Here is a 72089-nt window from a genome sequence, read left to right on the forward strand (position 1 = left end):
TTCATGTTGTTCTCCCAATATTTTTGATCAGATCCCATAGTGTATGCAAGTCGAGCTTATATAGCAATAGTTCATCGTCCATTACCTCTTTTGATCTCATTCATGCACCTTCACTGTACAACACACTTAGGACCTTTTTATTAAACCTTAGTACGTTGTTATTTTGCACCAAGACATGCTTTGTTCTTATGTTCTCTTGGTTCTTCCTTTTTGGCATGAATGTTTATTGAATGCTATTCATTTACGATAGATTGCTCGGAGTGTGGCGAGTAGAATTATCAGGATTTTGAGAGCGACTATCTTCATCAAGTAATACCAGGCAAGTCATTTGATCATGTATCACCTATGTTTTATGCATCGTAGTTCTACCATCCTATGCCCAATTTCATGTTGAGTAGGTACTTGGAAATTTTAGTATAGATTGTAGTATCATGTGGTAGGCACACAACAACCCCGATACTTGGCCCCGGGACGACAAATTTCATATTGCTATGCTTGAGTAGACGGGATTTCGGTTGAGTGCATAACACGAGTGATGCAAGGTTGATTAAATAATCAAGACCGGTTAAGACAAGATTTTCAAGACCTCGGACGCAATGCAACTCTGGGTGAAGGACGGTTGATCGGCTCCCTGGAGAACCGAGTGGATGACCCGGGATGCTGGAGAGGCCATGACATCTTGCGGAAAGCTTCACCCAGGCTCAAAGAGACGGACGGATATTTTCAAGACCCAAGGCTTACCTGCACAGCCACAAGTCATTATGGGCTCTGGCTTGGTTGGACAACGCGGCGACTCTCGACAGGCGGTGCTAGCAGATGTAGAAGAACGGTATGAATGGATGGGCACCGACATGGATTCAGAGGGACCCGTTGAAAGACCATGTTTTGATCATCCGGTCTTCAAACACCCTGAAGTGCGAGGACATACTCGGAGGCGATCAAATCTTATGGGGAACGTGTGCAAAACTCTGCAGAGTACTCAAACCTAATCGATTAGCCGTGTCCACGATCATGGACAACTTGAGCCAAAGGAACTGAAGTTATCTGAAATTCTCAACACAAATAATAATATTTATGTGGGTATTATTGACAACATGGGTACGAGAATTGGTTGGTGGAACCATCTCGTTAATAACCAACAATGTAGTAACATTTTGCTTTTAGCCCTCTCTTGATGTAGGAGAAAACTTGCTTTTTGCTAAAAACTTATAGCCCCACCCGCCATATATGCATATAGTATAGAAGATTACTTTTCACCCCTCTCTTATGTGACTTGCCGGCATATTCAATATGCTGACCTACACGGCTGCAACGTCTTATGTTGCAGATATTTTTCTTCGACGAGTAAGAGTACGATTTAGGGTTACGGTCTACACTCAACTTGCCGTTGGTGTTTATTGGGACTCCACTCCCTTGATTGCTTCCGCTGAGATATTTAAGGTATATATCAGTTTTACGCTATTTACATGTGATTGCACTTTGATATATACATTGATGTACTGTGTGTGCTAGCATACTGATCCAGGGATGGCACAGATACACAGAGGCTTGACTCGTTTTGAGTCGGGTCGCTACAGAAATGGTATCAGAGCACATGTTGACTGTAGGACGTGACCCTAGAAACTAGAAATTTCTTAAGAAAGGATCTCTCAAAATTTCTATTTTTCAAGAACATCTTTTACTTCTCATCTCTTGTGATTTCATCAAACGTTCTCTCTCTCCTCAAATAGTTAGACAACGCCCTTTCCCCTTTGACCACATGAAGGATCAACTGACTCCCACTTCAAAGTAAAGAGGATTTCACCACGCATTTGAAGAATTGATGCTACACCAGCAGTAGACTCTCAAGACCCGAAGAACTCGAAGACCTTGAAGTGTTCGAATAATTATATGACCATTAGAAGTCCAAACCCCTTTTATGTACCCACGTTAGATACGATGATTTGTGAGCCATCATTGGTGTGTGTTTTCCGACAGCCACAACTAAAACCTATTCTCAAAAATATTGTTTGTATTGTGTGTATCTCCCTCCCTCTCTTACCCGTCTCATCCCCAAAACCTCAACCCTACCAGATGGAGTATGAAGCTGGACTTGTAGTCTCTGGACCAATGGCCCAGCTGGAGGCTGAGATATGGATTCAGAACATGGAGAACCACTTCGGGAGTAACTTGATCTCAAGGAAGTATGAAGTGGAACACGCTCTTTAGTACTTTACCCAAAGTGCTGCTATCTGGTGGAAAATGCATCATGCCATACAAGGATTTAGTGGAGCAGAAACTTGGGACGAATTCAAGAAGACTTTGTTAAGATCCCGACTTATTCAGAAGTGCTATGATAAGCCCGATGAAGAAGCCTTGTGCATGCAAGATCTATGGAGAAATAGGACACACCCAGGAAGAACAGAAGGATGGATGCACTCATTGTGAAGAAAATCACCCAGCTGAGGAATGCCCAACTAGTCAGGTGACTTGTTTCTTGTGTGAAGGAACCACCCACTACCCAGCGGCGTGTCACATTTACCCCAAGTATGCCTGAAAACCCACAGACCCCGGGACTAACAAGGATCAAGTACTATCTTTTTGGAGAAGGAAACTTGTTTCAGCAAACGTTTTCTTAGGAGCATATGGAAGCCAGAGAATTGTGAAGATACGATAGATGCTTTGTTCAGTTTGTAGAACCAATGGATTATCCGAACTTCGTTCGTGGACAAGAGAAATTCTGCAACGCTTGTGAGGATGCCCAAGTGTTAGAATGCGAGATTCGCTAAACCTCATACAAGGTAATGATTTCAGTGCGACATGGCTTGGCCACCATGACGACTTACTATTGTCATTCTCTTGCTATTTGGAATGGTAAATCTAAGAGACTTACCCATAGTGAGAGACGACGTCTTTTGAAGCTTTTGTTTGAGCCTTAGAATGGTATAATGAAAGCCCATGTACATGGCACTTGTTGTCACGCGTAGGAAATTTTACGGTGAGGGTGAAGCCAAGACCCTTCTCTCTGCAGGATAACCACAAATGGTAGACCACCATGAGAATCATCGATAGGTTATTTAGAATGGTCACGAGACTTGTCAGTTAAGAAGACCGAGTGACGGAAGAATCTTATATCAACAGAAGAACCCTCGATTTTGATGGAAACATTATGAATATAATGGAAGAACTTCACCAAAGAAGTTACCATGAAGAATGTGACGAGCGAGATGCCAAGACCCCAGAGGATTGTTAAAAATTTGAACGACCAGTAACTCTCATTTTAAGTGTGGTAGCACCTCACTTTGCAGGAGACTATATTTGTTAGAAGACCCCCAAACCATAACCTTTTCTTTCTAGCCTCTTCGAATCTCGAGGACGTGATTCATTTTAAGTGTGGTATTTTGTAACATCCCAAAATTATAAATTTTGGAATGTTAATATAATTATTAGATTGATTGTTTGTTTGTTTGAGTGATTCAAACTTGAGTGGAATTTGAAACTTCTCAAAAAAATGAGAGGGAATAAAATGACTTTCCCAAAATTTTCTATTTTGTATCCCTTTTCAGTTTGAATATTTTCAAAACCCTTTGATTATAAAAAAATCAAACGAGAGGAGGAAAATGACCCTCCAAAATCAGAGACTATGTCTTGATTCAAATTTTAAGTATTTGCAATTTATTTGAAATTCAAATTCCTTTTCATTTTAAAGTTATTGCAAAAAAATATATTTTTTAAAAAGTATTTTTTTTGGTTTTGAAAACATGTTCATGTTTTAGAAAATTTTATTCTGAAAATTTTGATATATAATATGTCTATATAAAATGTTCTCTCTTTTTCATTTATACGTTTTTTCTTTGTTTAAAATTTTTTTGTTCGTTCGCAAAAAAAAAAGGTCGTGCTTGGCCGTACTAGTCATGTGGCCGGCCGATTCCTTTGGCCCATGAGACACTTTTGTCCCTCTTTTTTCTATTTTCCCTACGTTACATATATGTTTAGTCCCACATTGCCTATCTATGGACCATTAGACCTCCCTTCCATCAATAAATATAGACCCATAGGATCATCCAAAAATCATCTATTTCGGGTTAAATCAATCTTTTGGTTTAACTAGATTTATTAAATAAAAATATTCTTTTCTCTTCGGCGGGATTTCTCGAAGTCGTCTCCTCATTGAATTAATTCTTACTCTGCATTCTAAAGGTATTTCTCTTCGTATTTTTTTATACTCTCGTAGTTTATTATTTCTAGACTACTATTCCTACACTATTATACGGTAGAGTAATTAGATATATTATTTAGTCTTCGTATTTACACATTAGTACTAGAATTCTTTTAGACATAGCACTTTTCTTCCGTAAAACAGCTTGCCCTGATTTTTCGAATAGCCATAACTTTTTACTCGTATATCCGAATTAGATGAAACCAACGCCTAGAGTTTCGTCTTGATCCCACCTATCCTGTGGACCTATCGTATCAAAATTTTGAAATTTTCAAATTTCGAAATTTGTTCATATTCATATTCAAACTTCTTTTGATCATATCTTTTTATCCGTAGCTCCGTTTTAGATGAATCCAATTGCGTCGAATTCGTATCAAAGTAGTCTTCCTGTTTGTATCATTAGGTTTAACTTTTCAACTTATAATTTTGATCAAATCAGATTTATCTATTAGTGCCCAAAAGTGTTCACATCGTTCTAAGCCGATTCAATGTTATATTCAAATATTTCTATCTTTTGATCCGCTATTTCAAATCTAGTAATTCTTTTTTATACACGCTCATATTGATCTCCTATATCCATTACATCATTAGTTTCGACCTTTGAACCTTACAAATTTGAGCGATTCAAATTTGTATTCGAACATTCATTTGATCTTATCTTGCAAATCGTACCACCTTTTCAACTGATTCCTTTTACCCCTAAACACTCATGTCATATATTTTTGTACGTAACCATCGTACTTCAGTTCAACTTCTCTTGACCTTTTGAATGCAAATTCAATTCATACTTCAATTCGCTATAACTTGCGTTGTAGTGCTCCATTTCAAGAAATTCTTTCTACAAATAAATTCTTATGTCCTATACTATTTGTCAAACAACATTCATGTTGTTCTCCCAATATTTTTGATCATCTCCCATAGTGTATGCAAGTCGAGCTTATATAGGAATAGTTCATCGTCCATTACCTCTTTTGATCTCATTCATGCACCTTCACTTTACAACACACTTAGGACCTTTTTATTAAACCTTAGTACGTTGTTATTTTGCACCAAGACATGCTTTGTTCTTATGTTTTCTTGGTTCTTCCTTTTTGGCATGAATGTTTATTGAATGCTATTCATTTACGATAGATTGCTCGGAGTGTGGCGAGTAGAATTATCAGGATTTTGAGAGCGACTATCTTCATCAAGTAATAACAGGCAAGTCTTTTGATCATGTATCACCTATGTTTTATGCATCATAGTTCTACCATCCTACGCCCAATTGCATGCTGAGTAGGTACTTGGAAATTTTAGTATAAATTGTAGTATCATGTGGTAGGCACACAACAACCCCTATACTTGGCCCCGGGACGACAAATTTCATATTGCTATGCTTGAGTAGACGGGATTTCGGTTGAGTGCATAACACGAGTGATGCAAGGTTGATTAAATAATCAAGACCGGTTAAGACAAGATTTTCAAGACCTCGGACGCAATGCAACTCTGGGTGAAGGACGGTTGATCGGCTCCCTGGAGAACCCAGTGGATGACCCAGGATGTTGGAGAGGCCATGACATCTTGCGGAAAGCTTCACCCAGGCTCAAAGAGACGGACGGATATTTTCAAGACCCAAGGCTTACCTGCACAGCCACAAGTCATTATGGGCTCTGGCTTGGTTGGACAACGCGGCGACTCTCGACAGGCGGTGCTAGCAGATGTAGAAGAACGGTATGAATGGATGGGCACCGACATGGATTCAGAGGGACCCGTTGAAAGACCATGTTTTGATCATCCGGTCTTCAAACACCCTGAAGTGCGAGGACATACTCGGAGGCGATCAAATCTTGTGGGGAACGTGTGCAAAACTCTGCAGAGTACTCAAACCTAATCGATTAGCCGTGTCCACGATCATGGACAACTTGAGCCAAAGGAACTGAAGTTATCTGAAATTCTCAACACAAATAATAATATTGATGTGGGTATTATTGACAACATGGGTACGAGAATTGGTTGGTGGAACCATCTCGTTAACAACCAACAATGTAGTAACATTTTTCTTTTATCCCTCTCTTGATGTAGGAGAAAACTTGCTTTTTGCTAAAAACTTATAGCCCCACCCGCCATATATGCATATAGTATAGAAGATTACTTTTCACCCCTCTCTTATGTGACTTGCCGGCATATTCAATATGCTGACCTACACGGCTGCAACGTCTTATGTTGCAGATATTTTTCTTCGACGAGTAAGAGTACGATTCAGGGTTACGGTCTAGACTCAACTTGCCGTTGGTGTTTATTGGGACTCCACTCCCTTGACTGCTTCCGCTGAGATATTTAAGGTATATATTAGTTTTACGCTATTTTCATGTGATTGCACTTTGATATATACATTGATGTACTGTGTGTGCCAGCATACTGATCCAGGGATGGCACAGATACACAGAGGCTTGACTCATTTTGAGTCGGGTCGCTACAGTAAAACGTGCAACAACAATTAGAGGACGTCTAACTTGTTTTTGCAGGGTTTGACATGTGGTGTGATATGGCCAAAGTTGTGATGTTGCATGTATGATGTATGAGATGATCATGTTATTGTAATAGGTTTCACGACTTGCATGTCGATGAGTATGACAACCGGCAGGAGCCATAGGAGTTGTCTTAATTTATTGTATGAGATGCAACGCCATGTGCTTACTAGTTTTACTTCATTGCTAACGGTTAGCTATAGTAGTAGTGATAGTAGTAGTTGGCGTGACGACTTCACGGAGACACGTTGATGGAGATCATGATGATGGAGATCATGGTGTCACGCCGGTGACGATGATGATCATGCGATGCCTGAAGATGGAGATCAAAAGAGCAAAGATGATAATGGCCATATCATGTCACTATATGATTGCATTGTGATGTTTATCATGTTTTTCATCTTATTGCTTAGAACGACGGTAGCATAATAAGATGATCCCTCTTAAAAATTTCAAGAACGTATTCCCCTAAGTGTGCACCATTGCGAAGGATCGTTGTCTCGAAGCACCACGTGATGATCGGGTGTGATAGATTCCAACGTTCGCATACAACGGGTGTAAGCTAGATTTACACACGTGAAACACCTAGGTTGACTCGACGTGCTTAGCATGTACAGACATGACCTCGAATACAAGAGACTGAAAGGTCGAACATGAGTCGTATGGTGACTAGTCCGTCTCACGTGATGATCGGACACGGGTTAGCCGACATGGATCATGTATCACTTAGATGACTAGAGGGATGTCGATTTAAGTGGGAGTTCATACTTAATTTGATTAAATAAACTTAATTGTCATGAACTTATTCTAAAAGGTGTCTTTATAAATATTGTAGATGGCCAACGTCAACCTCAATTTCAACGCATTCCTAGAGAAAAACAAGCTGAAAGATGATGGTAGCAACTATGCGGACTGGGTTCGCAACTTGAAGCTCGTCATTGAAGCAGCTCAAAAGGCTTATGTCCTTGATGCGCCGCTAGGTGACCCTCCCGCTCCCGCCGCAGCCCAGGACATTCTGAATGTCTGGCAAACACGGAGTGATGACTACTCTCTAGTTAGGTGTGGCATGTTATACAGTTTAGAAATGGGGCTCCAAAGGCGTTTTGAGCAACACGGTGCATATGAGATGTTCCAAGAGCTGAAGCTAGTTTTTCAAGCTCATGCCCGTGTCGAGAGATATGAAGTCTCAGACAAGTTCTTTAGTTGTAAGATGGAGGAGAACAGTTCTGTCAGTGAGCACATACTCAAAATGTCTGGGTTACACGGTCGTCTGACTTCACTTGGAGTCGAACTTCCGGATGATGCTATAATTGACAGAATCCTCCAGTCTCTCCCACCAAGCTACAAAGGTTTTGTGCTGAACTACAACATGCAAGGATGGACAAGACCATTCCCGAGTTGTACTCGATGCTCAAGTCTGCAGAAGTAGAAATCAAGAAAGAGCATCAAGTGTTGATGGTCAACAAGACCACTAGTTTCAAGAAGGGCAAGGGTAAGAAGAACTTCAAGAAAGACGGCAAAGTCGTTGCCGCGCCCGGTAAGCCAGATGCCGGGAAGAAGAAAAAGAATGGACCCAAGCCTGAGACTGAGTGCTTCTATTGCAAGGGAAAGGGCCACTGGAAGCGGAACTGCCCCAAATACTTAGCGGACAAAAAGGCCGGCAACGTTAAAGCTATATGTGATATACATGTTATTGATGTGTACCTTACCAGCGCTCGTAGTAGCTCCTGCATATTTGATACCGGTGCTGTTGCTCACATTTGCAACTCAAAGCAGGAACTGCGGAATAAGCGGAGACTGGCCAAGGACGAGGTGACAATGCGCGTCGGGAATGACTCCAAGGTCGATGTGATCGCCGTCGGCACGCTACCTCTACATCTACCGTCGGGATTAGTTTTAAACCTTAATAATTGTTATTTAGTACCAGCTTTGAGCATGAATATTGTATCAGGGTCTTGCTTAATGCGAGATGGCTACTCATTTAAGTCAGAGAATAATGGCTGTTCTATTTATATGAGTGATATGTTTTATGGTCATGCTCCGCCGGTGAATGGTTAATTCTTGATGAATCTCGATCGTGATGTTACTCATATTCATAGTGGGAGTACCAAAAGATGTAAAGTTGATTATGATAGTCCCACATACTTGTGGCACTGCCGCCTTGGTCATATCGGTGTTAAGTGCATGAAGAAGCTCCATACTGATGGACTATTAGAGTCTCTTGACTTTGAATCATTTGACACATGCGAACCATGCCTCATGGGCAAGATGACTAAGACTCCATTCTCGGGAATAATGGAGAGAGCAACCGACTTATTGGAAATAATACATACTGATGTGTGTGGTCCAATGAACGTTGAAGCTCGCGATGGCTATCGTTATGTTCTCACTCTCATCGATGATTTGAGTAGGTATGGGTATATCTACTTGATGAAGCACAAATCTGAGACATTTGAAAGGTTCAAGGAATTTTAGAGTGAGGTCGAGAATCAACGTGATAGAAAAATTAAGTGTCTACGATCTGATCGTGGAGGAGAATATTTGAGTCACGAGTTTGGCACACACCTAAGGAAGTGTGGAATCGTTTCACAACTGAAGCCGCCTGGCACACCGCAACGCAACGGAGTGTCTGAACGTCGTAATCGCACTTTATTAGATATGGTACGATCTATGATGTCTCTTACCGACTTATCGCTATCATTTTGGGGATACGCATTAGAAACTACAACATTCACTTTAAATAGGGCACCGTCTAAATCCGTTGAGACGACACCGTATGAACTATGGTTTGGCAAGAAACCTAAGTTGTCGTTTCTTAAAGTTCGGGGCTGCGATGCTTATGTGAAGAAACTTCAACCAGAAAAGCTCGAACCCAAAGCGGAGTTCATAGGATACCCTAAGGAAACTATTGGGTATACCTTCTATCTTAGATCCGAAGGTAAAACCTTTGTTGCCAAGAATGGATCCTTTCTAGAGAAAGAGTTTCTCTCGAAAGAAGTAATTGGGAGGAAGGTAGAACTTGATGAGGTAATTACACCCCCTCTCGAACAGGATAGTAGCACAGCGCGGGAAGTTGTTCCTGTGGCGCCTACACCAACTGAAGAGGAAGTTAAGGATAATGATTATGAAGCTTCGGATCAAGTTACTACTGAACCTCGAAGGTCCACAAGGGTACGCTCCGCACCAGAGTGGTACAACAACCATGTAATGGAAATCATGTTGTTAGACAACGGTGAACCTTCGAACTATGAAGAAGCGATGGCGGGCCCAGATTCCAACAAATGGCTTGAAGCTATGAAATCCGAGATAGGATCCATGTATGAGAACAAAGTATGGACTTTGGTGGACTTGTCCGATCACCGGCGAGCCATAGAAAATAAATGGAACTTCAAGAAGAAGACTGATGCAAACGGTAATGTAACCGTTTATAAAGCTCGACTTGTCGCAAAGGGTTTTCGACAAATTCAAGGAATAGACTACGAAGAGACTTTCTCTCCCGTAGCGAAGCTGAAATCAGTCCGAATCATGTTAGCAATTGCCGCCTTTTATGACTATGTAATTTGGCAAATGGACGTCAAAACAGCGTTCCTTAACGGGAACCTTAAGGAAGAGTTGTATATGATGCAACCAGAAGGTTTTGTCAACCCTAAGGGTGCTAACAAAGTGTGCAAGCTCCAGCGCTCCATCTATGGGCTGGTGCAAGCATCTCGGAGTTGGAACATTCGCTTTAATGAGGTGATTAAAGCGTTTGGGTTCATACAGGTTTACGGAGAAGCCTGTCTGTACAAGAAAGTGAGTGGGAGCTCTGTAGCTTTCCTCGTACTGTATGTGGATGACATATTATTGATGGGGAATAACATAAAGATGTTGGAGAGCATAAAGGCCTATTTGAACAAGAGTTTTTCAATGAAGGACCTTGGAGAAGCTGCATACATATTAGGCATCAAGATCCATAGAGATAGATCAAGACGCCTCATAGGTCTTTCGCTACATACCTTGACAAGATATTGAAGAAGTTCAATATGGAAAACTCAAAGAAAGGGTTCTTGCCAGTTTTGCAAGGTATGAGATTGAGTAAGACTCAGTCGCCGACCACAGCAGCAGATAGAGAGAAGATGAGTTCTGTTCCCTATGCTTCAGCCGTAGGCTCTCTTATGTATGCCATGCTGTGTACCAGACCTGATATAAACCTTGCCATAAGTTTGGTAGGGAGGTACCAAAGTGATCCCGGTATGGAACACTAGACAACGGTCAAGAATATCCTTAAGTACGTGAAAATTACTAAGGAAATGTTTCTCGTTTATGGAGTTGACGAAGAGCTCGTCGTAAAGGGTTACGTCGACGCTAGCTTCGACACAGATCCGGATGACTCTAAGTCACAGACCGGATACGTATATGTTTTGAATGGTGGGGCAATGAGCTGGTGCATCAGCAAGCAAGAAGTCGTGGCAGCATCTACATGTGAAGCGGAGTACATAGCTGCTTCAGAAGCGGCTCATGAAGGAATTTGGATGAAGGAGCTCATCACCGACCTTGGAGTGGTTCCAAGCGCGTCGGGTCCAATGACACTCTTCTGTGATAACACTGGGGCCATTGCCATAGCCCAGGTTTCATCGGAAGACGAAGCACATCAAACGCCGCTACAACTCCATCCACGACCATATCCAGAGTGGAGTAATAGAGATTTGTAAAGTACACACGGATCTGAATGTTGCAGACCCGTTGACTAAACCTCTTCCACGAGCAAAACATGATCAACACCATAATGCTAGGGTGTTCGATACATCACAATGTAACTAGATTACTGACTCTAGTGCAAGTGGGAGACTGTTGGAAATATGCCCTAGAGGCAATAATAAAATGGTTATTATCATATTTCCTTGTTCATGATAATCGTCTATTGTTCATGCTATAATTGTATTAACAGGAAACAGTAATACATGTGTGAATAAATAGATCACAATGTGTCCCTAGCAAGCCTCTAGTTGGCTAGCTCATTAGTCAATAGATGATCATGGTTTCCTGGTCACGGGCATTAGATGTCATTGATAACGGGATCACATCATTGGGAGAAGGATGTGATGGACAAGACCCAATCCTAAGCGTAGCACTAGATCGTATTGTACGTATGCTAAAGCTTTTCTAATGTCAAGTGCCTTTTCCTTCGACCGTGAGATTGTGCAACTCCCGGATGTAGTAGGAGTGCTTTGGGTGTATCAAACGTCACAACGTAACTGGGTGACTATAAAGGTGCACTTCGGGTACCTCTGAAAGTGTCTGTTGGGATGGTACGTATCAAGATCGGGATTTGTCACTTCGCGTGACGGAGAGGTGTCTCTGGGCCCACTCGGTAGAACATCATCATGAGCTCAATGTGACTAAGGAGTCAGTCACACGATGACGTGCTACGGAACGAGTAAAGAGACTTACCAGTGAGATTGAACAAGGTATATGTATACCGACAATCGAATCTCGGGCAAGTTCTATACCTACAGACAAAAGGAATTGTATACGGGATTGATTGAATCCTTGACATCGTGGTTCATCCGATGAGATCATCGTGGAGCAAGTGGGAGCCACCATGGGTATCCAGACCTCGCTGATGGTTATTGGCTAGAGAGGTGTCTCGGTCATGTCTACATGTCTCCCGAACCCGTAGGGTCTACACACTTAAGGTTCGATGACGCTAGGGTTATAGGGAATTGTTATACGAGGTTATTGAAAGTTGTTCGGAGTCCCGGATGAGATCTGGACGTCACGAGTAGCTCCGGAATGGTCCGAAGGTAAAGATTGATATATAGGACGGATTTTCGGACACCAAAAGTGTTTCGGGCGTCACCGGTAACGTACTAGGACCACCGGGACCACCGGAGGTGGCCTAGGGGGTCCACCGGAAGGGGGCATCGACCCCGGGAGGCTAGATGGAGTAAGTGCGGGAGGGAACCAGCCCCTAGGTGGGCTGGAGCACCCCCCACACTCAGCCCAAGGCGCAGGAGGTGGAGAGGGGGGAACCCTAGGCGCTAGTGGGCCTAAGGCCCACCTAGGGGGTGCGCCACCCCCTCCCCCTGCCCTGGCCGCCGCACCTCCCATCTGGGGGGGCTGCCGCACCACCTAGGGTGGGAACCCTAGGGGTGGCACCCCTTCCCCTCCTCCTATATATAGTGGGCACTTTTGGGCTTTTGGAGACACAACTTTCTCTCTCTCTCGGTGCAGCCCTGCTCTTCTTTCTCCTCCTCTCTGCCAGTGCTTGGCGAAGCCCTGCCGGGAAACCTCGTCTCTCCATCTACAGCATGCCGTCGTGCTGCTGGAGATCTTCCCCAACCTCTCCCTCCTCCTTCCTGGATCAAGGTGTGGGAGACGTCACCGGGCTTCACGTGTGTTGAACGCGGAGGTGCCGTAGTTCGGCACTAGATCGGAATCACACCGCGATCTCAATCGCCGCGAGTACGACTCCATCAACCGCGTTCTAGTAACGCTTCCGCTTAGAGATCTTCAAAGGTATGAAGATGCACTCACCCTTCTCTCGTTGCTGGTCTTTCCATAGGAAGATCAGAATATGCGTAGGATTTTTTTGTATTTATGCTACGTTACCCAACATTTTCAAGGGTAGAGTATTCGACCCAATTTTTGTTGGAATTATTCCCTAGAGGTAATAATAAATATAGTTATTATTATAATTCCTGTATCAAGATAATCGTTTATTATCCATGCTATAATTGTATTGAATGAAGACTCATTTACATGTGTGGATACATAGACAAAACACTGTCCCTAGCAAGCCTCTAGTTGGCTAGCCAGTTGATCAAAGATAGTCAGTGTCTTCTGATTATGAACAAAGTGTTGTTGCTTGATAACTGGATCACGTCATTAGGAGAATCACGTGATGGACTAGACCCAAACTAATAGACGTAGCATGTTGATCGTGTCATTTTGTTGCTACTGTTTTCTGCGTGTCAAGTATTTATTCCAATGACCATGAGATCATATAACTCACTGACACCGGAGGAATGCTTTGTGTGTATCAAACGTCGCAACGTAACTGGGTGACTATAAAGATGCTCTACAGGTATCTTCGAAGGTGTTAGTTGAGTTAGTATGGATCAAGACTGGGATTTGTCACTCCGTGTGACGGAGAGGTATCTCGGGGCCCACTCGGTAATACAACATCACACACAAGCCTTGCAAGCAATGTAACTTATTGTAAGTTGCGGGATCTTGTATTACGGAACGAGTAAAGAGACTTGCCGGTAAACGAGATTGAAATAGGTATGCGGATACTGACGATCGAATCTCGGGCAAGTAACATACCGAAGGACAAAGGGAATGACATACGGGATTATATGAATCCTTGGCACTGAGGTTCAAACGATAAGATCTTCGTAGAATATGTAGGATCCAATATGGGCATCCAGGTTCCGCTATTGGATATTGACCAAGGAGTCTCTCGGGTCATGTCTACATAGTTCTCGAACCCGCAGGGTCTGCACACTTAAGGTTCGACGTTGTTTTATGCGTATTTGAGTTATATGGTTGGTTACCGAATGTTGTTCGGAGTCCCGGATGAGATCACAGATGTCACGAGGGTTTCCGGAATGGTCCGGAAATGAAGATTGATATATAGGATGACCTCATTTGATTACCGGAAGGTTTTCAGAGTTACCGGGAATGTACCGGGAATGACGAATGGGTTCCGGGAGTTCACCGGGGGGGCAACCCACCCCGGGGAAGCCCATGGGCCTTGAGGGTGGCGCACCAGCCCTTAGTTGGCTGGTGGGGCAGCCCAAAAGGGCCCTATGCGCCTAGGAAAGAAAAACAAAGAGAAAAAAAAAACAAGAGGTGGGAAGGGAAGGAAGGACTCCCACCCACCAAACCAAGTGCAACTCGGTTTGGGGGGGGGGGAGCCTTCCCCCTTGGACTCGGCCGACCCCCTTGGGGCTCCTTGAGCCCCAAGGCAAGGTCCCCTACCTCCCACCTATATATACGGAGGTTTTAGGGCTGATTTGAGACGATTTTTCCACGGCAGCCCGACCACATACCTCCACGGTTTTTCCTCTAGATCGCGTTTCCGCGGAGCTCGGGCGGAGCCCTGCTGAGACAAGGTCATCACCAACCTCCGGAGTGCCGTCACGCTGCCGGAGAACTCTTCTACCTCTCCGTCTCTCTTGCTGGATCAAGAAGGCCGAGATCATCGTCGAGCTGTACGTGTGCTGAACGCGGAGGTGCCGTCCGTTCGGTACTAGATCGTGGGACTGATCGCGGGATTGTTCGCGGGGCGGATCGAGGGACGTGAGGACGTTCTACTACATCAACCGCATTCACTAACGCTTCTGCTGTACGGTCTACAAGGGTACGTAGATCACTCATCCCCTGTCTTAGATGGACATCACCATGATAGGTCTTCGTGCGCGTAGGAAAATTTTTGTTTCCCATGCGACGTTCCCCAACAGTGGCATCATGAGCTAGGTTCATGCGTAGATTTCTTCTCGAGTAGAACACAAAAGTTTTTGTGGGCGGTGATGTGCGTTTTGCTGCCCACCTTAGTCTTTTCTTGATTCCGCGGTATTGTTGGATTGAAGCGGCTTGGACCGACATTACTCGTACGCTTACGAGAGACTGGTTTCATCGCTACGAGTAACCCCGTTGCTCAAAGATGACTGGCAAGTGTCGGTTTCTCCAACTTTAGTTGAATCGGATTTGACCGAGGAGGTCCTTGGATGAGGTTAAATAGCAACTCATATATCTCCGTTGTGGTGTTTGCGTAAGTAAGATGCGATCCTACTAGATACCCATGGTCACCACGTAAAACATGCAACAACAAAATTAGAGGACGTCTAACTTGTTTTTGCAGGGTATGCTTGTGATGTGATATGGCCAACGATGTGATGTGATATATTGGATGTATGAGATGATCATGTTGTAATAGAAAATATCGACTTGCACGTCGATGGTACGGCAACCGGCAGGAGCCATAGGGTTGTCTTTATACTAACGTTTGTGCTTGGAGATGCGTTTACTATTTTGCTAGGATGTAGCTTTAGTAGTAATAGCATGAGTAGCACGACAACCCCGATGGCAACAAGTTGATGGAGATCATGGTTTGGCGCCGGTGACAAGAAGATCGTGCCGGTGCTTTGGTGATGGAGATCAAGAAGCACGTGATGATGGCCATATCATGTCACTTATGAATTGCATGTGATGTTAATCCTTTTATGCACCTTATTTTGCTTAGAACGACGGTAGCATTATGAGGTGATCTCTCACTAAAATTTCAAGACGAAATTGTGTTCTCCTCGACTGTGCACCGTTGCTACAGTTCGTCGTTTCGAGACACCACGTGATGATCGGGTGTGATAGACTCAATGTTCACATACAACGGGTGCAAAACAGATGCGCACGCGGAACACTCGGGTTAAGCTTGACGAGCCTAGCATGTGCAGACATGGCCTGGGAACACATGAGACCGAAAGGTCGATCATGAATCATATAGATGATATGGTTAGCATAGGGATGCTTACCACTGAAACTATACTCAACTCACATGATGATCGGACTTGAGCTAGTGTAAGTGGATCATGAACCACTCAAATGACTAGAGAGATGTACTTTTTGAGTGGGAGTTTAGCAAATAATTTGATTAAGTTAAACTCTAATTATCTTGAACATAGTCTAAGTCCACTTTGAATATATTTGTGTTGTAGATCATGGCTCACGCGACAGTCACCCTGAATTTTAATACGTTCCTAGAGAAAGCTAAGTTGAAAGATGATGGAAGCAACTTTGTAGACTGGGCTCGTAATCTTAAGCTAATCTTACAAGCTGGGAAAGAAGGATTATGTCCTTAATGCTGCGCTAGGAGATGAACCACCCGCTACGGCTGATCAGGATGTTAAGAACGCTTGGTTAGCACGTAAGGAGGACTACTCAATAGTTCAATGTGGAGTCTTGTATGGCTTAGAACCGGGACTTCAACGTCGCTCTGAGCGTCATGGAGCATTTGAGATGTTCCAGGAGTTGAAGTTTATCTTTCAGAAGAACGCCCGGATCGAGAGGTATGAGACCTCCGATAAATTCTATGCTTGCAAGATGGAGGAGAACTCGTCTGTCAGTGAACATGTGCTCAAAATGTCTGGGTACTCAAACCGTCTAGCTGAGCTGGGGATTGAACTCCCGCAAGAGGCTATCACTGACAGAATCCTTCAATCACTGCCGCCAAGCTATAAAGGCTTTGTGTTGAACTACAACATGCAAGGGATGAACAAGTCACCCGGCGAGTTGTTTGCGATGCTGAAAGTCGCAGAGTCTGAACTCCATAAAGAACATCAAGTGTTGATGGTGAATAAGACCACTAGTTTCAAGGGAAACGGCAAAGGCAAGAAGGGTAATTCAAAGAAGAGCGGCAAGCCTGTTGCCAATCCGACGAAGAAACCCAAAGCTGGACCTAAGCCTGAAACAGAGTGCTACTATTGCAAGGGTATGGGTCATTGGAAGCGCAACTGCCCCAAGTATCTGGCTGATAAGAAGGCGACCAAAGAAAAATCAGGTATATTTGATATACATGTTATTGATGTGTACTTAACTGGCTCTCGTAGTAGTGCGTCGGTATTCGATACCGGTTCTGTTGCTCATATTTGCAACTTGAAACAGGAACTGCGGAATAGACGAAGGCTGGCGAAAGATGAAGTGACGATGCGCGTAGGAAATGGTTCCAAGGTTGATGCAATCGCCGTCGGCATAGTTTCACTTCAGTTACCATCAGGATTAGTGATGAACTTAAATCATTGTTATTTAGTGCCTGCGTTGAGCATGAACATTATATCTGGATCTTGTTTATTGCGAGACGGTTACTCTTTTAAGTCAGAGAATAATGGTTGTTCTATTTCTATGAGTAACATCTTTTATGGTCATGCACCTAATGTGAGAGGATTATTCATATTGAATCTTGATACACATATACATAACATTGAGACCAAAAGAGTTAGAGTTAACAATGATAGCACCATATTTTTGTGGCACTGCCGCTTAGGTCATATTGGTGTAAAGCGCATGAAGAAACTCCATGCTGATGGACTTTTGGAGTCACTTGACTTTGATTCACTTGACACGTGCGAACCATGCCTCATGGGCAAGATGACTAAGACTCCATTCTCCGGAACTATGGAGCATGCAAGTGACTTGTTGGAAATCATACATACCGATGTGTGTGGTCCGATGAGCGTAGAGGCGCGTGGCGGATATCGTTATTTTCTCACCTTCACTGACGATTTGAGTAGATATGGTTATGTCTACTTGATGAAGCACAAGTCTGAAACATTTGAAAAGTTCAAGCAATTTCAGAGTGAAGTGGAAAATCATCCTAACAAGAAGATCAAGTTCCTACGGTCTGATCGTGGGCGTGAATATCTGAGTTTCGAGTTTGGTGCTCACTTAAGACAATGTGGAATTGTTCCACAGTTGACACCGCCTGGAACACCACAGCGTAGTGGTGTGTCCGAACGTCGTAATCGTACTTTATTAGAGATGGTGCGATCTATGATGTCTCTTACCGATTTGCCGTTATCATTTTGGGGTTATGCATTAGAAACAGCTGCATTCACTTTAAATAGGGCACCATCAAAATCCGTTGAGACGACACCATACGAACTGTGGTATGGCAAAAGCCCAAAGTTGTCGTTTCTTAAAGTTTGGGGATGTGATGCTTATGTCAAAAAGCTTCAGCCTGAAAAGCTGGAACCCAAAGCAGAAAGCTGCGTCTTCATAGGTTACCCAAAAGAGACAGTTGGGTACACCTTCTATCTCAAATCCGAGGGCAAAGTGTTTGTTGCTAAAAACGGAGCTTTTCTCGAGAAGGAGTTTCTCTCGAGAGAATTGAGTGGGAGGAAGATAGAACTTGACGAGGTTGTCGAACCTCTCATCCCTCTGGATGGTGGCGCAGGGCAAGGGGAAACCTTTGTCATTACGACGCCGGTTGAGGAGGAAGTTAATGATGATGATCATGAAACTCCGGTTCAAGTTTCTATCGAACCACGCAGGTCGACGAGACCACGTGCTGCTCCAGAGTGGTACGGTAATCCCGTCTTATCAATCATGTTGTTAGACAACAATGAACCTGCAAATTATGAAGAAGCAATGATGGGCCCAGATTCCAACAAATGGCTAGAAGCCATGAAGTCCGAGATAGGATCCATGTATGAGAACAAAGTGTGGACTTTGGAGGTACTACCTGAGGGCCGCAAGGCTGTTCAGAACAAATGGATCTTTAAGAGGAAGACGGACGCTGACGGCAATGTGACCGTTTATAAAGCTCGACTTGTGGCAAAGGGTTTTTCACAAGTTCAAGGAGTTGACTATGATGAGACATTCTCACCCGTAGCGATGCTTAAGTCCGTCAGAATCATGTTAGCAATAGCTGCGTTTTTCGATTATGAAATCTGGCAGATGGATGTCAAAACGGCGTTCCTTAACGGTTTCCTTAAGGAAGAGTTGTATATGATACAACCCGAAGGTTTTGTCAATCCTAAGAATGCTAACAAGGTGTGCAAGCTCCAGGGATCCATTTATGGACTGGTGCAAGCATCTCGGAGTTGGAACAAACGCTTTGATGAGGTGATCAAAGCATTTGGGTTTATACAAGTGGTTGGAGAATCTTGTATTTACAAGAAAGTGAGTGGGAGATCTGTGGCGTTTCTAATATTATATGTGGCTGACATATTGCTGATTGGAAACAACGTGGAGTTTTTGGAGAGCATAAAGGATTACTTGAATAAAAGTTTCTCTATGAAGGACCTAGGAGAAGCTGCTTACATTCTAGGCATTAAGATCTATAGGGATAGATCAAAACACCTAATAGGACTTTCACAAAGCACATACCTTGATAAAGTTTTGAAGAGGTTCAAAATGGAACAGTCCATGAAAGGGTTCTTGCCAGTTTTACAAGGTACGAGATTGAGTAAGACTCAGTGCCTAGCAATTGATGAAGATAGAGAGCATATGCGCTCCGTCCCCTATGCTTCAGCCATAGGTTCTATCATGTATGCAATGCTGTGCACTAGACCGGATGTTAGCCTGGCCATAAGTATGGCGGGTAGGTTCCAGAGTAATCCAGGAGTGGATCACTGGACAGCGGTCAAGAATATCCTGAAGTACCTGAAAAGGACTAAGGAGATGTTTCTCGTGTATGGAGGTGACGAAGAGCTCGCCGTAAAAGGTTACGTCGATGCAAGCTTTGACACAGATCTGGACAACTCTAAGTCGCAAACCGGATACGTATTTATTCTTAATGGGGGTGCGGTAAGCTGGTGCAGTTCCAAGCAAAGCGTCGTAGCAGATTCTACATGTGAAGCGGAGTACATGGCTGCCTCGGAGGCGGCTAAGGAGGGTGTCTCGATGAAGCAGTTCATGACGGATCTTGGAGTGGTGCCAAGCGCACTGAATCCAATAACCTTGTTCTGTGACAACACGGGTGCCATTGCCTTAGCAAAGGAACCACGGTTTCACAAGAAGACCAGACACATCAAACGATGCTTCAACCTCATCTGCGACTACGTCGAGGGAGAGGACGTAAATATATGCAAAGTGCACACGAATCTGAATGTAGCAGACCCGCTGACTAAACCTCTTCCACGGCCAAAGCATGATCAACACCAGAACTGTATGGGTGTTAGATTTATTACAATGTAATTCGCATGATGATGTGAGGGCTAGATTATTGACTCTAGTGCAAGTGGGAGACTGTTCGAATTATGCCCTAGACGCAATAATAAATATAGTTATTATTATAATTCCTGTATCAAGATAATCGTTTATTATCCATGCTATAATTGTATTGAATGAAGACTCATTTACGTGTGTGGATACATAGACAAAACACCGTCCCTAGCAAGCCTCTAGTTGGCTAGCCAGTTGATCAAAGATAGTCAGTGTCTTCTGATTATGAACAAAGTGTTGTTGCTTGATAATTGGATCACGTCATTAGGAGAATCACGTGATGGACTAGACCCAAACTAATAGACGTAGCATGTTGATCGTGTCATTTTGTTGCTACTGTTTTCTGCGTGTCAAGTATTTATTCCTATGACCATGAGATCATATAACTCACTGACACCAGAGGAATGATTTGTGTGTATCAAACGTCGCAACGTAACTGGGTGACTATAAAGATGCTCTACAGGTATCTTTGAAGGTGTTAGTTGAGTTAGTATGGATCAAGACTGGGATTTGTCACCCCGTGTGACGGAGAGGTATCTCGGGGCCCACTCGGTAATACAACATCACACACAAGCCTTGCAAGCAATGTAACTTATTGTAAGTTGCGGGATCTTGTATTACGGAACGAGTAAAGAGACTTGCCAGTAAACGAGATTGAAATAGGTATGCGGATACTGACGATCGAATCTCGGGCAAGTAACATACCGAAGGACAAAGGGAATGACATACGGGATTATATGAATCCTTGGCACTGAGGTTCAAACGATAAGATCTTCGTAGAATATGTAGGATCCAATATGGGCATCCAGGTCCCGCTATTGGATATTGACCGAGGAGTCTCTCGGGTCATGTCTACATAGTTCTCGAACCCGCAGGGTCTGCACACTTAAGGTTCGACGTTGTTTTATGCGTATTTGAGTTATATGGTTGGTTACCGAATGTTGTTCGGAGTCCCGGATGAGATCACAGACATCACGAGGGTTTCCGGAATGGTCCGAAAACGAAGATTGATATATAGGATGACCTCATTTGATTACTGGAAGGTTTCCGGAGTTACCGGGAATGTACCGGGAATGACAAATGGGTTCCGGGAGTTCACCGGGGGGGGGGGGGGCAACCCACCCCGGGGAAGCCCATGGGCCTTGAGGGTGGCGCACCAGCCCTTAGTGGGCTGGTGGGGCAGCCCAAAAGGGCCCTATGCGCCTAGGAAAGAAAATCAAAGAGAAAAGAAAAAAAAGAGGAGATGGGAAGGGAAGGAAGGACTCCCACCCAGCAAACCAAGTCCAACTCGGTTTGGGGGGGGAGCCTTCCCCCTTGGACTCGGCCGACCCCCTTGGGGCTCCTTGAGCCCCAAGGCAAGGTCCCCTCCCTCCCACCTATATATACGGAGGTTTTAGGGCTGATTTGAGACGATTTTTCCACGGCAGCCCGACCACATACCTCCACGGTTTTTCCTCTAGATCGCGTTTCTGCGGAGCTCGGGCGGAGCCCTGCTGAGACAAGGTCATCACCAACCTCCGGAGCGCCGTCACGCTGCCGGAGAACTCTTCTACCTCTCCGTCTCTCTTGCTGGATCAAGAAGGCCGAGAGCATCGTCGAGCTGTACGTGTGCTGAACGCGGAGGTGCCGTCCGTTCGGTACTAGATCATGGGACTGATCGCGGGATTGTTCGCGGGGCGGATCGAGGGACGTGAGGACGTTCCACTACATCAACCGCGTTCACTAACGCTTCTGCTGTACGGTCTACAAGGGTACGTAGATCACTCATTCCCTCTCGTAGATGATAGGTCTTCGTGCGCGTAGGAAATTTTTTGTTTCCCATGCGACATTCCCCAACAATTTGTTGGTTTGCACGACGGGAGGTGAGAGTATACTCTCAAGTATTAGCTGCTGAATTTGTCAGATTCTACCACACCTGAAAGATTAGTATCTGCAAGCATAGTAGTAACAACAAAGTAGCGAGTAACGACAGTGTAACGAGCAATAGCAGTGGCAAGGAACAACCGTAGTGATAGCAGTAGCAAGTAGCAACAGTAGCAAGCGACAGTAGTAGAAACAGTAGCAGCAGAGCAAGACAAGTAACAGCAGTAGCAATAGTAGTAGCAGCAGCAGCAGAGCAACACAAGTAACAGCAGTAGCAACAGTAGTAGTAGCAGCAGAGCAAGACAAGTAACAGCAGTAGGACAAACTCGTAGGCAACGGGTCGGTGATTTGTTTGGATGATATTCATCATGCAACTGCTATAACACGGAGAGATATGTGGCTACCTCCCGTTCGTCAATGTGATGTAGGCATGCATTCCGTTTGTCGTCATACGTGCTTAGGGAAAAGAACTTGCATGCCATCTATTGTCCATCCCTCCCGTGGCAGCGGGGTCCAAAAGGAAACTACAGGATATTAAGGTTCTCCTTTTAATAAAGAACCGGACCAATGCATTAGCACTTGGTGAACACATGAACTCCTCAAACTATGATCATCACCAGGAGTGGTTCCGGTTATTGTCACTCCGGGGTTGCTGGATCATAACACATAGTAGGTAACTACAACTTGCAAGATCGGATCTAAAACACACATATATTGGTGACAACATAATAATTTCAGATCTGAAATAATGGCACTCGGGCCCTAGTGACAAGCATTAAGCATGGCAAAGTAGTAGCAACATCAAATCTCAGAACATAGTGGATACTAGGGATCAATCCCCATCAAAACTAACTCGATTAGATGAAAGATCTCATCCTACTCATCACCGCCGAGCGACCTACGAATAGATTACTCACGAATGACGAAGAGCTTCATGGAATTGGAGAGGGAAGAAGGTTGATGATGACGATGGCGACGATTTCCCCTCTCCGGAGCCCAAGACGGACTCCAGATCTGCCCTCCAGATGAAGAACAAGTGGTGGCGGCGGTTCCGTATCGAAAACGTGACGAGAACTTCTCTTTTTATTTTTTCTGCGACAAAAGACAACTTATAGAGCTTGAGTTGGGGGCGGCAGGTGCCTGTGGGCCCCACAAGCCTGCCCACCGCCACCAGGGTGGTGGTGGCGGAGCAGGGGCTTGTGGCCCGCTGGCCCACCCCCTGATGTGGAACTTGGCGCAGATATTTTTGATATTTTCCAAAACTGCTCCCCGTAAATTTTCAGGACGTTTGGAGAACTTTGATTTCTGCACAAAAATAACACCAAGGAAATTCTGCTGAAAACAGCGTCAGTCCAGGTTAGTTCCATTCAAATCAAGCAAATTATAGTCCAAAACAAGGGCAAAAGAGCTTGGAAAAGTAGATACGTTGGAGACGTATCAACTCCTCCAAGCTTAAAACCTTGTTTGTCCTCAAGGAACTCAGTTGACAAACTGAGAGAGAAAGACAAACTTTGACAAACTCTGTTTGATCTTGTTGTTGCAACTATGTCTAACTCATAACCAGAATTTCAGCAAGATCAGAAGTTAACCACATAAGCAAATGACACAAAGGTCTCACGGTAAACTAATATCAATGGCATAATCAGCTAACGAGCAAATAATAATGAGATTCAAATACCAACACTTCAATCAAAGCAAGCCTGAAGCAATATGAAAAGGTGGTATCTCGCTAGTTCTTTCTGAGACCGCAAAACATAAATGCAGAGCACTTTCAAAGATCAAGGGCTGACTAAACATTGTAATTCATAGCAACAAAGATCCGGTCATAGTCATACTTAATATTAATCAAAAGCAAAGCATAAAAATGACAGAGGTGCTCTCTAATTGGTGCTTATATAAGAGGAGGATGACTCAACAGGAAAATAAATAGACAAGTCCTTCGCAGAGGGAAGCATTTATTTGCACAGGTGCCAGAGCTCAAACTTTGAAAACAGAGATAATAATTTTGGGTGGCATGCTTTCATTGTCAACGCAATGACCAAGAGTTCTCAATATCTTCCATGCTACTCATGCTATAGGCGGTTCCCAAACAGAAAAGTAAAGTTTTAACTCCCCCACCACCAATCAATCACACTCCACGGCTAGCCGAATCCTCGGGTGCCGCCCATACTAACATCAATCCGGGGGGAGTCTTGTTTTACAATTATGTTTTCGATTTAAGCATGGAACTGGGCATCCCAAATACCGGCCCCTTTCTCGTGAAGGACTGTGAATAGACACATGTCGAGGATAACACTCATAGCATGGAAGATACCAATAGCCCTCTATCACCACATGAGCGGTTCGGGCATGCAAAACAGATTATTTCTTGAAGGTTTAGAGAATGGAACAAGGAAATTTACTTGGAACGGCAGGTAGATACCGCAAATAGGTACGTATGGTGGACTCTCATGGAAAAACTTTTGGGTTTGTGGGAGTGGATGCACAAGCAGTATTCCCGCTTAGTACAAGTGAAGGCTAGCAAAAGACTGGGAAGCGACCAACTAGAGAGTGACAACGGTCATCAAGATGCAATGAGTTTGACTAACATTGAATGCAAGCATGAACAGGATATAAATCACCATGAACACGAACATCATAGAGGCTATGTTTATTTTGTTTCAACTACATGCATGAACATGCGCCAAGTCAAGACACTTGAAACATTCAAAGGAGAATACCATCCTATCATACTACATCATAGTCAGCTCAAAATCTATGTTGGCAATCAAGACAAACCATTATAAGCTCTCAGCTAAATAAGCATGGCATCAGAAACTATGATCTCTAAGTTTTCATTGCAAACATGGTTCTCTCACAACAAAGCTAAATCTGGGTCGACAAGCTAGTCATATTTACAAAAACAAAATAGACAGAGTTCATACCAGCTTTTCAGTCTCACTCACTTCATCATATATCATCATTGTTGCCTTTCATTTGCACGATCGAACGATGAAAATGATAATAAGCGCATTGGACTAAGCTGAATGTGCAGGCAAACACAAAGGAGAAGACAAAATAATATGGCTCTTTGAAAGCTAAATAGGTAAGCATGCAAGAACCAATAAGCATTGTAACCAATATCTTCTACCTTGACACAAAGAAAAAGAAAACTATTTACACGGGAAAGCTCCCAACAAGCAAAAGAAGAAAGAAAAATATTTTTGGGTTTTCTCAAAACAAGAAAACAAGAAAACAAAAAGAAACTAGCATGGATAATACAGTGGCAAAGTGTAAACACCGGCTAACAAAGCGAAGCATAAGCATGAATATAAAGTCGGTGAGAACACGTACTCCCCCAAGCTTAGGCTTTTGGCCTAGCTTGGTCTACTCCCATGGATGATCCTGGCGAAACCCAAAGTCATAATGGGTGTTATACGGGAGTGCTGCAACCACTGCCTGAATAGCTGCCTCACGAAGTCGAGCAGCAGTCGCCTCCCTCTCATACTCCTCTGCCTCTCCTATGGTTATGTAGAATCTTCATTTAACCAAGGAGTAATTTCCCCAAAACGGTTCGGAGAATGGTGCTTTGAGCAAGGAGATTGAAAATCACAGCCAAATGAGCAAGAACACGAGTTTGAGCTGCGAAACAATTTTTTCTGGAGGTGGAAGAAGAGGCTGGGAGCTGGAATGAGTGGAGGGGATGCCTGTGGGCCCCACAAGCTTGCACCACGCCACCAGGGGGTGGTGGTGGAGCAAGGGCTTGTGGCCCACTGGTCAGGCCCCCAGGCCAGATCTTAGGCCCAGAAATTTTCAAAAATTCCAGAAAAAATCATACTAAATTTTCAGGACCATCGGAGAACTTTCATTTTCGAGATATTTTTCTCCGGGACGCTAAAACAGAAAACATGAAAAGCTAAACTAATTCTATCGTTTTTCTTGTAAGCAATAGAAAATGAAGACTCAAAATAGAGGTATGTGACTCTCTGATTCATCCGTTTCATGGTCATCGGAAGAAATTCGTCAATGGGGTTGATCAAGTCCTTATGACAAAACCTTCTCGAGTCGCAAGAGAGAACGGAGAATTTTCGTATAGCCACTAAGTCACCTCAATGGGGATATGGATCTCCCGAACAAGCAAATCATACTTCATCTTGACATGAGGAATAGGGCATTCAAAGCTCCCAATGAGAATCGATGAAGTCTTTTCAATAGCATTGATGCAATGTATTGGATATCGTTTCTTCGGAAAGTGCACTGCGTTCTCATTACCGTTGACGTGGAAAGTGACATTGCCTTTGTTGCAATCTATAACAGCCCCTGCGGTGTTTAAAAAGGGTCTTCCGAGGATGATAGCCATGGCATCGTCCTCGGGAATATTCAAGATAACAAAGTCTGTTAAGATAGTGGTGTTAGCAACCACAACAGGTACATCCTCGCAAATGCCGATAGGGAAAGCAGTTGATTTGTCGGCCATTTGCAGAGATATTTCAGTGGGTGTCAACTTGTCCAACTCAAGTCTACGATAAAGAGAGAGCGGCATAACACTAACACCGGCTCCAAGGTCACATAAGGCAGTTCTTACGTAGTTTCCTCTAATAGAGCAAGGTATAGTGGGCACTCCGGGATCACCAAGTTTCTTAGGAGTTCCACCTTTGAAAGTGTAATTAGCAAGCATGGTGGAGATCTCAAGATCTAGTATCTTCCGTTTATTAGTCACGATATCTTTCATGTACTTGGCATACAGAGACATCTTGAGCATACCAGTTAACCGCATCTGCAGAAAGCGGGTCTTATCATCTGAAGAAGCGCTCAAAATCCTCATCATCCTTTTTCTTGGATGGCTTAGGAGGAAAGGGCATAGGTCTCTGAACCCATGGCTCTCTTTCTTTACCATGCTTCCTAGCCGTGAAGTCATTCTTGTCGTATCTCTTAGGTTGTGGATTATCAGGATTAACCGTTAGTTCAATCTCCACATCCTCATCATGGCTAGGTTGAGCATTATTATGAACATCACTGTCCACATTGTCACCAGGTTCATGTTCATCACCTGATTGTGTTTCTGCATCAGACGCAGAAATATCATTAGGTTCTTCAGGTTTGATAGTATTTGGTGAACTGGCGTGCACGTTTCTATCATACTTCTTCTTCTCCTTAGGATGACTAGGTGTATCAACATTGATTCCTTGAGAACCTTGATCAATTCTCTTAGGATGACCTTCAGGATACAAAGGTTCCTGAGTCACTTTGCCTCCTCTAGTAATGACTCTGACAGAGTTGTCATTTAATTCATTGAGCAGGTCATTCTGAGCTTTAAGTACTTGTTCTACCTGAGTAGTAATCATAGAGGCATGTTTACTCAGAAGCTTCAGAGCATTGACATTTCTGTCTACACAAGCACTTAAATGGCTAAGCATATGAGTACTTTGTTCCAAATGTCTGCTAACATAATCATTGAAACTCTGTTGTTTGGCAACAAAGTTGTTAAATTCATCAAAGCATAGGCTAGCAGGTTTATCAAAAGGAATATCACTCTCATCAAACCTACGCAGAGAATTCACTTCTACTACCTGTATCGGGTTATCGAGACTGTAGATCTCTTCGATAGGTGGTAGATTTTTGACATCTTCAGCTCTAATGCCTTTCTCTTGCATAGATTTATTGGCTTCTTGCATATCTTCGAGTCTGAGGAATAGAATACCTCTTTTCTTAGGAGTTGGCTTAGGAGGTGGTTCGGGAATAGTCCAAGCATTATCGTTGATCAAGAGGTTATTCAGCAGGATCTTAGCTTGTTCTACAGTTCGTTCCCTAAAAACACAACCGGCACAACTATCTGGATAGTCTCTAGAGGCATCGGTAAGTCCGCTATAGAGGATATCAAGTATCTCATTCTTCTTAAGAGGGTGATCAGGCAAAGCATTCTGTAGCTGGACGAGCCTCCCCCAAGCTTGTGGAAGACTCTCTTCTTGGAGTTGAGCAAAGTTGTATATTTCCTGCAAGGCAGCTTGCTTCTTATGGGCAGGGAAATATTTCTCACAGAACTAATAGACCATCTCATCGGGACTACGCACACATCAAGGAGCAAGAGAGGTGAACGAGGCTTTAGCATAATCCTTTAGAGAGAAACAAAACAACTTAAGGATATAGTAGTGGCGGATCTTCTCCTCATTAGTGAAAAGGTTGGCTATTTCGGATAGTTTGGCAAGATGGGCTATGACCGTCTCAGACTCATAACCGTGAGAAGGATCAGATTCGACTAGAGAGATTATCTCAGGGTCGACGGAGAACTCATAATCCTTATCGGTGACAAAGATAGGCGAAGTGGCAAACTTCGGATCATTTTTCATCCTAACCTTCCGAGATTTTTCCTTCCACTTGAGAATTAATTTCTCAGCGTCATAGGCATCCTTACACACAAGAAAATCCTCAGCTATCTCTCCCTCCATAACGTAAACCTCAGGTATATCAGACAATTCATATCTAGGAGAGCTAGATCTAGCAGGAGCAAAAGGAGGTTCTATCTCAATAGCATCGGCAGTATCAGAAGCATCACGAGCATTGGCAGTAACTCTAGCAATATGAGCATCAAGGAACACTCCTAGTGGAACAGGCATAGGAGCATCTCTAGCAGTATCAAGCATAGGAGCATCATCAGGCATGGCATCTCTAGCAGTAGTATCAAGCATAGCATCTCTAGTATCATCAAGCATAGCATCTCTAGTGGTAGTATCAGGCATAGCATCTCTAGCAGTATCAGGCATAGTATCATCAGGCATAGTATCAAGCATAGCATCTCTAGCAGTAGTATCATAAGCATCATCAAGCACAGGCGACATATCAAGATTTCTAGCAGGAGGTGATGTCACAAACTTACTCATAACTGAAGGTGAATCAAGTGCAGAGCTAGATGGCAATTCCTTACCTCCCCTCGTAGTTGAGGGCTAGACTTTGGTCTTCGGATCCTTTAGATTCTTCATAGTGATCAGCAGATATAAATGTTGGGGAACGTCGCATGGGAAACAAAAATTTTCCTACGCGCACGAAGACCTATCATGGTGATGTCCATCTACGAGAGGGGATGAGTGATCTACGTACCCTTGTAGACCGTACAGCAGAAGCGTTAGTGAACGCGGTTGATGTAGTGGAACGTCCTCACGTCCCTCGATCCGCCCCGCGAACAATCCCGTGATCAGTCCCACGATCTAGTACCGAACGGACGGCACCTCTGCGTTCAGCACACGTACAGCTCGACGATGATCTCGGCCTTCTTGATCCAGCAAGAGAGACGGAGAGGTAGAAGAGTTCTCCGGCAGCGTGATGGCGCTTCGGAGGTTGGTGATGACCTTGTCTCAGCAGGGCTCCGCCCGAGCTCCGCAGAAACGCGATCTAGAGGAAAAACCGTGGAGGTATGTGGTCGGGCTGCCGTGGAAAAGTCGTCTCAAATCAGCCCTAAAACCTCCGTATATATAGGTGGGAGGGAGGGGACCTTTCCTTGGGGCTCAAGGAGCCCCAAGGGGGTCGGCCGAGTCCATGGGGGAAGGCTCCCCCCAAACCGAGTTGGACTTGGTTTGGTGGGTGGGAGTCCTTCCTTCCCTTTCCACCTCCTCCTTTTTTTTTCTTTCTCTTTGATTTTCTTTCCTAGGCGCATAAGGCCCTTTTGGGCTGTCCGACCAGCCCACTAAGGGCTGGTGCGCCACCCTCAAGGCCTATGGGCTTCCCCGGGGTGGGTTGCCCCCCCCGGTGAACTCCCGGAACCCATTCGTCATTCCCGGTAACTCCGAAAACCTTCCGGTAATCAAATGAGGTCATCCTATATATCAATCTTCGTTTCCGGACCATTCAGGAAACCCTCGTGACGTCCGTGATCTCATCCGGGACTCCGAACAACATTCGGTTACCAACCATATAACTCAAATACGCATAAAACACCGTCGAACCTTAAGTGTGCAGACCCTGCGGGTTCGAGAACTATGTAGACATGACCCGAGAGACTCCTCGGTCAATATCCAATAGCGGGACCTGGATGCCCATATTGGATCCTACATATTCTACGAAGATCTTATCGTTCGAACCTCAGTGCCAAGGATTCATATAATCCCGTATGTCATTCCCTTTGTCCTTCGGTATGTTACTTGCCCGAGATTCGATCGTTAGTATCCGTATACCTATCTCAATCTCGTTTACCGGCAAGTCTCTTTACTCGTTCCATAATACAAGATCCCACAACTTACACTAAGTTACATTGCTTGCAAGGCTTGTGTGTGATGTTGTATTACCGAGTGGGCCCCGAGATACCTCTCCGTCACACGGAGTGACAAATCCTAGTCTTGATCCATACTAACTCAACTAACACCTTCGGAGATACCTGTAGAGCATCTTTATAGTCACCCAGTTACATTGCGACGTTTGGTACACACAAAGCATTCCTCCGGTGTCAGTGAGTTATATGATCTCATGGTCATAGGAATAAATACTTGACACGCAGAAAACAGTAGCAACAAAATGAAACGATCAACATGCTACGTCTATTAGTTTGGGTCTAGTCCATCACATGATTCTCCTAATGATGTGATCCCGTTATCAAGTAACAACACTTGCCTATGGCCAGGAAACCTTGGCGATATTTGATCAACGAGCTAGTCAACTAGAGGCTTACTAGGGACAGTGTTTTGTCTATGTATCCACACAAGTATTGTGTTTCCAATCAATACAATTATACAATGGATAATAAACGATTATCATGAAGAAAGAAATATAATAATAACTAATTTATTATTGCCTCTAGGGCATATTTCCAACAGTCTCCCACTTGCACGAGAGTCAATAATCTAGTTCACATCACCATGTGATTCCAATGAATCCAACACCCATATAGTCATGGGGTCTGATCACGTCTTGCTCATGAGAGAGGTTTTAGTCAACGGTTCTGAAATTTTCAGATCCGTGTGTTCTTTACAAATCTTTATGTCATCTTATAGATGCTGCTACTATGTGCTATTCAGAAATACTCCAAATATCTACTCTACTATACGAATCCGTTTCACTACTCATAGTTATTCGGATTAGTGTCAGAGCTTACATCACCGTAACCCTTTACGACGAACTCTTTAACCACCTCCATAATCGAGAAAAATTTCTTAGTCCATTAGTTACTAAGGATAAATTTTGACCGCTGCTAGTGATTCAATCATGGATCACTCTCTGTACCTCTCAACAGACTTGCTGCAAGGCAAACATCAGGTGCGGTACTCAGCATGGCATACTTTAGAGTCTACGGCTAAGGCATAGAAGACGACCTTCGTCTATTCTCTTTATTCTGCCGTGGTCGGGTTTTCAGTCTTACTCGAATTCACACCTTACAACACAACCAAGAACTCCTTCTTTGCTGATCTATTTTGAACTCCTTCAAAAACTTGTCAAGGCATGCATCTTGTTGAAACTTCCATTAAGCGCTTTCGATCTATCTCCATAGATCTTTGATGGTCAACGTTCAAGTAGCTCAATCCAGGTATTCCTTTGAAAACTCCTTTCAAACAACCTTGTATGCTTTACAGAAATTCTACATTACTTCTGATCCACAATATGTCAACCACATATACTTATCAGAAATTCTATAGTGCTCTCACTCACTTCTTTGGAAATACAAGTTTCTCACAAACTTTGTACAAACCCAAAATCTTTGATCATCTCATCAAAGTGTATATTCCAACTCCGAGATGCTTGCACCAGTCCATTTAAGGATCGCTGGAGGTTGCATACTTGCTAGTATCTTTAGGATCGACAAAACCTCATGGTTGTATCTTATACAATGTTTGCTCAAGGAAACCGTCGAGGAAACAATGTTTTGACATCCTACATGCAATATTTCATAAATAATGCAGCAACTACTAACATAATTCTAACAGACTTTTAGCATCGCTACGAGTGAGAAAGTCTCATCATAGTCAACTGTTTGATCTTGTCGGAAACATCTTTGCGACAAGTCGAGCTTTTCTTAATAGTGACTTATCACTATCATCGTCTGTCTTCCTTTTAAAGATACATCTTTACTCAATAGTCCTATGACCATCAAGTAGTTCTTCCAAAGTCTACACTTTGTTTTCATACATGGATCCTTTCTCGGATTTCATGGCTTCCAGCCATTTGTCGGAATCTGGGCCCACCATTGCTTTCTCCATAACTCGTAGGTTCACTGTTGCTAAAAAACATGACCTCCAAGACAGGGTTACTGTACCACTCTGTAGTAGTACGCGACCTTTTCAACCTACGAGGCTTGTAGTAACTTGATCCGATGCTCGATGATCACCATCATCAGCTTTCACTTCAATTGGTGTAGGCGCCACAGGAACAACTTCCTGCGCCCTGCTACACACTGGTCGAAGTGATGGTTCAATAACCTCATCAAGTTCTACCACCCTCCCACTCAATTCTTTCGAGAGAAACCTTTCCTCAAGAAAGGATCCGTTTCTAGAAACAAACACTTTGCTTTCAGATCTGAGATAGGAGATGTACCCAACTGTTTTGGATATCCTATGCAGATGCATTTATCCGCTTTGGGTTCGAGCTTATCAGATTGAAACTTTTTCACATAAGTGTCGAAACCCCAAACTTTCAAGAAACGACAGTTTAGATTTCTCTAAACCTCAATCTATACTGTGTCATCTCAATGTAAATACGTGGTGCCTTATTTAAAGTGAATGTGGTTGTCTCTAATGCTTAACCCATAAACGATAGTGGTAATTCGATAAAAGACATCATAGCATGCACCATACCAAATAGTGTGTGGCTATGACGTTCAGACACATCATCACACTATGATGTTCTAGGTGGCATGAACTACGAAACAATTTCCACATTGTCTTAACTGCGTACCAAAACTCGTAACTTAGATATTCATTTCTATGATCATATCGTAGACAGTTTATCCTCTTGTTACGACGAACTTCACTTCGAAACAGAATTGAACTTTTCAATATTTCAGACTTGTGATTCATTAAGCAAATACTCTAGTATCTACTCAAATCGTCATTGAAGTAAGAACATAATGATATCCACTGCGTGCCTCAACACCCATTGGACTGCATACATCATAATGTATTACTTCCAACAAGTTACTTTCTTATTTCATCTCAATGAAAACAAGGCCTTGCTCATGTGGTATGATTTGCATGTCACTAGTGATTCAAAAAAGTGAGTATAAAGATCCATCAGCATGGAGCCTCTTCATGCAATTTATACCAACATGACTCAAGCGGCAGTGCCACAAGTAAGTGGTACTATCATCATTACCTCGTATCTTTTGGCACCAATATCATGAACATGTGTAACACCACGATCGAGATTCAATAAACCATTGAAGGTGATTATTCAAGAAAATAGAGTAACCATTATTCTCTTTAAATGAATAATCGTATTGCAATAAACACGATCCAATCATGTTCATGCAAGCACCAAATAACAATTATTTAGGTTTAACACCAATCCCGATGGTAGAGAGAGCGTGCGATGTTTGATCATATCAACCTTGGAAATACTTCCAACACGTATCATCACCTCGCCTTTAGCTAGTCTCCGTTTATGCCGTAGCTTTCATTTCGTGTTACTAATCACTTAGCAACCGAACCGGTATCCAATACCCTCATGCTACTAGGAGTACTAGTAAAGTACACATCAACATCATGTATATCAAATATCCTTCTTTCGACTTTTGCCAGCCTTCTTATCTACCAAGTATCTAGAGTTGCTCCGCCTTAGTGACTGTTCCCCTCATTACAGAAGCACTTAGTCTCGGGTTTGGGTTTAATCTTGGTCTCTTCATTAGTGCAGCAACTGTTTTGCCGTTTCATGAAGTATCCCTTCTAGCCCTTGCCTTTCTTGAAACTTAGTGGTTTTACAAACCATCAACTATTGATGCTCCTTCTTGATTTCTACTTTCGCAGTGTCAAACATCACGAATCGCTCAAGGATCATTGGATCTATCCTTGATATGTTATAGTTCATCATGAAGCTCTCACAACTTGGTGGCAGTGACTTTGGAGAACCATCACTATCTCATCTGGAAGATTAACTCCCACTTGATTCAAGTGATTGTCGTACTCAGACAATCTGAGCACACGCTCAACGATTGAGCTTTTCTCCTTTACTTTGTGGACGAAGAATCTTGTCAGAGGTCTCGTACCACTCCACAAGGGCACAAGCATGAAATCACAATTTCATCTCTTTAGAACATCAATTATGTTCCGTGACGTTTCAAAACGTCTTCGGTGCCTTGCTTCTAAGCCATTAAGTATTTTGCACTGAACTATCGTGTAGTCATCAGAAACGTGTATGTTGGATGTTCACAGCATCCACAGACGACGCTCGAGGTGCAGCACACCGAGTGGTGCATTAAGGACATAACCTTCTGCGCAGCAATGAGGACAATCCTCTTCAAAGTTTGCTACTATCAACTTTCAACTAAATTTTCTCTAGGAACATATAAAAACAGTAGAGCTATAGCGCAAGCTACATCGTAATTCGCAAAGACCATTAGACTATGTTCATGACAATTAGTTCAATTAATCATATTACTTAAGAACTCTCACTCAAAAAGTACATCTCTCTAGTCATTTGAGTGGTACATGATCCAAATCCACTATCTCAAGTCCGATCATCACGTGAGTCGAGAATAGTTTCAGTGGTAAGCATCTCTATGCTAATCATATCAACTATACGATTCATGCTCGACCTTTCGGTCTCATTTGTTCCGAGGCCATGTCTGCACATGCTAGGCTCGTCAAGCTTAACCCGAGTGTTCTGCGTGTGCAACTGTTTTGCACCCGTTGTATGTGAACGTTGAGTCTATCACACCCGATCATCACGTGGTGTCTCGAAACGAAGAACTGTCGCAACGGTGCACAGTCAGGGAGAACACAATTTCGTCTTGAAATTTTAGTGAGAGATCACCTCATAATGCTACCGTCGTTCTAAGCAAGATAAGGTGCAAAAAGGATTAACATCGCATGCAATTCATAAGTGACATGATATGGCCATCATCATGTGCTTCTTGATCTCCATCACCAAAGCACCGGCACGATCTGCTTGTCACCAGAGTCACACCATGATCTCCATCATCATGATCTCCATCAACGCGTCGCCATCGGGGTTGTCGTGCTACTCATGCTATTACTACTAAAGCTACGTCCTAGCAATATAGTAAACGCATCTGCAAGCACAAACATTAGTTTAAAGACAACCCTATGGCTCCTGCCGGTTGCCGTACCATCGACGTGCAAGTCGATATTAACTATTACAACATGATCATCTCATACATCCAATATATCACATCACATCGGTGGCCATATCACATCACAAGCATACCCTGCAAAAATAAGTTAGACGTCCTCTAATTTTGTTGTTGCATGTTTTACGTGGTGACCATGGGTATCTAGTAGGATCGCATCTTACTTACGCAAACACCACAACGGAGATATATGAGTTGCTATTTAACCTCATCCAAGGACCTCCTCGGTTAAATCCGATTCAACTAAAGTTGGAGAAACCGAGACTTGCCAGTCATCTTTGAGCAACAGGGTTACTCGTAGCGATGAAACCAGTCTCTCGTAAGTGTAAGAGTAATGTCGGTCCAAGCCTCTTCAATCCAACAATACCACGGAATCAAGAAAAGACTAAGGAGGGCAGCAAAACGCACATCACCGTCCACAAAAACTTTTGTGTACTACTCGAGAAGACATCTATGCATGAACCTAGCTCATGATGCCACTGTTGGGGAACGTCGCATGGGAAACAAAAATTTTCCTACGCGCACGAAGACCTATCATGGTGATGTCCATCTACGAGAGGGGATGAGTTATCTACGTACCCTTGTAGACCGTACAACAGAAGCATTAGTGAACGGCGTTGATGTAGTGGAACGTCCTCACATCCCTCGATCCGCCCCGCGAACAATCCCGCGATCTAGTACCGAACGGACGACACCTCCGCGTTCAGCACACGTACAGCTCGACGATGATCTCAGCCTTCTTGATCCAGCAAGAGAGACGGAGAGTTCTCCGGCAGCGTGGCGGCGCTCCGGAGGTTGGTGATGACGTTGTCTCAGCAGGGCTCCGCCCGAGCTCCCCAGAAACGCGATCTAGAGGAAAAACCGTGGAGGTATGTGGTCGGGCTGCCGTGGAAAAGTCGTCTCAAATCAGCCCTAAAACCTCCGTATATATAGGTGGGAGGGAGGGGACCTTGCCTTGGGGCAAGGGGGTCGGCCGAGTCCAAGGGGGAAGGCTCCCCCCCAAACCGAGTTGGACTTGGTTTGGTGGGTGGGAGTCCTTCCTTCCCTTCCCACCTCCTCCTTTTTTTTCTTTCTCTTTGATTTTCTTTCCTAGGCGCGTAGGGCCCTTTTGGGCTGTCCCACCAGCCCACTAAGGGCTGGTGCGCCACCCTCAAGGCCTATGGGCTTCCCCGGGGTGGGTTCCCCCCCCCCCCCCCCGGTGAACTCCCGGAACCCATTCGTCATTCCCGGTACATTCCCGGTAACTCCGAAAACCTTCCGGTAATCAAATGAGGTCATCCTATATATCAATCTTCATATCCGGACCATTCCCGAAACCCTCGTGACGTCCGTGATCTCATCCGGGACTCCGAACAACATTCGGTAACCAACCATATAACTCAAATACGCATAAAACAACGTCGAACCTTAAGTGTGCAGACCCTGCGGGTTCGAGAACTGTGTAGACATGACCCGAGAGACTCCTCGGTCAATATCCAATAGCGGGACCTGGATACCCATATTGGATCCTACATATTCTACAAAGATCTTATCGTTTGATCCTCAGTGCCAAGGATTCATATAATCCCGTATGTCATTCCCTTTGTCCTTCGGTATGTTACTTGCCCGAGATTCGATCGTTAGTATCCGTATACCTATTTCAATCTCGTTTACCGGCATGTCTCTTTACTCGTTCCGTAATACAAGATCCCGCAACTTACACTAAGTTACATTGCTTGCAAGGCTTGTGTGTGATGTTGTATTACCGAGTGGGCCCCGAGATACCTCTCCGTCACACGGAGTGACAAATCCCAGTCTTGATCCATACTAACTCAACTAACACCTTCGGAGATACCTGTAGAGCATATTTATAGTCACCCAGTTACGTTGCGACGTTTGATACACACAAAGCATTCCTCCGGTGTCAATGAGTTATATGATCTCATGGTCATAGGAATAAATACTTGACACGCAGAAAACAGTAGCAACAAAATGACACGATCAACATGCTACGTCTATTAGTTTGGGTCTAGTCCATCACATGATTCTCCTAATGATGTGATCCCGTTATCAAGTAACAACACTTGCCTATGGCCAGGAAACCTTGGCCATCTTTGATCAACGAGCTAGTCAACTAGAGGCTTACTAGGGACAGTGTTTTGTCTATGTATCCAAACAAGTATTGTGTTTCCAATCAATACAATGATAGCATGGATAATAAACGATTATCATGAACAAAGAAATATAATAATAACTAATTTATTATTGCCTCTAGGGCATATTTCCAACAATAAATACCAAGTAACTCAGATAATATAGGAATACCTCCGCGGCAACGGCGCCAGAAAAATGCTAACGTCAGCTGTGCTTCCCTGGCAATGGCTCCAAAAAAGGGTTGATCCTGCAATCTCTGGCGTTAGCTAGACGAATGCTTATAACAACTAACCTTCTCATGCAATGGCACCAGAAGAATGCTGATAGCATTCCCCGGCAATGCAACTGGAAGAATGTTGTTGATGGCCCACCAGCGCGTGGGTTCGCAGCAGTTTTCGGGGCTAGAGTATTCGACCCAATTTGTTGGGTTGCATGACAGGAGGTGAGAGTATAATCTCAAGTATTAGCAGCTGAATTTGTAAGATTCAACCACACCTGAAAGATTAGTATCTGCAAGCACAGTAGTAACAACAAAGTAGCGAGTAACGGCAGTGTAACGAGCAATAGCAGTGGCAAGGAACATCAGTAGTGACAGCAGTAGCAAGTAGCAACAGTAGCAAGCAACAGTAGTAGCAACAGTAGCAGCAGAGCAAGACAAGTAACAGCAGTAGCAACAGTAGTAGCAGAAGCAGCAGAGAAACACAAGTAACAACAGTAGCAACAGTAGTAGCAGCAGCAGGGCAAGACAAGTAACAGCAGTAGGACAAACTCGTAGGCAATGGTCGGTGATTTGTTTGGATGATATTCATCATGCAACAACTATAACACGGAGAGATATGTGGCTAGCTTTCGTTCGTCAATGTGATGTAGGCATGCATTCCGTGTGTCGTCATACATGCTTAGGGAAAAGAACTTGCATGACATTTATTGTCCATCCCTCCCGTGGCAGTGGGGTCCAAAAGGAAACTACGGGATATTAAGGTTCTTTTTTTAATAAAGAACCGGACCAATGCATTAGCACTTGGTGAACACATGAACTCCTCAAACTATGATCATCACCGGGAGTGGTTCCGGTTATTGTCACTCTGGGGTTGCCGGATCATAACACATAGTAGGTAACTACAACTTGCAAGATCGGATCTAAAACACACATATATTGGTGACAACATAATAATTTCCGATCTGAAATCATGGCACTCGGGCCCTAGTGACGAGCATTAAGCATGGCAAAGTAGTAGCAACATCAAATCTCAGAACATAGTGGATACTAGGGATCAATCCCCATCAAAACTAACTCGATTACATGATAGATCTTATCCTACTCATGACCGCCCAGCGAGCCTACGAATAGATTACTCACGAACGACGAAGAGCTTCATGGAATTGGAGAGGGAAGAAGGTTGATGATGTCGATGGCAACGATTTCCCCTCTCCGGAGCCAAAGACAGACTCCGGATCTGCCCTCCAGATGAAGAACAGGTGGTGGCGGCGCCTCCATATCGAAAACGCGACGAAAACTTCTCTTTTTATTTTTTCGGGACGAAAGACAACTTATAGAGCTGGAGTTGGGGGCCGGCAGGTGCCTATGGGCCCCACAAGCCTGCCCACCGCCACCAGGGGGGTGGTGGCGGAGCAGGGGGTTGTGGCCCACTGGCCCACCCCTTGAGGTGGAACTTGGCGCAGATATTTTTGATATTTTCCAAAACTGCTCCCCGTAAATTTTCAGGACGTTTGGAGAACTTTGATTTCTGCACAAAAATAACCCCAAGGCAATTCTCTGAAAACAGAGTCAGTCCAGGTTAGTTCCATTCAAATCATGCAAATTATAGTCCAAAACAAGGGCAAAAGAGTTTGGAAAAGTAGATACGTTGAAGACGTACCACTATGTTTAATCTCTCTCTCTCTCATGTTCTTGAGATGTACCGATCTTGTTGTATCATGGGCTTTGTTAATATAGTTGGAGCATATGGTGTTTGTCCCTTGCTATCCTGTTGTGATGAATTGAATCCTTCCCTTTAAAATCTCGTTATGTTGGATTGAATATTGGATTTGTGAACACTTGATGTACGACTTGCATGCAGATACCCGTAGTGACAACGGGGTATTCTATTGATTCACTTGATATATATTATGGCATCAATTTGCATATTCCAGTGATCTTGGGGAACTATGCATAGGGGTTGATTGCGCGTTTACATACTTTGTTATCCGATAGAAATCGGGGTACTCTTTGAAGTTCTTTGTGTTGGATTAAATATGATGAATCTTAAATTGTTTGATGTATGTCGAACAATTAACCCACAAATACTTGTGGTGACATTGGAGTATCTAGGTGACATTAGTGTTGATTGATATGTAACATTGGTGTTATTTTAGTATGAACTATAGGGATGTTTGTGACACCTATAGGAATAGCCCAAAAGATTGATCGGAAAGAATAACTTTGACGTGGTTCTGCTACCTACAACAATTTAATCTTATGTTCTCCGCTAGATATGAACTTTTGATTGATTCTTTGTTGCACATTGAGGGATGATCATATGATTCTACTATGTTAGCATTCTTGAGTGATTACGCTAGCGAAAGTATGAACCACATGCCTTATTTCCAAGCATTGCTATACCATTTTGGTCACTGTTTGCCACTTGCTACCTTGCTGTTTTTACATTTTTAGATTACAAAAACCTATATCTACTATCCATACTACTCTTGTATCACCATCTCTTCACCGAACTAGTTCACCCATACAATTTGCCATTGTATTGGGTGTGTTAGGGACATAAGTCATTTCTTGTATTTGATTGCAGAGTTGTTTGAGAGAGACCACCTTCATCCTACACCTCCCACGGATTGATAAACCTTAGGTCATCCACTTGAGGGAAATTTGATGTTGTCCTACAAAACTGTGCACTTGGAGGCCCAACAACGTCTACGAGAATAAAGTTGCATAGTAAACATCAATCTCTTTTTTCGCGCCGTTGCAGGGGGAGGTGAGTGTTTGAATGTATATCTTTAGATTTTGCAACTAAATATTTTAGTTTCTTGTCTTCACTAGTTTGGTTTTATAAAATAAAATTATAAAAAAGGATTTTAGGCTGCCTCAATTGCTTCGCCTTTTTAACGTCTATCATAAAAATGATGGTTCGGAAAATTGTGCTCAATTATTAGAGGAAGAATTTATAAAAAATACTTAATGTGAATTCCTTGAATGGTGGGCGTGATAGTAATATTTTCAGCATGAATTCTCTGAATATCCATGATGTTAATGATATGCAAAGCCACAAGCTTGGGGAAGCTATGTTTGATGAAGGTGGTATTTTTTTGTCCCCCAAGTTTTGATGAGCAAATTTAGTATGATGATAGCTTTCTTCCTGTTTATGCTGATTATATTGATGAAAGTGGGTTAGGAAGAGTGTCAGCTATAGGTACTAATGATCCCACTATTTTGGAGGATGTTGATTCTTTTCATATTGGTAAAATGGATTACGAGATGTCATGGCTTTATTTAGTGATGAGTACACTATTTTGGAAGAGGTTTCAATTGATTATGACAACAAAGTTGCTATCTATGATGGTTATGGTGATGACATGTATGCTATCAAGAGTGATAATAACCATGAAACTTGCCATCATGATTTTAGTATTCAACGTGGTTATTTCATTCAAGTGTTTCATGATAGTTATTTTATTGAATTTGCTCCCACTACCACGAATGAGAAGGAAATTGCTTATGTGGAGAGTGATAATTTTTTGATGCTTGTGGATCATGAAGATAATGCTTTATGCGATAGTTATATTGTTAAATTCCTTCATGATGCTACGAAAAATTATTACGGGGGAGGAACATATACTTGTTGGCGCTGCAATAATATCAAATTTCCTCCATATGTGTTCAAAGTTTTGAACTTATGCTTGTTTTGCCTTCCTATGCAAGTTGATTCTTGATACAATAAATTGTTTGATTACAAAATCCCTATGCATAGGAAGTGGGTTAGACTAAAATATGATTTCCATGTGATTCATTGTCGGTGTTTACTCACGACATAAGCCATGGGTGGGCTAAAGATATGAGGTGGATACCGAAAGGACAACAACGGGATCTGGGAACGGGGTTGGTACAAGCGAGGGCCGCGCGATGTACCCAGGTTCGGGGATCTCCGTAGAGATAACACCCCTAGTCCTGACGGAATGTATAATGCACGAGAGTGGTTATAGTGTGCTCCTGTTGGGGAACGTCGCATGGGAAACAAAAATTTCCTACGCGCAGGAAGACCTATCATGGTGATGTCCAACTACGAGAGGGGATTTCTGATCTACGTACCCTTGTAGATCGCACAGCAGAAGCGTTAAGAAACGCGGTTGATGTAGTGGAACGTCCTCACGTCCCTCGATCCGCCCCGCGAACCGTCCCACGAACCGTCCCGCGATCCGTCCCACGATCCGCTCCGATCTAGTGCCGAACGGATGGCACCTCCGCGTTCAGCACACGTACAACTCGACGATGATCTCGGCCTTCTTGATCCAGCTAGAGAGACAGAGAGGTAGATGAGTTCCCCGGCAGCGTGACGGTGCTCCAGAGGTTGGTGGTGATCTAATCTCAGCAGGGCTCCGCCCGAGCTCCGCAGAAACGCGATCTAGAGGTAAAACCGTGGAGGTATATGGTCGGGCTGCCGTGGCAAAAGTTGTCTCAAATCAGCCCTAATACCTCAGTATATATAGGAGGGTGGGAGGGGAGGAGGCAGCCTCAAACCCTCAAGGTTTGGCCGAAATTTGAGGTGGAGGAGTCGTACTCCAATCCTACTTGGAGTAGGATTCCACCTTCCCACTTGGAAACGCTTTCCACCTTGTGTTTTTCCCTTCTCAAACCTTATGCGCCTTAGTGGGAACTTATTCCAGCTCACTAGGGGCTGGTTTATCTCTTCCCATATCCCATGAGACCCCTTGGGGCGTGACACCCCTCTCGATGGTCCCCGTCACCCCTCCCGGCACTCCCGGTACACTACCGATGAGCCCGAAACTTTTCCGGTAATGCCCGAAAACTACGCATAAAACAACGTCGAACCTTAAGTGTGCAGACCCCACGGGTTCGAGAACTATGTAGACATGACCCGAGAGACTCCTTGGTCAATATCCAATAGCGGGACCTGGATGCCCATATTGGATCCTACAAATTCTATGAAAAGATCTTATCCTTTGAACCTCAGTGCCAAGGATTCATATAATCCCGTATGTCATTCCCTTTGTCCTTCGGTATGTTACTTGCCTGAGATTCGATCATCAGTATCTGCATACCTATTTCAATCTCATTTATCGGTAAGTGTCTTTACTCGTTCCGTAATACAAGATCCCGCAACTTACACTAAGTCACATTGCTTGCAAGGTTTTGTGTGATGTTGTATTACCGAGTGGGCCCCGAGATACCTCTCCGTCATACGGAGTGACAAATCCCAGTCTTGATCCATACTAACTCAACAAACACCTTCAGAGATACCTTTAGAGCATCTTTATAGTCACCCAGTTACGTTGCGACGTTTGATACACACAAAGCATTCCTCCGGTGTCAGTGAGTTATATGATCTCGTGGTCATAGGAACAAATACTTGACACGCAGAAAACAGTAGCAACAAAATGACACGATCAACATGCTACGTCTATTAGTTTGGGTCTAGTCCGTCACATGATTCTCCTAATGATGTGATCCCGTTATCAAGTGACAACACTTGCCTATGGTCAGGAAACCTTGACCATCTTTGATCAACGAGCTAGTCAACTAGAGGCTTACTAGGGATAGTGTTTTGTCTATGTATCCACACATGCACTGTGTTTCCAAACAATACAATTATAGCATGGATAATAAACGATTATCATGAACAAAGAAATATAATAATAACTAATTTATTATTGCCTCTAGGGCGTATTTCCAACAGTCTCCCACTTGCACTAGAGTCAATAATCTGGTTCACATCACCATGTGATTCCAACGAATCCAACACCCATATAGTTATGGGGTCTGATCACGTCTTGCTCGTGAGAGAGGTTTTAGTCAACGGTTCTGAAACTTTCAGATCCGTGTGTTCTTTACAAATCTTTATGTCATCTTATAGATGCTGCTACTATGTGCTATTCGGAAATACTCCAAATATCTACTCTACTATACGAATCCGTTTCACTACTCATAGTTATTCGGATTAGTGTCAAAGCTTGCATCGACGTAACACTTTACGACGAACTCTTTAACCACCTCCATAATCGAGAAAAATTCCTTAGTCCATCAGTTACTAAGGACAAATTTTGACCGCTGCTAGTGATTCAATCATGGATCACTCTCTGTACCTCTCAACAGACTTTGAGTCAAGGCACACATCACGTGCGGTACCCAACATGGCATACTTCAGATTCTATGGCCAAGGCATAGAAGACGACCTTCGTCTATTCTCTTTATTCTGCTGGGGTCAGGTGTTGAGTCTTACTCAAATTCACACCTTACAACGCAACCAAGAACTCCTTCTTTGCTAATCTATTTTGAACTCCTTCAAAAACTTGTCAAGGCATGCATCTTGTTGAAACTTCTATCAAGCGCTTTCGATCTATCTCCATAGATCTTTGATGCTCAACGTTCAAGTAGCGCAATCCAGGTATTCCTTTGAAAACTCCTTTCAAACAACCTTGTATGCTTTACAGAAATTCTACATTACTTCTGATCCACAATATGTCAACCACATATACTTATCAGAAATTCTATAGTGCTCCCACTCACTTCTTTGGAAATACAAGTTTCTCACAAACCATGTACAAACCCAAAATCTTTGATCATCTCATCAAAGTGTATATTCCAACTCCGAGATGCTTGCACTAGTCCATTGAAGGATCGCTCGAGTTTGCATACTTGCTAGTATCTTTAGGATCGACAAAACCTCCTGGTTGTATCACATACAATGTTTGCTCAAGGAAACCGTCGAGGAAACAATGTTTTGACATCCTATGTGCAATATTTCATAAATAATGCATCAACTACTAACATAATTCTAACAGACTTTTAGCATCGCTACGAGTGAGAAAGTCTCATCATAGTCAACTGTTTGATCTTGTCGGAAACATCTTTGCGACAAGTCGAGCTTTTCTTAATAGTGACTTATCACCATCATCGTCTGTCTTCCTTTTATAGATCCATCTTTACTCAATAGTCCAATGACCATCAAGTAGTTCTTCCAAAGTCTACACTTTGTTTTCATACATGGATCCTCTCTCGGATTTCATGGCTTCCAGCCATTTGTCAGAATCCGGGCCCACCATTGCTTTCTCCATAACTAGTAGGTTCACTGTTGCTCAACAACATGACCTCCAAGACAGGGTTACCGTACCACTCTGCAGTAGTACGCGACCTTGTCAACCTACGAGGCTTGTAGTAACTTGATCCGATGCTCGATGATCACCATCATCAGCTTTCACTTCAATTGGTGTAGGCGCCACAGGAACAATTTCCTGTGCCTTGCTACACACTGGTTGAAGTGATGGTTCAATAACCTCATCAAGTTCTACCACCCTCCCACTCAATTCTTTCAAGAGAAACCTTTCCTCGAGAAAGGATCCGTTTCTAGAAACAAACACTTTGCTTTCGGATCTGAGATAGGAGATGTACCCAACTGTTTTGGATATCCTATGAAGATGCATTTATCTGCTTTGGGTTCGAGCTTATCAAACTGAAACTTTTTCACATAAGTGTCGAAGCCCCAAACTTTCAAGAAACGATAGTTTAGATTTCTCTAAACCTCAGTCTATACTGTGTCATCTCAACGGAAATACGCGGTGCCCTATTTAAAGTGAATGCGGTTGTCTCTATTGCATAACCCATAAACGATAGTGGTAATTCGATAAGAGACATCATAGCATGCACCATACCAAAGAGTGCATGGCTATGACGTTCAGACACATCATCACACTATGATGTTCCAGGTGGCATGAACTGCGAAACAATTTCCACATTGTCTTAACTGCGTACCAAAGCTCGTAACTTAGATATTCATTTCTATGATCATATCGTAGACAGTTTATCCTCTTGTTACGACGAAGTTCACTCCTGAAACAGAATTGAACCTTTCAATATTTCAGACTTGTGATTCATTAAGTAAATACTCTTGTATCTGCTCAAATCGTCATTGAAGTAAGAACATAATGATATCCACTGCGTGCCTCAGCACCCATTGGACTGCATACATCAAAATGTATCACTTCCAACAAGTTACTATCTTGTTTCATCTCAATGAAAACAAGGCCTTGCTCATGTGGTATGATTTGCATGTCACTAGTGATTCAAAATCAAGTGAGTATAAAGATCCATCAGCATGGAGCCTCTTCATGCAATTTATACCAACATGACTCAAGCGGCAGTGCCACAAGTAAGTGGTACTATCATCATTACCTCGTATCTTTTGGCACCAATATCATGAACATGTGTAACACTACGATCGAGATTCAATAAACCATTGAAGGTGATTATTCAAGCAAATAGAGTAATCATTATTCTCTTTAAATGAATAATCGTATTGCAATAAACATGATCCAATCATGTTCATGCTTAATGCAAGCACCAAATAACAATTATTTAGGTTTAACACCAATCCCGATGGTAGAGGGAGTGTGCGATGTTTGATCATATCAACCTTGGAAACACTTCCGACACGTATCGTCACCTCGCCTTTAGCTAGTCTCCGTTTATGCCGTAGCTTTCATTTCGTGTTACTAATCACTTAGCAACCGAACCGGTATCCAATACCCTCGTGCTACTAGGAGTACTAGTAAAGTACACTTCAACATCATGTATATCAAATATACTTCTTTCGACTTTTGCCACCCTTCTTATCTACCAAGTATCTAGAGTTGCTCCGCCTCAGTGACCGTTCCCCTCATAACAGAAGCACTTAGTCCCGGGCTTGGGTTTAATATGGGGTCTCTTCATTAGTGCAGCAACTGCTTTGCCGTTTCACGAAGTATCCCTTCTAGCCCTTGCCTTTATCGAAACTTTGTGGTTTTACTAACCATCAACTATTGATGCTCCTTCTTGATTTCTACTTTTGCAGTGTGAAACATCACGAATCGCTCAAGGATCATTGTATCTATCCTTGATATGTTATAGTTCATCACGAAGCTCTCACAACTTGGTGGCAGTGACTTTGGAGAACCATCACTATCTTATCTGGAAGATCAACTCCCACTTGATTCAAGTGATTGTTGTACTCAGATAATCTTAGCATACGCTCAACGATTGAGATTTTCTCCTTTAATTCGTGGACAAAGAATCTTGTCGGAGGTCTCATACATCTTAACAAGGGCACAAGCATGAAATCACAATTTCATCTCTTTAGAACATCTCTTATGTTCCGTGACGTTTCAAAACGTCTTTGGCACCTTGCTTCTAAGCCATTAAGTATTTTGTACTGAACTATCGTGTAGTCATCAGAAACGTGCATGTCGGATATTCACAACATCTATAGACGACGCTCGAGGTGGAGCACACCGAGTGGTGCATTAAGGACGCAAGCCTTCTGCGCAGCAACGAGGACAATCCTCGGTTTTATAGACTCAGTCTGCAAAGTTTGTTACTATCAACTTTCAACTAAATTTTCTCTAGGAACATATAAAAACAGTAGAGCTATAGCGCAAGCTACATCGTAATTCGCAAATACCATTAGACTATGTTCATGACAATTAGTTCAATTAATCATATTACTTCAGAACTCCCACTCAAAAAGTACATCTCTCTAGTCATTTAAGTGGTACATGATCCAAATCCACTATATCAAGTCCGATCATCACGTGAGTCGAGAATAGTTTCAGTGGTAAGCATCTCTATGCTAATCATATCAACTATACGATTCATGCTCGACCTTTCGGTCTCATGTGTTCCGAGGCCATGTCTGCACATGCTATGCTCATCAAGCTTAACCCCGAGTGTTCCGCGTGTGCAACTGTTTTGCACCCATTGTATGTGAACGTTGAGTCTATCACACCCGATCATCACGTGGTGTTTCGAAACGAAGAACTGTCGCAAGGGTGCACAGTCGGGGAGAACACAATTTCGTCTTGAAATTTTAGTGAGATATGACCTCATAATGCTACCGTCGTTCTAAGCAAGATAAGGTGCATAAAGGATTAACATCACATGCAATTCATAAGTGACATGATATGGCCATCATCATGTGCTTCTTGATCTCCATCACCAAAGCAGCGGCACGATCTTCTTGTCACCGGCATCACACCATGATCTCCATCATCATGATCTCCATCTACGTGTCGCCATCGGGGTTGTCGTGCTACTCATGCTATTACTACTAAAGCTAGGTCCTAGCAATATAGTAAACGCATCTGCAAGCACAAACGTTAGTTTAAAGACAACCCTCTGGCTCCTGCCGGTTGCCGTACCATCGATGTGCAAGTCGATATTAGCTATTACAACATGATCATCTCATACATCCAATATATCACATCACATCGTTGGCCATATCACATCACAAGCATACCCTGCAAAAACAAGTTAGACGTCCTCTAATTGTTGTTGCATGTTTTACGTGGTGACCATGGGTATCTAGTAGGATCGCATCTTACTTACGCAAACACCACAACGGAGATATATGAATTGCTATTTAACCTCATCCAAGGACCTCCTCGGTCAAATCTGATTCAACTAAAGTTGGAGAAACCGACACTCACCGGTCATCTTTGAGCAACGGAGTTACTCGTAGCGATGAAACCAGTCTCTCGTAAGCGTACGAGTAATGTCGGTCCGAGCCGCTTCGATCCAACAATTCCGCGGAATCAAGAAAAGACTAAGGAGGGCAGCAAAACGCACATCACCGCCCACAAAAACTTTTGTGTTCTACTCGAGAAGACATCTACGCATGAACCTAGCTCATGATGCCACTGTTGGGGAACGTCGCATGGGAAACAAAAATTTTCCTACGCGCACGAAGACCTATCATGGTGATGTTCATCTACGAGACGGGATTTCCGATCTACGTACCCTTGTAGATTGCACAGCAGAAGCGTTAAGAAACGCGGTTGATGTAGTGGAACATCCTCACGTCCCTTGATTCGCCACACGAACCGTTCCACGAACCGTCCCGCGATCCGTCCCACGATCCGCTTTGATCTAGTATCGAACGGATGGCACCTCCGCGGTCAGCACACGTACAGCTAGACGATGATCTCGGCCTTTTTGATCCAGCAAGAGAGATGGAGAGGTAGATGAGTTCCCCGGCAGTGTGACGGCGCCCCGGAGGTTGGTGGTGATCTAATCTCACCAGGGCTCCGCACGAGCTCTGCAGAAACGTGATCTAGAGGTAAAACCGTGGTGGTATGTGGTCGTGCTGCCGTGGCAAAAGTTGTCTCAAATCAGCCATAATACCTCAGTATATATAGGAGGGAGGGAGGGGAGGAGGCAGCCTCAAACCCTCAAGGTTTGGCCGAAATTTGAGGTGGAGGAGTCCTACTCCAATCCTACTTGGAGTAGGATTCCACCTTCCCACTTGGAAACTCTTTCCACCTTGTGTTTTTCCCTTCTCAAAACTTATGGGCCTTAGTGGGAAATTATTCCAGCCCACTCGGGGCTGGTTTATCTCTTCCCATAGCCCATGAGACCCCTTGGGGCGTGACACTCCTCCTGATGGTCCCCGACACCCCTCCCGGCACACCCAGTACACTACCGATGAGCCCGAAACCTTTCCGTAATGCACGAAAACCTTCTGGTAACCAAATGAGGTCATCCTATATATCACTCTTCATTTCCGGACCATTCCGGAAACCCTCGTGACGCCCGTGATCTCATCCGGGACTCACCAACCATATAACTCAAATACGCATAAAACAACATCGAACCTTAAGTGTGCAGACCCTGCGGGTTCGAGAACTATGTAGACATGACCCGAGTGACTCCTCGGTCAATATACAATAGCGGGACCTGGATGCCCATATTGGATCCTACATATTCTATGAAGATCTTATCGTTTGAACCTCGGTGCCAAGGATTCATATAATCCCGTATGTCATTCCCTTTGTCCTTCGGTATGTTACTTGCCCGAGATTCGATTGTCAGTATCCGCATACCTATTTCAATCTCGTTTACCGGCAAGTCTCTATACTCGTTCCATAATACAAGATCCCGCAACTTACACTAAGTCACATTGCTTGCAAGGCTTGTGTGTGATGTCGTATTACCGAGTGGGCCCCGAGATACCTCTCCGTCACACGGAGTGACAAATCCCAGTCTCGATCCATACTAACTCAATGAACACCTTCGGAGATACCTGTAGAGCATCTTTATAGTCACCCAGTTATGTTGCGACGTTTGATACACACAAAGCATTCCTCCGGTGTCAGTGAGTTATATGATCTCATGGTCATAGGAACAAATACTTGACACGCAGAAAACAGTAGCAACAAAATGACATGATCAACATGCTACGTCTATTAGTTTGGGTCTAGTCCATCACATAATTCTCCTAATGATGTGATCCCATTATCAAGTGACAACACTTGCCTATGGTCAGGAAACCTTGACCATCTTTGATCAACGAGCTAGTCAACTAGAGGCTTACTAGGGACAGTGTTTTGTCTATGTATCCACACATGCACTGTGTTTCCAATCAATACAATTATAGCATGGATAATAAACGATTATCATGAACAAAGAAATATAATAATAACTAATTTATTATTGCCTCTAGAGCATATTTCCAACAAATGCCCGAAAACTTTCCGGTAACCAAATGAGGTCATCCAATATATCAATAATCGTTTCCGGACGATTCCGGAAACCCTCGTGACGTCCGTGTTCTCATCCAGGACTCTGAACAACATTCGGTAACCAACCATATAACTCAAATACTCATAAAACAACGTCGAACCTTGAGTGTGCAGACCCTACGGGTTCGAGAACTATGTAGACATGACCCGAGAGACTCCTAGGTCAATATCCAATAGCGGGACCTGGATGGCCATATTAGATCCTACATATTCTAAGAAAAGATCTTATCATTTCAACCTCAGTGCCACGGATTCATATAATCCTGTATGTCATTCCCTTTGTCCTTCGGTATGTTACTTGCCCGAGATTCGATTGTCAGTATCCGCATACCTATTTCAATCTCGTTTACCGGCAAGTCTCTTTACTCGTTCCGTAATACAAGATCCCGCAACTTACACTAAGTCACATTGCTTGCAAGGCTTGTGTGTGATGTTGTATTAGCGAGTGGGCCCCGAGATACCTCTCCGTCACACGGAGTGACAAATCCCAGTCTCGATCCATACTAACTCAACGAACACCTTCGGAGATACCTGTAGAGCATATTTATATTCACCCAGTTACGTTGCGACGTTTGATACACACAAAGCATTCCTCCGGTGTCAGTGAGTTATATGATCTCATGGTCATAGGAACAAATACTTGACACGCAGAAAACAGTAGCAACAAAATGACACGATCAACATGCTACGTCTATTAGTTTGGGTCTAGTCCATCACATAATTCTGCTAATGATGTGATCCCGTTATGAAGTGACAACACTTGCCTATGGTCAGGAAACCTTGACCATCTTTGATCAACGAGCTAGTCAACTAGAGGCTTACTAGGGACAGTGTTTTGTCTATGTATCCACACATGCACTGTGTTTCCAATCAATACAATTATAGCATGGATAATAAACGATTATCATGAACAAAGAAATATAATAATAAATAATTTATTATTTCCTCTAGGGCATATTTTCAACAAATGCCCGAAAACTTTCCGGTAACCAAATGAGGTCATCCTATATATCAATCATCGTTTCCGGACCATTCCGGAAACCCTCGTGACGTCCGAGATCTCATCCATGACTCCGAACAACATTCGGTAACCAACCATATAACTCAAATGCTCATAAAACAACGTCGAACCTTAAGTGTGCAGACCCTACGGGTTCGAGAACTATGTAGACATGACCCGAGAGACTCCTAGGTCAATATCCAATAGCGGGACCTGGATGCCCATATTGGATCCTACATATTCTAAGAAAAGATCTTATCCTTTGAACCTCAGTGCCAAGGATTCATATAATCCCGTATGTCATTCCCTTTGTCCTTCGGTATGTTACTTGCGTGAGATTCGATCGTGAGTATCTGCATACCTATTTCAATCTCGTTTACCGGCAAGTCTCTTTACACGTTCTGTAATACAAGATCCCGCAACTTACACTAAGTCACATTTCTTGCAAGGCTTGTGTGTGATGTTGTATTACCGAGTGGGCCCCGAGATACCTCTCCGTCATACGGAGTGACAAATCCCAGTCTTGATCCATACTAAATCAACGAACACCTTCAAAGATACCTGTAGAGCATATTTATAGTCACCCAGTTACGTTGCGATGTTTGATACACACAAAGCATTCCTCCGGTGTCAGTGAGTTATATGATCTCGTGGTCATAGGAACAAATACTTGACACACAGAAAACAGTAGCAACAAAATGACATGATCAACATGCTACATCTATTAGTTTGGGTCTAGTCCATCACATGATTCTCCTAATGATGTGACCCCGTTATCAAGTTACAACACTTGCCTATGGTCAGGAAACCTTGACCATCTTTGATCAACGAGCTAGTCAACTAGAGGCTTACTAGGGACAGTGTTTTGTCTATGTATCCACACATGCACTGTGTTTCCAATCAATACAATTATAGCATGGATAATAAACGATTATCATGAACAAAGAAATATAATAATAACTAATTTATTATTGCCTCTAGGGCATATTTCCAACAGCTCCTTGAGCTGTTCGGCGACGGAGAAGGAAGGAGCTACCGGCTCGCGACTACCTCTCCAGTATGGGTGTGTGTGTGTGCAGTTGCCTGACCCTCTACATGGAGGGGGGTCGAGGGGTTTTATAGGCGAACCCACCGACCTACAATAAGGATAAAAGTACAAAGAAGGGACCCGCCTGGCAGCCTCGCCAGCCGGCGAGGGGGTGCACAGTAGTATTGTCTTGTCGCTGGAGGGGCCCGCCGACTACAATGCCCCGTTTGCTATGGGACCCGCCGGTGAGCCAATGAAGATCTCGCCTAAGACTGACGCAGGACACGTGTAGTACGTCCAGCGTCGTCTTGCGAGATTCGTCATGGTTGCCAACACGGTCGTCTCCACTGTTCTCACGCCGAGTGTGGTAATGGAGTGGGTGTTTGATGGGATGATATTGTGCGTGTTGACGGATCGGAGCCGGAGTAGGTCAGTGGCATGGCCACTGACACTGTACCTACCGTGCGCTCCAATCATGTACCCGTGCTGACGCATATTCACCTTTAACAGTAAGGTATTGTCATTGACCTACGATTTGATGTGACATGAGCTTCCTGGCCGGCCATGAGCCTTGCTAGCCGGCCTCGGAACGGCCGTCTCGCCTCTAGCTGGTAGATGCCTCCCAGACGACCAGAAAGAGGTAGCCGTCTCGCCCCTAGCCGACAGGTGATTCCTAGTGGGCCAAGAGGAGTGACCGTCGCGCCCCTAGCCGGCAAGAGCTTACTAGCCGACCAGGGGGATTCGGCCGCCGAGAGAGAGTGTTGGTTTCTCTTTAGTCTTGAATGCAAAGGAATATGCTTGATGAGCCTACCCTTGGGTTATCCCCCCGTAAGTAGTCCCAGAAGCAGGGGAGGTCCTCCGCCTTAGAGCGGAAGGCCTCGCCGGCTTGAGTTCTATGTTTTCGATCTTCTTAAGCCGCCTACAACAGGAGGCACCGGATCGGAAGCCGACTGGCTTCCAAGGGACGCCTCGGCTTCGCCGTAAGTAGCGCCGCTGCACCACATGCTAGGCCCTGGCCTATCGTGATGATGAGTTGAACAGGTGACGGGACCGGACCTGAGCCATGGGTCCAGCCACGACGCCCCCCTCGGCCCCTGTTCGAACGGATCCTGTGCGAAATTACTCCGCGACGGTTGGGCTCCAAGGGGCGTAAATGCACTCGTAATAATCGGAGGAAGTCGGCATTATGCGCATCGGATCCCCACCCCACGATCTATCGTGGGGGTTTAAATAGGGTGCGGGGGCGTTGAGGAGGCCACTCGCCCTCTTCTCGCCCCGCACCAGCGCCCCTTCCTTCCGTGAGCCATAGAAAGAAGAAGCACTGCCTCGTCCTTGCCATCGCTCGAGACATCGCCGCCGGCCGCCTCCAGGATCATCCTAGCTTCTGCCGCCACCCACCATGTCCAGCAGTGCCCCTAAGAAGGGGCAGCACTGTGGCGCTTGGGTGGGCAGCGACATCTGCGATGGAAACATTGAGGCGCTCCGCGACCACCACATGCTGCCTCCCGCAACCCTTGTGTCGGCGCGGGTGCTCGTAGCCGAAGCAGCCCCGACTCCGGAGAAGGGCGAGGTAGTGGGGTTCGAAGAACACTTCTACCATGGCTTCGGGCTCTCGGCGAGTGACTTCTTCGCCCACTTCCTCACCTTCTTCGGCTTGCAGCCGCATCATATGGCGCCCAACGCCATCCTCCAGTTAGCCTCCTTCGTCTTCCTGTGCGAAGGATTCTTGGGGATTGAGCCCCGTCTAGACCTCTGGAAGAAGCTGTTCTTCTTCAAACAGCAGTCCGTGACGATGGACAAGGCCGAGGCGGCAAACCTTAAGGGTCCCAAGCCGATGACCCCATGCAGCGCGATGCTGGTGCATCACCGGACGACATCCGGCTTCCCCCAGATGCCGCTGCAAGACTCCCTCAAGATGTGGCAGAGGGGGTTCTTCTATGTGAAGAACGTCGACCCCTCCCACGACTGCATCAACTTGCCCCGCTTCGCCAGCGCTCCTCCGACGGGGAAGACGAACTGGAAGGTGACGCTTCCAAAGCCGATTGCCGAGGTGGCGCAGATATGCACTCACCTCGACAACATGAAGATTCACAGCCTTTTGGGTGGTGACCTGCTCACCACCATGGTGTCGCGGCGGGTCCTGCCTCTGCAGTGATGGCCGCATCTGATTTGCCAGATGGGCGGCTGACGCGACCCTTGCCGGCTCGCCACCATGAATTTTCGACCAGGCGGGGTGGCCCGGAATGTGAACATGATCTCCTCTGCCAACATGGATGATGGCAGAGACTGGGAATGGGGAATGGCTCCCTAGGACCGAGACCATCCGGCTCCGGTGGTAAGTACCTCCCCAAATCCCCTTTATTTATTTTGAATGTATTGTTCTCTTTTTGAGCCGGATGCCGACTCCATCATCCAGATGTTCGAATGCATGTAAGCGCTTCAGCCGCAAACCGGCGACGTGGAGACGTTGGACCCTTCGGAGATAGAGGATGAAGGGGTGATAGAGCCACGGGTCACCGCCTCCGAAGATTTGGAGGATGCGTTGGAGTCAAAGGGCTCCGAGCCGCTTGGTGAGCACCTAAAGCTCTCCCTTCTTGACTAAACGGACGATGATGAGACGCCGCCTTCTCTGCATGGTGCAGCCTTCGGGGAGGACCCAGAGGACTTGGAGGAAGTCACCAGCCCTCCCGTGACGCGAGGTCGCCGAAATGCTGGCGAGACAGCAGCGCATGGTGAGGCGGTCCGGCAAAAGGGCAAGGGGGTCGTCACTACCAAGCCGGAGGCTGAGGCGACGATGCTAAGAAGCAACGAGCCGCCACCGGCAGGAAGCGAGTGCCCATCGTGGCTGGGTAAGAGATCTTCATTACCCACTTCTGATTTCTTGTGTGAGGATAAATTCCGCATTGGTTTGAACTTGGTAGGTATGCCTAAGAGGTGGAGGAGGAGACTACCTCCGCCATCGAGCGTGCTGCCTGGGCAGCTGCTGACGCTGCCAAGAAGGCGCTGTACGATGAGTCCACCCTCCGCTGGGAGACAACGGCTCGAAAGGCGGACGAAGGCCAACCTCAACCGAGCCGAGCCGAGAAGCCCCCCAAGGAGAAGCGGTCGAAGGCAAAGCACGACCCCACCAAGCGGGCGTGTGTGGAGGAGCCAGCTAGTGAGGCGGCCCCAAACCGCACCCAAGGGACCGAGCTAGCCAAGTCCGTCGAGCCGGCGCCTCCACGCTGGTGGATCTTGACGTGGTCCCCGTCGCGCTTGCAACTGATGTAGACGGCGCGCCGGAGATGAACATGGAGGCACTAGAGGCGACAATGGAGGCGCCCGAGACGGCAAATCCACCTCCGGCTGCGGAGACGGTGCTGGCCGCAACCTCGAGGGAGCCGGCCGCGAGCCCACCACCCGGAGACGGCACCATTATCATGGTCAATCGCAGCCCGAACGCTCCAAGAGCCGGCCCCATCATCGAGAGCCAGCCCATGAAGACCTGGCGCACGACCAATGCCGAACGTGGAGCACTGCCCCTAGGAACCAAGCTCAGTGGTACCCCGGCACTGGTGGCAATGTTCTCTCGCAGCCGCGAGAAGGTGTCGCACGCAGCCCTGATGGCCAAATGCGACGTGGATCGACTTGAAGACCAAACCAGGTTGAGTCTTCAAACCTTTGCTTTTTTTCTTTGCTTTGATTTGGTTTTTTATTTCTTGCTCTTCCGTCAGTGGGGGCGCGCCAGCGCACCCACTGGGTGTATCCCCCGAGAATCTGGCCGGCCCAGCATTGGCCGGGCCGAATCTCATTGTGCTATGCTCGTAGTTGCCTTTTTAGTGGGGGCGCGCTAGCGCACCCAGTGGGTGTAGCCCCCGAGAATCGGGCCGGCTGAGAGTTAGCCGGGCCGAATCTTACTATTTGGTTTGTTTGTATTGTTTGTAGGATCTTCACGATGCCCAAGCGTAGGTGTATAACGCATTGCTGGCCTAGATCCATGTGGCCAAAGGCCAAGCCGGCAATCTTCAGAGCCGGCTGGACACTACCGTCTCAGAGCGAGACGCCTTGCACGAGACAGACAAGCAGCTCCACCTGCAGCTGGATCTTCTCCAGACGGAGAAGAAGGACCGTGAGGCGGTTCACCAGGCAGAGCTGGAACAGCTGCGTGCCGCCCTTCGAGAAAAGGACACCTCGCACACTGCTGACATGGAGAGCCTGAAGACGGTCCATCTCGAAGAGAAGGAACGTAAGGACGTTGCCGTGAAGGCGAAGGAGGCCGCCCTAGCCCAAGTGCAGGCGCGGCTGGTGAAGGAGACGGAGGCGACCCAGGCCCTCTGAGGCGTGCTCACCCGCATGGCTCAAGAGAGCATGACACGGGAGCGCGAGTCCCTAGAGGAGGCCCGCGAGACCAACATCCATTTCAACCGTGAGTTTTCCTTCGTCTTGATTTGATCTTTCTTTTTGTTGGCATCTTCCCTCATTCTTCTTCATACCACCCCCACTCCCCAGGGTTCTTCCCTGGGACACGGGAAGCAGCAGAAACGGTCGTGTAGACCAGCCGCGAAGAGCGTCGCACCGCTGGTGAAGAGGTGGATGCTGATGCCGGCTGGTCCTTGGAGGAGATCGCCACCGGCGCCAAGGCCCGCCTGCACGAACTGGTCCGCTCCCTGGAGCGGATCTAGACCGCAGGACTGGAGATGGTGAGGGCACTGTGGCCCGATACCGTGGAGCCGGCATCTATGAGCCGGATGTCTCGCAGGCTTGAGGCTGGCAACTCCCGCCTCGACGCCTGGCGCGCCTCAGCTACGCGTGCTGGTACATACCTGGCGCTCCGCCTGGCCAAGTCCTGGTATCGAAACCTTGACTTGGGCAAGCTCGCAGCATAGCGCGCCGGCTCGGAGGAGGAGCTGGTGGCCTTGGAGGACCAACTGCAAGTGAGAGCCAGTGGCATCGCCTCCTTCGCCGTCTGGGACGAATTCGTCATGGAGCGTGATGCATGCGGCAACATGGTCCCCGAGGACCTATTCCATTTGCAGCCTTACGACGCCGAATGCAGTTCTGCTGAGGCGGCCTTTGAGGAGGAAGCCGCCGACTCCTGCAGCGAGGCCTACGCGGACTCGACCGCGAAGGACGGTGTCGAAGGTGCTCGAGGCAGAGAAGGTGCATCCACCTCAGGCGTAGTCGGCGATGGTGAAGCCACCACTTCACGAGCTGCTGTCGGGGCCACAGACGGAGCCGCCGCCCCTTAGCTTGTCCTTTTTGTTTTTTATCTGCATTTTGTTGTCAGTCCAACAGTTCCACCCACTGGTTTTTTTATTGTAATGAACTTTGACCGTGGGCCTCTAAATGCTTTCGTATGTGATGTATGCTATCTTATTCTGCATTGAATTCGTGAGCACTATGCTTGCTGACTCGCATTTTCATCTTTTGATTCCTGTTTGACTCCTTTTCGTCCAACTCCTTTGTTCCCTCTAGCATCCGCCTCGCCAGCCCGACAGCCGGGAGCCGATCTTTGACTGGGACGAGGCTTCTACTTTTGAAAGCATTAGACTTGTACTTTTCAAAGCCATCAAGACTCTTAGACTCAAAAGCGAGGGAGCAGAGGCCGTCTAGAAAATAAGATCGAAAGCGATCAAACCGACCCAAGCCGGCGACCTTCTTTGCAGTTGAGATTTTCATGCAACATGCCTTCCCTGCCACCGTCTCGTTAGCCGGACAGCCGGGAGCCGGACTGTAGCTTGTGTGAGACGGCAAGGGTTTGACCCGGCATACACTATACGCTCACCTACAACTAAGGAAAATGTTCGGGCCGGCTAGCGAGACCCAGAGCCCGTTGAGCCGGACTAGGGGACTCACAAACGACTGAATAACTCTTGCCATGAATTTGAAAGAGGTATGCCTCAAGCACCAGCTTGAGACATCCATTTCATTCATTGGAAGTCCTGAAAAGGGAAGAAGATACATATTTACATGATTTTTTCTTTCTCTTGCACTCTAGCAATAGAACGGGCGAAGCAATGACGCGTTCCATGGACGCTCCGTTTCCTAGCCGGAGTCGCCTCTCTTGGGCTTCCTTGGCTTCTGGGCGTCTATCAGATAGTATGCATTGTTATGCAAAGCCCTGCTGATGATGAAAGGTCTTTCCCATGGGGACGAGAGCTTATGCTGGTCGGCTTTTGCTGGAATATTCTGAGCACCAAGTCTCCCTCTTTGAAAGAGAGGGGCTTGATCTTCTTGCTGTGGTAGTATCTCAACTTCTATTGATATATGGTCGTCCGGCTCAAGGCCAGATCCCTTGTCTGTTCGAGCAGATCGACGTCATCTTCCTTTGCCTCCTTCTCTTCCATCTCTGTGTACAAGGTGACCCGAGGAGAGTTGAACTCAACATCCATGTGCATGATTGCCTCGGACCCGTGTACCAGAAAGAATGGTGTGAAGCTGGTTGACCGGTTCGGCGTGGTGCGGAGGATCCATAGCACAACCGATAGCTCTTCGATCCAGCAACCAGCTGACCTGACTAGTGGCACCACCAGTCTTGGTTTGATGGGGCCAAGATCAGGCCATTTGCCCTTTCCACCTGGCCGTTGGATTGTGGGTGCGTGATACGTCTCAAACGTATCTATAATTTTTGATAGTTTCATGCTGGGCTTTTATCGTAGACAACCCGTTCATAGCGTTGGGTGCAAGCTCTTTGTGTTTGTGCAGGTACTTGTGACAATCCTTCACTGGATCGATACCTTGGTTCTCAAAACTGAGGGAAATACTTACCGCTGTTGTGCTACATCACCCTTTCCGCTTCGAGGGAACAACAATGCAAGGCTCCAAGGCCACGGGGGAATCCTTTGCATATTTGCCAAGGAAGTCCCTAAAGGCGTAGCCATAGCAGAAGGATTCCTGGTGCCGTTGCTGAGGAGTATCAAGACACGAATAGTCTCCCGTCAGCACGCTTGTTTCTGGCGCCGTTGGAAGGTCTTTTGTTGCAGTAGCAGTGCGCCACCGGCGCCAAGTCGAGTTGGATGCCTTCTTTGGAGCAGTAGAGTGCCAAAGCACCCTTGGCGATATTAGTGTCGTTATCGGTGATGATGCTACGGGGGACGCCGTAGCAGACAGCGATGTCCTTAATGAACCTGATGGCCGTGAGGCCGTCAAGTTTCTTGATGGGCCTGGCCTCAATCCACTTGGTAAATTTATCAACAACCACCAGGAGATGCGTCATGCCACCTCAAGCGGTCTTGAATGGCCCAACCATATCCAACCCCCACACGGCAAACGGCCATGACAAGGTGATGATTTTGAGGGCTGAAGTCGGCATGTGGCTCTGCGTGCTGAAGCGTTGGCAGCCTTCACACTTGTTGACCATGTCCACCGCCTCCTCGAGGGCCCTGGGCCAGTAAAATCTGTGGCAAAACGCCTTGGCCACCAAGGTTCTAGAGGAGGCATGATGCCCACACTCATCCTGATGTATGTCTCTGAGGATCTCCTGCCCCTTTTCTGACACGACGCAGCGCTGGAACACGCCAGTGACGCTACGCCGAACCAGCTCGCGATTGATGATGGCGTATGCTGCTGATCGACTCTGGATCTTCCTTGTCTCCGCCTCATCTTGGGGAAGCTCGCCGCAAAGAAGGAAGGCCAAGATGGGTTGGGCCCATGACGGAGCCGACACAGGAGCCGGCTCTGCCTCGACTTGAGTATCAAGAGCTTGTGCAGCCCCCGCGCTTGTTGATGTAGTCATAGGCTCGAGATCTTCTGTCTCTGATGTCACTGTGGCAGCCGGCACGCCGTCTACCTCCATGATGTCCACCCACTGTGTGTCGAGCCGACATGATTCGAGGCTTGGCGTGACCGAAGTTGTTGTTGTAGCAGGCGAAGCAGTTGTAGCAGGCGCAGCAGTTGGAGTCGGCAGAGCGAGTGTAGTCGGCACAATAGTTGTAGCCGGCGAAACTGGCGTAGCCGGCGTCATTGGTACTGAAGTATCTGCCGGCACAAAGATCGATGCCAACTCTGAAGACGGCTTGATGGATGGTTTGTGCAGTTTCTCGAGGGAGACGCCGGCTGGGATTGCCTGCCTTGTGGAGCCGATTTTGGCCAACGTGTCGGCCGCCTCGTTGTCCGCCCTGGGGACATGACGGAACTCGTAGCCCTCGGAAGGACCACTGAGCTGCTGAATGAGGAAGCGGTAGCTTGCCATGTTGGCGTCCCTGGCGTCCCATTCGCCAGAGACTTGCTGCACCACAAGGTCCGAGTCACCGAAGCAAAGGATCCGCCAGATTCCAATCTCTCTGGCAAGCTGGAGGCCGTGAGCGAGCACTTCGTACTCGGCGATGTTGTTGGAGGCGGCGAAGTGTATCTAGAGAGCATACTTGAGTTGGTCTCCTGCCGGAGACGTCAAGACGATGCCGGCTCCGAGACCAGTTCGCATCTTCGAGTCATCGAAGTGCATCCGCTAATGAGTGGAGTCTCGAGGCGGCGGCGTAAATTGGGTTTCTGCCCAATCGACGAGGAAGTGAGCCACCACCTGAAATTTGATGGCGGTGCACAGCTCGTGGCGGATGTCGTGGTCAGCCATGGAGACGGACCACTTGGCAATCCGGCCCGTGGCATCATGGTTGCCCATAATTTCTGAAAGCAGAGCAGTGCTCACCACAGGGATGGCATGCTGTTGGAAGTATAGCTTCAACTTTTTTGTGGCAAGGTAAACACCATAACACATCTTTTGATAGTGGGGGTAGTTTTGCTTGGAGTCGGAAAAGACCTCGCTGAGGTAGTAGATAGGGCGTTGCACTAACAGTACCTTGCCATCCTCCTTGCGCTCCACTACCAGAACCACAGTGACCACGCAAGTGGTTTCCGCGATGTAGATGAGGATGGGTTCCCTTTCAGCCGGCGCCGCCAAGATTGGCAAGCTCGAGATCACGCGCTTGAGGTCGCAGAAGGCTTCGTCCGCCTGGTTGTTCCACTCGAACTTGGCTGTATTCTTCATCAGTTGATAGAGTGTAAGCGCCTTCTCGCCCAACCGGCTGACGAACCGGCTAAGGGACGCCACACAGCCGGCGAACTTCTGAACGTTCAGGATTCGAGCCGGCTACACCATCCGTTCGATGGTTCCAATCTTCTAGGGATTCGCTTCAATGCCAAGAGTGGATGATGACCCTCAAGTGTAGGGGATCTATCGTAGTTCTTTCAATAAGTAAGAGTGTCGAACCCAACGAGGAGCATAAGGATCTGACAAGTGGTTTTCAGCAAGGTAATCTATCCAAGCACTGAAATTGTCGGTAACAGATAGTTGTGTGATAAGATGATTCGTAGAAAGTAGCAAGTAACAATACTAACAAAGGTGCAACAAAGTGGCCCAATCCCTTTTGTAGCAAGGGATAAGACTGGACAAACTCTTATAGGAGGTAAAGCGCTCCCGAGGACACATGGGAATTTCTCTTGATGGGGTCATAGTCCTAGGGTAGGGTCATAGGCCTGCCCTGTAGATCCAACCCAAGGACTACCCCTCATAAGGGACAAGACCCTTAGTCAGTTCCGACTGAACTAAGGAGTTCCCTTCATCCAGTCGGTAACAGATCCTCGATCATCCAGTCGGAGATTAGCATTCGGAGTTTATCAGACTAACTGACTGGATTCCACTCTGTACATCGTAACCCCCCTGGAGGGAAACGGTCATACGTTTCCATGTGCCTTTATTAGCATTTAAGACGTGCGTTACCTGTAACGTAGGCATTTATTCGCCACTACTCCACCCCTGTGCATCGAACCGTTGTGGAGGGAAGCGCACTCTATATAAGCCACCCTCCCCCACTGCTGCAGGGGTTAGCAAATCATTGTATTCCATATTCCACTCGACAACAAGCTCCCAGAGCACTAAGACGTAGGGCTATTACCTCCACCTCAGAGGGGCCTGAACTCATACAACCTCGCCATAGCTAAGGCTCTGCCCATCCTTTCGTACCCTACACATCTACTGTCAGACTTATACCCACGACAGTCGGCGCCCACCGTGGGGCATTCGTCTAAGCGACTTCCGACGAGTTTGCGATTACATCATTTCGTCATGTCATCCAGTGGAGATTCGAGCATGAGTCACGAGGTCTTCTTCGGCGCTCTCTCCTTCATCGTCGACGGTTCGGCATGGCTTCGGGACGCCCCTCTCGACGTCGAGGCACTTCCCCGCCGCGGGGCTACGCACTTTCGTGCCGGCGCCCGCGGCATTGTTCTTCTCCAAGAGTCGGCTCCGGTGTCGACCTACACTGACGTCACGCGCCGCAACAAGCGGTCCCCCCGTCCGTGGCTCCAGGGTTGGGTGTTACACGCCCAGGCGCGCCAGAACGCGTCTTCACAAGTGGCGGTTCTAGAGTCGGTTGTGGTTGCCCCGCCGTCCCAGCGCTCGGACTCGGTTCCGACTGAGTTTCCTTCCGAGTACACGGGTCGCGGGCCTGCAGCAGAAGTACACATGGCCAACTCCCATGAAGATCCCCGTCAAGCTGGCCGGAACTAGCGCGAGATCGGCGAAACGTCCGGCGCGCGTCGTCCGCCTCGCCGTTCTGCCAGTAGGCACACTCGGCGGAGCAACGTGGAGTTGTTCCATACACCCCTCCTCAACATGGCTGCGGCTGCCAAGATAGCCGATTCCCTTCAGCCGACTGATTCAGAAGCCGACAGAGGGATCGAGCAAATCCGCGCCCTGTTGCACACGGTGCAGCAGCAAAATTCGGTTGTCTCCCAGTCGCACAATAGGATCCACAATAGTTCTGTTCATGCGAATACGCATCGGTCAGTTCATAGCCCTGGTTCTCATCAGCGACACAGGGGAGGCAGCCGTTCCATAAATCCCGAAGATCGTCGCCGTTCACGCACCCCTCCGCGCGGTGGGCCCTACGGGCCCCGACATCATGATGATCGGCATTCAGTCGGTGACACTTACGGCCGAAGGCTCGACGCGAGAGGGCGTATCGCCCAGCGGAGGGTCGACAGGGGCCGAGCCCACCGCGATGGTTACGATATTGACCGTCCGAGTGGAAGCAGGACCATCGTTTCTGGTCCCGAATGTTTCAGTCGAGCCATCCGTTTAGCTAACATCCCTCCCAACTTCTGATTGGCGACGGGAATCAGCTAGTTTACAGGAGAGTCCAAGCCAGAAACGTGGCTGGATGATTACCGAGTGGCAGTCCAGATCGGAGGAGGGGACGACCATGTCGCCATGAAGCACCTCCCTCTGATGCTCGACGGCTCGGCGCGAGCGTGGCTGAACCAGTTGGCCCCCTCAAGCATCTATAGTTGGGCAGATCTGGCCCGAGTGTTCATCAGGACCTTCGAAGGGGCGTGCAAGCGCCCTGCAGGCCTCGTGGAGCTGCAACATTGCGTCCAGAAGCAGAATGAGCCCCTGCGTGATTTCATTCAGCGTTGGACAACTCTCTACCACACGGTGGAGAACGTCACAGAGCATCAAGCAGTCTGCGCCTTCAAGGCAGGCGTAAGGTACAGGGATCTGTACCTAAAGTTCGGCCGAACAAGTGACATCTCCATGAGCAAGATGATGGAGATAGCAACACGCTATGCAAATGGCGAAGAAGAGGACCGCATTCGAAGCGGCAAGCACAAGATAGTCGGCGATGGAGATGGGAGTAACACTCGGAAGCAGAAGCAGAAAACTCCGTCCACTCCGCAGGCAGAAGCTGCAGCCGTAACGAATGCCAAGTTCAAGGGCAAAGGGAAGGCTAAGTTTACCCCCAAGAAGAAGCAGTTCAATAATCCCATCCTGGACCAGCCATGTCCGGTTCATACGAAGATGGATGAAGAGGGCAACCCCATATATCCGAAGCATACCACTCGACAGTGTCGCCTCCTGATCCAGGGGTTCGGCGAAGGGCAACCGAGTGAAAAGGACAATGAACATGATGAGGAGGATAAGGAGGATCTGTTCCCCCAAGTCCATGCAACACTGATGATTTTTGCTGACGTTGAGAGCAAGAGTCGACTGAAGCTGGTGAACAGGGAGGTGAACATGGCCACCCCTACCAGCCCCAAGTTCCTCAAATGGTCTCAGACTGCGATCACCTTCGACCAGTCGGATCATCCAGCACACTTTCCCACCCTAGGGAGACAGGCTCTGGTCGTCGACCCGGTGGTGGAAGGAGTCCGACTGCGCAAAGTCCTCATGGACGGCGGCAGCGGCTTGAACATCATGTACGCCGACATTCTCAAGGGGATGGGCATTCCGATGTCCAAACTCAGCGAGAGCAGCATGCAGTTCCATGGAGTCGTCCCTGGACGGAAGGCCAAGTCACTCGGCCAGATCGCGTTGGACGTCGTTTTCGGCTCCGACAAGAACTTCCGCAAGGAAAAGCTGACGTTCGAAGTGGTGGACTTCCAGAGCGCTTATCACGCAATTCTGGGCCGCCCAGCGTATGCGCGTTTCATGGCCCGTCCGTGTTACGTATACTTGGAGCTAAAGATGCCAGGCCGAAAGGTGTGATCACCATCACGGGCAATCGACAGCGGGCCGAAGAGTGTCTGCAGCAGGGATCAAGAATCACCGACGAGCAGATGGCCGTCCTCGAGCTTCACGAGTACAAGAAAACAGTCGACCCCGCCGACTTGATGCGTTCGAAGAAGCCAGCTTCGGAGTCTGCATTCCAGTCGGCGGGAGAGACGAAGAAGGTCAGCATCCACCCGACGGACGACACTGCTGCCTCGACGAACATCTCCACCACCCTCGATCCTAAATAGGAAGCCGAGCTCACCCAATTCCTCCATGAGAACTGGGACATCTTTGCATGGAAACCCTCTGACATGCCAGGTGTACCCAGGGAGTTGGCTGAGCACCGACTGCATGTGGATCCCACCGCTCGGCCTGTCCGAGAACGCCTGCGATGGTCCGCCGCGCATAAGAGGAAGGCAATCGGGGAAGAGGTGGCCAAGCTGCTGGCAGCCAACTTCATTCGTGAGGTTCACCACTCCGAGTGGCTTGCCAATGTTGTCATGGTTCCCAAGAAGGACAAGTCGTTCCGAATGTGCATCGACTTCAAGCATCTCAATAAGGTCTGCCCAAAAGACCATTTTCCTCTCCCCCGCATCGATCAAATTGTCGATTCGACTGAGGGTTGCAAGCGTTTGTCATTTCTTGATGCCTACTCGGGCTATCATCAGATCCATCTGTATGGCCCCGATGAATTAAAAACAGCCTTCATCACCCCATTCGGGTGCTTCTGCTACATCACTATGTCATTCGGTTTGAAGAATGCAGGAGCTACCTTTATGCGCATGATCCAAAAATGCCTCCTCGACCAGATCGGTCGGAATGTGGAGGCGTATATGGATGATATCGTAGTCAAATCACGCAAAGGTTCCGACCTGCTGACTGACTTGGCAGAAACATTCACCAACCTTCGTAGGTACGATATCAAGCTCAACCCCGCCAAGTGTTCATTCAGCGTTCCCAGCGGAAACTTACTCGGTTTCTTCGTTTCCGAACGAGGGATCGATGTCAACCCCGAAAAAATCGGGACCATCGTCCGAATGGAGAGGCCGGTCAGAATACACGATGTTCAATGGCTCACAGGTTGCCTAGTGGCTTTGAGCAGGTTTATTAGTCAACTCGGCGAGAAAGCAATTCCTTTGTACCGACTCATGAAGAAATCAGATACTTTCGAGTGGACAGACGGCCCAAGTCGCATTCGACGACCTCAAAGTCCTACTTTCCACCCAGCCGGTTCTTACTGCTCCGCTCAGTAAAGAGCCCCTTCTTCTGTACATCGCGGCTACAAATCAAGTCGTCAACACTGTTCTTACAGTCGAACGAGAAGAAGAAGGCAAAGCATACAAAGTTCAGCGGCCAGTGTATTACGTCTCCGAAGTCCTGACTCCTTCCAAGCAGAGGTATCCCCACTATCAAAAACTTATCTACGGGATTTACATGACTGCGAAGAAGGTAGCCCATTATTTCCAAGACCACTCGGTGTCTGTTGTTTCTGATGCCCCGTTGTCGGAAATCCTCCACAATCGGGACGCATCAGGCCGAGTAGCGAAGTGGGCAATGGAGATGTTGTACTACGATATCAAGTTCGAGGCCAAGAAAGCTATAAAGTCTCAAGCCCTGGCTGACTTCATAGTAGAATGGGTAGAACAACAGCAACCGACCCACATCTGCTCGGCTCATTGGACAATGTTCTTTGATGGGTCCAAGATGTTGAATGGCTTCGGCGCTGGCCTTGTGATAGTATCGCCAAAGGGCGACAAACTCAAATATGTGCTGCAGATACACTTTGATTCCTCCAACAATGAGGTAGAGTATGAAGCTCTCCTTTATGGACTACGTATGGCCATCGCACTCGGCGTCCGTCGCCTGATGGTCTATGGCAATTCGGATTTGGTGGTTAATCAAGTGATGAAAGAGTGGGACGTGAGAAACCCCACCATGACCACATACTGCAATGCAGTGAGGAAGCTCGAGAAGAAGTTTGAAGGTCTAGAACTCCACCATGTTCCGCGACTGAAGAACCAAGCAGCTGATGAGTTGGCAAAACTCGGATCCACTCGGAGACCAGTCTCGAGTGACGTCTGCCTCGAGCACCTCCACCTTCCCTCAGTCAAAGAAGATCCTTTCACAGAGGAACCAGTACAACCAAAGAGTTCGGCAGATCCGACTGAAGTCGATGTACCTGCTGTGGTTGATCTGGTCATGGAGATTCTTGTTGTCATCCCCAATTGGACTGTGCCGATCATTGCGTATATCCTAAGGTAGGAATTACCAGAAGACGAAGTCCAGGCCAGGCAGATTGTCCACAGGTCGAAGTCGTTCACTGTCATTGATGGCCAATTGTACAAGGAAAGCGTTTCACGCGTTCTTCAATGATGCATCTCCCTAGAGGAGGGACAATTAATCCTGGCAGAAATTCACTCGGGAACCTGCGGTCACCACGCCTCTTCGAGAGCGATCGTCGCCAAAGCATTCAGAGCTGGTTTCTTCTGGCTGCAGGCAAACGAAATGGCTAAAGATATGGTCGACCGATGTGAAGGCTGTCAGTTCTACTCCAACAAGTCCCACAAGCCAACATCTGCGTTGAAAACAATCCCTCTTGTGTGGCCGTTTGCAGTATGGGGATTAGATACAGTCGGTCCATTCAGGACAGGCCAAGGAGGATACACACATTTGTTGGTGGCAGTTGACAAGTTCACAAAATGGATTGAAGCCAAGCCCATCAAGAAGCTCGACGCCCTAAAATCCATCAAGTTTGTCACGGACATCATCTCCAGATTCAGTGTACCTCACAGCATAATCACGGACAACGGGACAAACTTTGACTCGGACAGATTCAAAGGTTTCTGTGCAAGCCAAGGTATCCGAGTGGACTTTGCATCCGTGGCGCATCCTCAATCCAATGGACAAGCAGAGCTGGCGAATGGACTTATTCTGCAAGGTTTCAAGCCCCGACTCCTGCGAGAGGTGGGACATGCCGCTGGCGCATGGGTCACCGAGCTACCTTCAGTGCTTTGGGGTCTCCTCACAACCCCGAACAGATCTACAGGGCGATCACCGTTCTTCCTCGTTTACGGAACAGAAGCAGTCCTTCCGAGTGACTTGCTTCACAATGCTCCACGAGTCGAACTCTTCTCCGAAGCTCAAGCAGAACAAGCAAAGCAAGACGGAGTGGACCTTCTAGAGGAGGAGCGCGAGATGGCACTGACTCGCTCAACCATTTATCAACAAGATATACGGTGTTTTCACGCACGACACATCAGGAGTCGCACGTTCCAAGCAGGCGACCTGGTGCTTCGAGTGGATCAGCAAAGACCTCACAAGTTGGCTCCTGCCTGGGAAGGACCCTTCATCATCTCCAAGATGCTGAACAACGGAGCATACAGACTCTACAACATCGACAGGGAGACAGACGAGCCGCGAGCATGAACGGAGATCTCCTGAAGCGCTTCTACACGTGACCGTCGACTCAAGCAATGTAAAGAACAAGTATTGAAGAAATAATATAAAGCAGATTGAGCTTTTGCGGATTCAAAATTCTTCCGCGGTCGCAGACTCCTGTCTCAAAAAAAAAACTTAGCTGCGATCCAGAATCGCCTAAGTTCTAACTTTCTCCGAGTGTGCACTAAACATCGCACTCGGGGACTTAGCTGCGATCCAGAATGGCCTAAGTAATAACTTTCTCCGAGTGTGCTCTAAACATCGCACTCGGGGACTTAGCTGCGATCAAGAATCGCCTAAGTACTAACTTTCTCCGAGTGTGCACTAAACGTCGCACTCGGGGACTTAGCTGCGATCAAGAATCGCCTAAGTACTAATCTTCTCCGTGTGTGCACTAAACGTCACACTCAGGGACTTAGCTACGATCAAGAATCGCCTAAGTACTAATCTTCTCCGTGTGTGCACTAAACGTCACACTCGGGGACTTAGCTGCGATCAAGAATCGCCTAAGTACTAACTTTCTCTGTGTGTGCACTAAACGTCGCACTCGGGGACTTAGCTGCGATCAAGAATCGCCTAAGCAGTATTCTTCTCCCAGTGTGCACTAAACGTCGCACTCGGGGACTTAGCTACGATCAAGAATCGCCTAAGTACAAACTCTCTCCGTGTGTGCACTAAACGTCCCACTCGGGGACTTAGCTGCGATCAAGAATCGCCTAAGTACTAACTTTCTCCGTGTGTGCACTAAACGTCGCACTCGGGGACTTAGCTGCGATCAAGAATCGTCTAAGTACTAATCTTCTCCCTGTGTGCACTAAACGTCGCACTCGGGGACTTAGCTGCGATCAGTAATCGCCTAAGTACTAATCTTCTCCGTGTGTGCACTAAACGTCACACTCGGGGACTTAGCTGCGATCAAGAATCGCCTAAGTACTAACTTTCTCCGTGTGTGCACTAAACGTCGCACTCGGGGACTTAGCTCCGATCAAGAATCACCTAAGTACTAATCTTCTCCGTGTGTGCACTAAATATCGCACTCGGGGACTTAGCTGCGATCAAGAATCGCCTAAGTACTAACTCTCTCCGTGTGTGCACTAAACGTCGCACTCGGGGACTTAGCTGCGATCAAGAATCGCCTAAGTACTAACTCTCTCCGAGTGTGCACTAAACGTCGCACTCGGGGACTCAGCTGCGATCAAGAATAGCCTAAGTACTAACTTTCTCCGTGTGTGCACTAAACGTCGCACTCGGGGACTTAGCTGCGATCAAGAATCGCCTAAGTACTAATCTTCTCCCTGTGTGCACTAAACGTCGCACTCGGGGACTTAGCTGCGATCAAGAATCGCCTAAGTACTAATCTTCTCCATGTGTGCACTAAACGTCGCACTCGGGGACTTAGCTGCGATCAAGAATCGCCTAAGTACTAATCTTCTCCGTGTGTGCACTAAACGTCGCACTCGGGGACTTAGCTGTGATCAAGAGTCCTCTAAGTACTAATCTTCTCCCTGTGTGCACTAAACGTCGCACTCGGGGACTTAGCTGCGATCAAGAATCGCCTAAGTACTAATCTTCTCCGTGTGTGCACTAAACGTCGCACTCGGGGACTTAGCTACGATTAAGAATCGCCTAAGTACTAACTCTCTCCGTGTGTGCACTAAACGTCGCACTCGGGGACTTAGCTGCGATCAATAATCGCCTAAGTACTAACTTTCTCCGTGTGTGCACTAAACGTCGCACTCGGGGACTTAGCTGCGATCAAGAGTCGCCTAAGTACTAATCTTCTCCCCGTGTGCACTAAACGTCGCACTCGGGGACTTAGCTGCGATCAAGAATCGCCTAAGTACTAATCTTCTCCGTGTGTGCACTAAACGTCGCACTCGGGGACTTAGCTGCGATCAAGAATCGCCTAAGTACTACTCTTCTCCGTGTGTGCACTAAACGTCGCACTCGGGGACTTAGCTGCGATCAAGAATTGCCTAAGTACTAACTTTCTCCGTGTGTGCACTAAACGTCGCACTCGGGGACTTAGCTGTGATCAAGAATCGCCTAAGTACTAAATTTCTCCGTGTGTGCACTAAACATCGCACTCGGAGACTTGGCTGCGATCAAGAATCGCCTAAGTACAAAGCTTCCTACGACTGTATCCCACAGATACAGTCGCGGACTCAGCAGACACTCATTGAGGCTCATGTGGATGTCAAGACCACTGACAATTACATGAGTAGAAGACCCTCATTGAGGCTCATGTGGATGTCAAGACTACTGACAATTACATGAGTAGCAGACCCTCATTGAGGCTCATGTGGATGTCAAGACCACTGACAATTACATGAGTAGCAGACCCTCATTGAGGCTCATGTGGATGTCAAGACCACTGAGAATTACATGCGTACCAACTCGCTTCGAGTGAGGCCTCTCCGACACACTCCACGACTTAGCCGCGATCATGAATCGCCTAAGTACTCTATTGCCTTCGAGTGTACCCTTCAGATCCACTCGGAGACTCAGCAGACCCTCATTGAGGCTCATGTGGATGTCAAGACCACTGACAATTACCTGAATTCCAACCCGCTCCGAGTACGGCTTGTCTGTCGCACTTGACAACTTAGCCGCGGTCATGAGTCGCCTAAGTATTCTATTACCTTCGAATGTATCCTACAGATCCACTCGGAGACTCCGCAAGACCCTCAGAGAGGCTCATGCAGATGTCAAGACAACTGACATGCTCGCATGTTTGCCTTTGGCTTCACCAAGAACCGCCAAAAAAACACGAGCCAAACTCGTCTCAGCAACTCTTTGGCAAAAGAAGAGCAAAAGATTCGATTCAAATTCAAAGTTCAGACAAAGATAGTCGGCTAGGTGTGGATCAAGCTTACCCACATCGAACCAAGAATGTGACAGCCAACAACAGTGGCCAAAGTTCCTTACAAATCAACACTCGGCATACCGAGGATAAAGTTTTCTCAAGCGTCTTCCGGATTAGCGCCAGGACTGGAGGGCTCCACGAATGTGTCCAGATCGATCCCGTCGGCGATGCGGGTGGCACTCTCAAGGAAGGTTTCCATGAAGTCTTCGAATCGAAGTTTCTTCGTGTTGGCGACCTTCAACGCTTTCAGCTACTCTTCGCGCACCTCCTTGCAATGCACTCGGACCAGGGACAAGGCAACGTTTGCACCACAACGAGCCGTAGATTTCTTCCATGACTGCACTCGGTTTGAAACCTCCTCCAGTTGAGTCATCAAGCCTTCCATTTCATGCAATGACTCATCTTCTGGCCAAAGTTCCTTATCGATTCGGCCGATGACTTCTCTCAGTCGACCGATGAAAGGACCAACTTTGCCCAGGCGGATGTGCGCTCGGAGCAGATCTCGATTGGCGTCCTCCCCGAGTGGAATGTTCTCACGCATCGACCGCTCCATGTCAGCTGCTTCAGCCTCAGCGTCCATGCAAAAATCTGCAAACACAGGACAAGAAAACAATAAGCGCCGAGTGAAATGCTCATACTAACAGCACTCGGAAAAACAGGGCCTACCACCCATACGCGTTATCATCTGCCGAGCCGAGTCACTGACGTATTTCTCCTGCGCTATACACCGTTTGTTCAGCACATCCATTTGTCCCATCAGCGCGGACCTTTGTTTCCCCATTTTCTCCACCTCAGCAGTCAAAGCCTTGTTCGCTTCACGGGCCTGCT

This window comes from Hordeum vulgare, chromosome 7H (assembly GCF_904849725.1).
Source record: "Hordeum vulgare subsp. vulgare chromosome 7H, MorexV3_pseudomolecules_assembly, whole genome shotgun sequence".
Lineage (NCBI taxonomy): Eukaryota > Viridiplantae > Streptophyta > Magnoliopsida > Poales > Poaceae > Hordeum > Hordeum vulgare.